Genomic DNA, 72,089 nt, shown 5'->3' with positions numbered 1-72,089 from the left:
TTTTCACCTTTTTGACTTCTTTGCAGCAGCCTCAACAGCCTTTTCTAACTTTCTCTCATTGCAGCCTTCTCTGACTTTCTCTCATATATTAGTATTGTTTGCTTGTTATCTGAGAATCAGATCTAGGGAGATGGTTAATCTTGATTTTTGTTTCAATTCGTGGCTGTCCAGAATGATCTGTATCATTGTCTTAATGCCAAGTATGGAATAATTAAGGAATGAAATTTTTATCACTCTTCACTGTTGCAGATTCTAGAGGTTTTCATTTTTTTATTGTCTAACAAATCTATTGCCTTGTCTGTAATCTCAATGTACAAATCCAATAGATAATGCTTGTCTACGTGCTTGTGCTTTCTCTTGTATACCAAAAGAGTTAAACTTATGTCATTCAAGATTAACTTTGATGAAGAAAATTGGAAACATGGGGAGCTTTGTTATGACTAAATCCGACACTTATTTTGAACTCTAATTATCCAAAGTTATTTTTTCATATTTTGTTGTACGTGGTTGTGTTGGGTTTATAAATGAGATTTCATTAAGTTTGCTTGAAAGTTGTTGGATGTATCGATGCCAAAATAGGATTAGTTATCTCAACCTTGTCGTTGATTGTTTTTCATTAGAATATAATCCATCTTTGTTTAGATTCTGTTAGGATTTAATAATTAGCAAAGTTGTTTAAAAATATTTGTTGAAATGTGAATGCACATGTTATAGTTATATTTTTTTAAGTTTGTTAAATAAAAGTTCTCCACATGTTCTGTTAAGAAATATTGACGATATTCTTATAGTTCTTTTATCACCTTAAATTTAGCAAGAAGTGGCTAAAATTCTTCTATTGGTTAGAGAAGCTACTATACCTGGAGAAGTCTATTGAGATGTGAGTAAAGATGAGCATTAGTCTTATTGAGAATTTTTTTGAGGAAATTAGATAGGAAACTTGATAGAGGACAGAGATGTGAGTTTGTGGACTGAATCTTTTCTCCTATTTTCTGTATTTATGCATTAAATCCTGGTTAGTCTACTCCTAACTCATAATTCTATGGTATATTGGTCATTATTTTCCAAAGTTCTTTGTAAGATGAACAGATGAGTTGCTATTAACAAATGACCTCCTATACCATATTATTTTTCTCAAAGAAGCCACTTATTATGGAAGTTATGTCTTGTCCGTAGTTTAGATGAGCATTCGTTCGGATAACCACAAACATGTAGTGTGACTTATTAACTCTTATGCCTTGCTTCAGTTTTTGTTCACTTTGGCTTATGGGTTTCCTTGTTTATAGAGTATAGGTATATTAATAGTCTTGGTCTCATAGGCATCTGAACAGTGAGTTAGTCTCATTAGCATTTGTAAAAATGAATGAATCAAGAGGCTTGAGATAAATTTTGTGGAGTTCTGATTTGCTAAATCTATTTTGATTCTTTGTACAACTATAAGTCTAATCTTGTGCTTTCATTTTTTTTTTCATGTACAACCGGAGTGCTGGAGTACTTTCTACTTTGGAACTCGTTTTGACCCAAAATATTGGGCCAACAGTTATTAGGATTGTCAGAGCTTGGAGTATTGTAAATTAGGAGCCAACATCTGTTAGCCTTCCTCTTTACTGCTTTGATTATATTTCTCTTGATACATTAATTTATTTATATATATGTTTACATACATGTGATATTGATACTAATCTCTCTTTCTTTATTTGAGATTCTTATGTCAGTAATATTATTTGTTAATGAGTCTAGTAGTATGTTTAGAATAAAAAATTAAAAGTATTCTTGAGAATAGATGAACGTTTAGAACATTTATTTAGGTGATTAAGTTAAGAGAAAGAGGATAAGAAAAATTGGCGCTTAAGATTTTTTTAAAATCTGTTAGAAACTAGTTTAAAGGTTAAGAGATATATTTTTTTAATCAAGAATAGATATAGCTTCATATCATATTTCTGCAAGACTAATATGATTATAAAATGAATATTAATAATTAGGCCATCTTAGATTCTCTTAATTAAATCCTTTATAAAAATAATTTGTTGTTATTTGGGCCATTTAGATTCTTTTTAAAAAATATGAGTGATCATTGTTTTTCTTCAAACCAAATATATAAGCCTAGGTATTTTATTAGTTTCCCTAATAAATCATTTCAAGATTTCAGATTTATTAACAGGTTCAAAATACAAGGTACATACATCTATATGTCATACGTACAAAGTATATATTTACTTTACACTAATTTTTACTATATTTGATGTATTATTTTGTTATACACAACATATTTTTTCTATATCTACTATCCCTTTTAATAATGTTATTTTTTCCCACACTTTAATACACACATTATTGTACTACATATATATTCGTTGGCATTTTGCCCTTACACATAAATAAAATAATCAGATCTCATAAGCTTTGAACAACATACATATGCATATTTTATTTTATATAATGTTTTAACACTTTTGTTATTATAATTTTCATGAAAACTCCATTTTATCGAATATTTGCTCAAATTATATTTACTATACCTCACACATATTGCTATATTTTACATCCAATCTATTGCCTTTTATTTATTTATTTATTTATTTTTACATCTTAATTATATATATGCAAATAAAGTAACATATTATCATACCCTTTAAACTCAACTTTTATACATATTGTAAATTTTCACAAATTTCAAATATATTTATTTATTGTATTTTATTATTTACAATAGATATATTACTATTAAATTTCTCATGGATATTGTAGACATATGTATGACATACCTTGTGTTCTCACCCTTTTTCTCAAATTAATAAAAACTTTTCTTATAAATATTTTCTAAAGCAAATAAGTGAATCAAATATCCCCAATCATTTTTCTAAAACTAAATTTAAGGACTATCTTCTAATAGGCTCTGATGGATGCTTAACACCTTCCCCTCGAGTAACCAAAACTTTTACCTAGAATCTCACTGATTCGCAAATCAAAACAGAGTTTACATTTACATTTTTTTAAAAAAATTATTTTCTTAATATTTTCCTTAAAATTAGGTGGCAACTCTAAACAATTTTCAAAATCAGAGGCACAACCACTTTATGTTGCGAACTATTTCGATCAGTTTAAAAATAGGGTGCGACAGATATGTTCCTCCTTCCAGGTTTGGTGAGGTTTGCTATATATCTGGCTATTGAGAGTGGTTAGAAGATGAACTTTCCTATTGCAAGGAGACTTTGGACTCCATCAAGACGTATGACGCTATCTTTGTTTTGATGTTCACATTTGATCATAAAGAAAATGTTCTCCAGGCCTTTTGCAAGAATTGACGTGCGTCCACCAACACGATCTCTACCTTCATTGGAGATTTATCTATATTTTTACGGGATATGAGAACCATTGGAGGCCTTCCTTTGATGGTGAAGTTATACCCTCGACTAAGGAGTTGTCACATGTAGATGACCAAGAGAATTTGTTTCTCATTGGAAGCTGCTCATATTTGTTTTAAGCATTCTACCGACTTACCAAAGGTATCAATGAAGTCTTCTGATTGAAGTCTCCTTTTTAGAATGGACAAAGTTCTGATTTCGAGGACTGAGAAAATATGCTTCATCAAAGATGTCTATAAATTGTACGAAGCCAAGGATGAATCATGATCCTTCTGGGAACATTGACATGAGCTTTTTACCACCTACTGAAGAGGAGAATGTTCCTTTCGTCGAGCTAGATGTGGATGAATCACTCAGAGATGAGACATATATGGCGGTTTTTGTTGCATGTTGGCTTTGCAAATGTGCTTCCTAATAATAAGGTTGATTGTGTTCGTGCAGTGTCTTCAAATTTTCAAGCTTGATGGCTCATAAAGAGAAATTTTCTTTGGCAATTCTGGTCCTTGCAAGTATCTATTGCGGACTTAGGGATATATCCATTTCGTCAAACCTGGATGCTGGCAACATTCTGCTTCTCATTCATTATGTGTATGGATGGATAGGTGAGTATTTTGAAACCTATTACAGTGTAACCCACCCCCACGAGGTGTGCGAATGTGGCAAATATTTGGAGAAAGAATGGCAAAACATTTTGACGTTGTTGACGTTCGCAAGTTATTTTAACAAGTGAATGTGCATAACCTCCATAATTTGGCCCTACTACAAGGAAAGGAGCTACACATATCAGATAATGGCAAACTTTGCAATTCCTGGAGCGATTTCCTTTTAGAGTTTCATTCAAGTTTTGTCACTTTGAGGATGGATGATGATATGATTGTGGAGCCTTATAGCCCTCACCGATTTTGTCGATAATTTGGGTATTGTCAAGATGTTCTCGGTGTTCTGATAGAACACTATTATGATGGTTCACTTCTAGCATTGGTGCAACTATGATTTTCATTTGTTCGTATTGGAATGTCATGCCCCAGGAGGGGTACCCTAGACATGATCGACACTCGAATACCATTGCTTGTCCCCAAGAAAACCACCTAGTCCAATCACGCATCCATTCATTCAATCAATCGGCGAAAGGCTTAAAAATAAGGAAATGATTTTGTGGGCAACTCAAATCATCAATCTCACTCAAAGAATAAAAGTCATGGGCCAACAAAACAAACTTCAATATATGTCGTTAAATAGTTTGACAAGAACAATTCAAGAAAATAAAATACCCAATCGACCCATCACTATCTAGTCTATGAAGCCTCTATCAGTAGTATCTAAGTGATTTCAATGACATATTCATGGCTACCTCAAATTAAAATGAAAGACTAAACTCAACGCAAGAATAATATAAGTGGTGTCTTCCGAATGTAGGGGAGGACTCACCAATAAGCTGAATGTGAACAGATCCTCAATGATGCGCCTATTAATGATCTCTTAAACCTGTCTCTGCATCATGAAACAATGCAGGTCCAAATAGACGTTAGTACGTGGAATGTACGAGTATGTAATGTGGCAGAATGAAATAATTCCGGTTCAAATATCTCAAGTCATAAAGATAAGAGATACTCAATCAAGTGTCATAAGTCTAAAGTAAGGACACAATTTAGACAGAAAACAACCATATACAATCCAATTCAATCACATACAATCCGATCCAATCCAATTATATACAATCCGATCTAATCCAATCATATACGATCCGATCCAATCCAATCATATACAATCCGATCCAATCCAATCATATACGATCCAATCCAATGCAATCATATACAATCCGATCCAATCATGTACAATCCAATCATTTACAATTCGATCACATACCATCTAATCTATTCCAATAACATTCAATCCAATCCACTCTAATAATATTCAATCCAATCCAATCTTGTATAATCAACTCAATAATAAAGTCAAAGGACTCGATTCAATAGATATGCAAATTTGAATTTAGCAATAATTTACAAATCAACTCAATCATATACAATCTCAATCAAACCAATCATATCAAGCACAATCCACTTAATTGGGAGTTTCTCTAACCGACAACAATTCCACCACCTATAAGTAGGTGATGCACAACGAGCCACATCGTTGCCACGTCCGTCCATATCTTGCCAGGGCATGAACGAATCAATCAATCATAGATTCATCAATCAATCAAGTCCTATCATTTTAGGATAATAAAATGGGAAACATCCGACTTTAACGATCCAATTCCTTCCTACGTTGGCGGCGTAGTTTATGGGATTCGAGTATGGACTATACTCTTACTCAATTCGGTGCTCAATACTCCTCTCAAGACTCAATATGCACATATCTATCAAGTGAGTAAAATACTCAAAATACTCATTTAGTCTCTTAGGATTTAGTTTCAAATCAACTCATTTAGTCTCATTGGGCTCTTTTCAAAACTCAATCAATCTGGTCTCATTGTACCTTCTTTCACAATCAACTCATCTCAATCATCAAACTCTTCTTTTCATCTCAACTCAATGAATGCAGAAAATATTAGATGCATTTAAAACATAATTTCAACTCCTCAACTCAAACTCAAAATAGATATTTTATGTAAAAATACTCAACTTGTTTATACTCAAAATACTCATGTTCAAAAATAATTAAAAGACTTCTCAAACTCACTCATGCTTAAACTCTTTTAAATCAAAGATGAAAATAATCATTCTTTAAACTCAAAATAGTGTATAAATAGTTTATGCAAAAATATTCACAAATCATTTATTTAAAACTCCTTCTCAAACAATCATTTATACTCATATGACTCCAATCAAATCACATTATGCAAATCACATATCATGTAGTAACATTAGACTCCAATCCATTTCATCTCAAAACATCATCATCAACATAACCTCTTCATCAATCATTTTCCTTAGTTAAATAAAAATCATTCACATCATCATCAAACATCATCATTCACCTCATTATCAAACATCTTGCTCCAAAATTCTTATTTAATTATATATTGCATTTATAGAAACAAAAATGACATTTTAGCTCTACCAATATTTCGCTTCTTTTTATGCCATTCACATTCATAACTATCCCAATTTATTCTTTTCATTCCAATCAATACATATACACACACATAAAAAAACCATCAATCTCATCCTCGAGACAATTATGACAAAAAGAAGTCTCATCTTGGGTTCATGTGAATGAATACACGAATCCATACTCCCAACAAAACTCAACTCAAGAACACCATCAATATATATTAATTTATATACAAAATTCATTGTTGTCAATATGTAACTACGGTTTGTGAAATAAATATGAAAAGATAATTATTCAAGAATTTAAGTCATAAAAATCATCAATCAATTACTAGTATATAAAAATATTCTAGAGTTTAGGAAAATTTCAAGAAAACCTTCATAGAAGGTTCAAGTCTTTAACCATCTTCATCTAACACATCTATGGGGCATATGGAAGAACTCAATCCATATTTTAGGTTAGCCTTACATACCTTAGAGTAGATTTTGAGGAAATCTTGATGTTGGGTCTTCAATGGGAAGCTTGAATCCTTGAGTTTTGAGGGAAAATCTTGTTGGAGATAATTTGAGAGAGAAGAGGATGAAGATTAGGGTTCTTTGGAGAGGCAAAAGACTGCAAAATATGATCCAAAATGCGTCCAAGTTGTATACATAGGTATTAGGTAATTTTCCCAAAATACCCCTCCAAAATCTGGAAATCGGGACAAGTACGCAACAGGTCCGCAATGCGGATGTGTCGCGCACCTTTCTGTTCATCAAAAAATGAAATCTGAAAAATTTGTCAAAGTTCGCTTTAGGTCTGCGACGTGGACATGTCGCAGACCCCTCTGTTCAACCAAGCATAAGTTTTGACTCCAAACTCAAAAAAATACAATCTTGGTGGAGTTGGAAAGAAGAATCAAAGACCTTTAATTTAATTGGCCATGGGATACCAAATTCATTATATTTTGGGAGATATGGTCGTTTGAAGTCGACCCTTATACGAACTTATCCAGAAACTTAGCCGAGAGAAATTCTTTGGACTTGGCTTGGTTTTAGGGATATCTTATGACCCTACATCACATCTAATACACTTCAAATACTTAAAATACACTTCAAATACTTAAGGATTGATCCTAAATTATATATACAATTAGGAGTCACCGAGTTTGATCTTACAAGCACATGAATGGCTCGAGTTTTGACTAGGGAAAAAAATATGGGGTGTTACATTATCTCCCCCTTGGGATCATTCATCCTTGAATGAAGATCAATCAGAGATTGACTCGCGGAATGAATAACAATTGTGACTCAATAAAATCAACCAATCAACCAAATCTAGAATTTTAAACAATCAACTATTCTGATTCAAGAATAGCCAAATTAATTCAAGTTAGGAATAGGGACATTACCTTCATCATTCTCATCATTAGGCACGAATAGGACATCGAAACTCTATTAATCGAATCATTCAAACATCTAGATCATCAACCGTCGAACTCCAATTCATGAGTGACATTCCAAATCCTCCCCACAATTTCGTAAGACCAATATATCGGTGCCCAAGCTTCCCCTTTTTTTCGAACCTCATAACACCCTTCATGTACATATAATCATTCCCCAAAAGTCATCAATAGCCTAATACTATCACTTTCATAGTGACAACTACACACTCAAGCCTATCACTCTAACCACTTCAACCACATCTAAGAATTGTCAGGCTTACGTTAACACTTCTACCTCCATTATTGTATGAGCTTTTACCTAGAGACATACTAACATACTCTTACCTATCTATTGCACATCACCAAGTCTCACCTCGCTTCTCTTCCACACCTCTATCCTCAACTAGACAAGTATAACACAACTATCAAAATCGGGAAACACTCACTCTTCCCCATCTACTCTCACTCAACTCAGTCTACTATCATCCTGGTCAACTCATCACAATCAAAAGCTCAAGACTTACTTTGGTTCATTATCCTATCATCTCCCTCTTATCTCAAAGGCAACAACTAAAGGATACTAACTAGACACCCAAAGCAATTCATAAAATTAAAGCCTCATTCAAATCTAAAATATCTCATATATACCTTTTAAGCCTCTTCTTACCAAATGACTTAGCCTCAATTCACTATTTACATCTGAGGGTCACATACCCCTCCATTCATAACACATACTCCTCAAAAGTTAATAACTTAATCTCTCGCATATGTAATGTCAAGCCTACTAAATCAAATCTTAAAACTAGCAATATCACAATCATTCATTACACCTCATTACTCACCTTATAGATACTTCACTCTAGATACAGACCTCAATCAACCATCATTCTCACTATTTGAGTTCTACTTCTCAAACTCCCTCTTTCTAACTCTAGGATCATTCTACGAATCATAGCTCACCATGCCTCAAATCACATTCCATCGGATAGTGAAACTTGTTATTTAGATACACAACTTCCCTCTCGAAGAACATTCGAATCAAGAATTAGCGATGAGATTCTAGAATACATCTCACTCTGCCTCAACGCACGATCCATATGAATGAGAGTGCATTCTTTCATATCAATGGACTTAAGCACATTAATCAACTCCTCTCAAGCCTTGTGCAACCTCTTTGCATTCTCAGGACTTTATCTTAAAGTAACTCATCAATAAGGATGTGAGCTTTACTGTTCCAATCACTTTGAGTATGAGGAGTAGTCGAATGGATTTGAGCAACGCACAAATTAGAAGGGAACTTTCATAGAGTTAAAACTCTATCGCACGAATTCAGAATATGAAAGAAGTGAAACAATTCTTAATGTTCTATAGCCTCTTGATTATAAGTATGCTGCACAACAGACCCATAAGCAAGACTCTACTAGACACGGCTTTATAGACTTCCTAGAACTCTGGAAATCTATGCTCTGATACCATTATTATCATGCCTCGAGAGGGATACCCTAGACGTGGCTGGCACTCGAAGACCATTGTTGGTCCCCAAGTGAACCACCTAGTCCAATCACGCATCCGTTCATTCAATCAATCGGCGAAAGGCTTAAAAATAAGGAAATAATTTAGTGGGCAACTCAAATCATCAATCTAACTCAAAGAATAAAGGCCATGGGCTAACAAAATAAACTCCAATCTATGTCGTTAAATAGTTTGACAAGAACAATTCAAGAAAATAAAATACCCAATCGACCCATCACTATCTAGTCTATGAAGCCTCTATCACTACTATCTAAGTGATACCAATGACATGTTCATGGCTACCTCAAATTAAAATGAAAGACTAAACTCAACGCAAGAATAATATAAGTAGTGTCCTCTGAATGTAGGGGAGAACTCACCAATAAGCTGAATGTGAACATACGCCTATTAATGATCTCTTAAACCTGTCTCTGCATCATGAAATAATGCAGGTCCAAATGGATGTCAGTACGTAGAATGTACGAGTATGTAATATGGCAGAATGAAACAATACTGGTACAAATATCTCAAGTCACAAAGATAAGAGATACTCAATCAAGGTGTCATAAGTCTACAATAAGGACACAATTTAGACAGAAAACAACCATATACAATCCAATTCAATCACATACAATCCTGTCACGACCTAGCCCCGTGACTAGTATCCGAATTGGATCCTCGTATACACACCTATTATCTATAGTCAATCGGCAATTAAACATGATATAAGATTTATATGGGTAGCACGTTGTCTCAAACTGTTACTTATATATATACTAAAATCACCTATTTTTTGGGGAGTCTTAATTGTCAAAAATAAGATAACATAATATGTAAGCTGACAAGGCTTCCACTCCGAATGTAAACGTCCAAAAACATAAGTCATACTAGTACACTGACAACATCTATATACAACCCACTCATGTGTCTACAGACCTCTAAGAGGATTAACAACAGCATGTGACGGGACAGGGCCCCGCTGTACCCCTAAATACACAAATATATACATTATAAGGATTAGTACCAAAAGTTTAGGCTCCGAGACAATGGATCACTTCAACCCATTGAGTAGAATCCTAAGGTGGCGGCTCTCCAAAATGAGTATCTATACCTGCGGGCACGAAACGCAGCCCCCCGAAGAAGGGGGTCAGTACGAAATATGTACCGAGTATATAAAGCATAAAATATCGTAAAGGAGATCACATCTGAAATAAAGATTCAGGAGTCAAGTATCATAATCAATAAATCACTGTACCTGTGTCTTATAAAATGAAGACATGCATATCATCATCATATATCGTACCTGGCCCGTTATGGGACTCGGTGTCACAATTATATCAATATATCGTCATATGTATATATATACCATGGCCCTTCCCCGGACCCTACGCATAGCGGGAGCTTAAGTGCACCGGGCTGCCCTTTATGTATATATATACCATACCCGGCCCTCTAGCAAGGGACTCGGTGAATAGAGTAGTGTACACTGATACCGTACCCGGCCCATTATGGGACTCGGTGCCATAATCATATCATCATATCATCATAATATCATATTATCATATCACGTACCCTGCCCTCTAGTAAGGGACTTGGTGAATAATGTAGTGGAATCCATACATGATAACATACCCGGCCTATCGTAGGACTCGGTGAATAATACCATAACAATATGCACGAATAAGATATCATTACCAACCTTGTGAAATTTGATCATTATCGGAGACTTAATAGAATAAGCAAAACAGTCCATCATTTGAAAACCAAGACAATAGTCATTATGAATCACACCAATTATGGATTATACTAAAATATGAATTATACCACAACATGAGTTATACCAACTAGGATGGCTGGAATCATACACATGAGTCAGGACATAACAATATAAATTTTGAAAATCAAGAACGGTAGCCATCCGAGTATATCTACGAATAAGAGTTTCTTTGGAATTTAAGCATACGTCATTCGTTCGTTTCATATGGATCATGCCAAAAGAAGAAAATATTAACTTTACATACCTTTAGCGTTTATACGTATATGTTGTCCAATATTGTCTCAACCTATATTAAAACGTTAAGCACTATGGTTAAGCTATGGACAAGAATAAAACGTAGTCTATCATTAGTAGGTTATTTCTAAAAAAAATTGGACAGCACCTCCCCTATACCGCTCACTTTTCCCACTTTCAAACCAACCATATAATCATCAATCAACATCAACAATCCAAAATATTGACACAAAATAAGATTTATTATTGACAATAAGCCTAGAATATTTCCACCCGACTCATGTTACCAAAGCAGTAAATTTGGAAAGTCAAGTACCTCACGTTGTATCTAAATTTTGAAAATGAAAACGGCAAAACTAGACTTTATGACCTTCATGAAACATTTATATCTCTGTCTTAAGTTTCCAATGCAAAAGAAAGAAACTCAAAAATCATTTTCTACAAAGAGATATCATCAAAATACGAACAGCTATACATGAAGGATTTTTCATTCCAGAATTTGTCTTATGATTCATCCTCAGTTTTCGATATAATAACAGTAGATATAGACTAAGACATAAACATAAGAGTTGTAGGCACGTGTATTAGATTTCCAAAACATGTTTAATATCTAAAATCGAAGGTATACACAATGAGATATTCCAGAATTCCTACCAGCTACTCAATTCCAAAAACGGGTTTGAACATTCACAATCTTCATACACCTTTTTCCCCCAATTTCAAGAACAACAACTCATCAACAACATCAAAACAATATCAACCATTATTATACATCATCACTAAGATAATTCCATCCATTTAAGCTACCTAAAACAATCCTTCAACCCATAAATCTCAACAAATCACCAACTAGTTTATAACACTATTTTCTCCGTTCTAATCCGTTAAAACTCTAACTAAACTTGTTAACAATGAAAAGGAGACTTTAATATTACCTTAAATTTGCAGCAACCACACAAAATCTTCTCCTTATTGGCTGATATCTAGCTCAAATTGAAGCTAACGCGACGTACAACAATTTTCTCTTCATGAGCTTCGGATTTCGGAACTCAAATTTTGGTCGGATTTGGTTTTTCTCTCAAGAACTTCCCCTCTCTCTCTCTCTGGAAATTTTTCTGGATATTTTCTTAGTATAAAGTATGAAGGAAGAGATAAAAATTAGATTAATTTCGTGGGTATTGGGCTTGACCCGAATTAGAATTGGGTTGGGCCGAATTCACTATTTAGTTTGGCCTGTCAGACTTAAAACGTCTATATCTTATTATTTCGATATCACATTTCATCCCACGACCTATGGTTGGAAAGATATTTCAATTATCTACAACTTTCATTTTGAGAGTTTTCCCACATTCTCAAATTATAAAGAGGTTATGGCCTCCCGAAGTCAGATTACCCGAAACGTGAATTTAAGAAAAACATATTTGATGGCTTCTATTTTGATTTGGCTTAAGGGTCCTTCTTGAGATGTATTTTACTACACATAAATTATTCATATAACTTGGCATCTACAACAAATCATGTCCTTTTAAAATTCAAAATTAAGAAAGTCCTTGAATTTATAATCGTTAGCTTACGAATAATCCAAAATGCAAAAATACGGAATGTAACAAATCCGATCCAATCCAATCATATATAATCCGATCCAATCCAATCATATACGATCCGATCCAATTCAATCATATAAAATCCGATCCAATCCAATCATATACGATTCGATCCAATCCAGTCACATACAATTCGATCCAATCAAGTACAATCCAATCATTTACAATTCGATCACATATCATCCAATCATATTCAATCCAATCCACTCTAATCATAATCAATCCAATCCAATCTTGTACAATCAACTCAACAATAAAGTCAAAGGACTCAGTTCTATAGATATGCAAATTTGAATTTAGCAATAATTAACAAATCAACTCAATCATATACAATCTCAATCAAACCAATCATATCAAGCACAATTCACTCGATTGGGAGTTTCTCTAACCGACAACAATCCCACCACCTATAAGTAGGTGATGCACAACGAGCCACGTCATTGCCACATCCGTCCATACCTTACCAGGGTATGAATGAATCAACCAATCATGGATCCAAAATACCCCTCCAAAATCTAGAAATTAGGACAAGTCCGCGACAGGTCCGCGATGCGGACGTGTCACACACCTTTCTATTCGTCAAAAAATGAAATCTGAAAAATTTGTCAAAGTTCGCTTCAGGTCCGCGACGCGAACCTGTCGCGGACCCCTCTATTTAACCAAGCATAACATTTGACTCTGAACTCAAAAAATGCAATTTTGGTGGCGTTGGAAAGAAGAATCAAAGACCTTTAATTTGATAGGTCATAGGACACCCAATTCATTATATTTATGGAGATATGGTCGTTTGAAGTGGACCCTTATACGGATTCATCCAAAAATTTAGCCAAGAGGAATCCTTTGGACTTGGCTTGGTTTTAGGAATATCTTATGACCCTACATCACATCTAATACACTTCAAATACTTAGGGATTGATCCTAAATCATATATACAATTAGGAGTCACCGAGTTTGATCCTACACGCATATGAATGGCTCAAGTTTTGACTAGAAAAAAAATCTGGGGTATTACATGGAATCTCTTTGAAGATCATTATACCAATGCATCCACACAATAAGGGGTCTCCAATGACTCGTGAGTATTCAAATTGGTGTTCATCCCATCGAGAGAATGTTTTGAGATAAGTACCTACATAATTTTGACAAGTCTGAGGAAGGATGATACTTCCTTATCAACCAAAAGAGAATAACATCAGATGAATGTTCGAGGAAAGTTTTCTCATTCTTCAAGATCCGAGGTGACATTGATCAATTCTCTGGAAACTGTCAAAGATGCTTCGAAGTCTAAAACTTTAAAAGAAAAGGGAATACAAGTTGACTATGGAGTTGGGCGTCCTTTATTGACCCCCAAGGCATCCACTTCCATCTCTTCGGATACGATTGATGTTGTTCTCAAAAGAAAGAAACCTTGTAGCTCGCTGGACAAAACTATTGAAAACACACCAAGCATTGTGTCATTTTGTAGGGACACCTCTAAACCTTCCCTTTCAGCCAATGAAGATGGGATCACTAGTGCGGCTTCTAGCTCAAATGAGAGCAACGTTAGTCAGGACCAATATTGGAAGCGTCTGAAGAAAAAGCCTAAGGATTTAGGCGAACAACACTTTGAGTTTGCTGATTTGGATTCCATTAGCATTGATACTACAATCTTCGAAGAACAATGCCTTTGACTGAATTGGCACACCAAGTCAAAATAAATTTAATCTTTCACCTCACTTTCTTTCTTACTCGGCTATTAACTTTACATTATTATATTTTTATCATTTTTTTCAGTTGGGTCTTGGAGACATTGGCAGTGATATATTTGGTGATGATGTGTTTGAGTATTCTATTACAAGCCTAAATCCCTCCCACATGATGAAGAATCCTCACATCTCTCTTGATGACTCCAAAGTTCATGCTACAAATGAGAGTCATTCGACAAAGTTGACCCCCATTTTTCAGAAATAATTGTTTTTTCCCAACCTGCCACAACTGCTGATGCAGAGACTAGAGCTAATCAGATTAAGGGTTCTCACATTTTTCACAATGTGGTCCAACCTTTACAACATGTTCCTTCAAATTGTGAACCTCAAGAGGTTATTTCCAACTTCAAACTTTCTTATGTCTCTGGGATGTGGCGTACCTTGTGTGAATAGATTGTGCGATTCTATAAAAGATCCTCGGAAAGTCTAAAAGAGTTGAAGAAAGGTGTTGACTTGATTCTTAATGGACATCGACAATTTAACATAGTCAACCTTTCTCCTTTGGAACTTTTGCTTGAAGATTTTTTTAAAGAAACATGGAGATTACGATGCCGTGACATTGTCTACTTCTCAAAAGATAACTAAAGATTCTCATCAAGAGTTGCTTTCTGCTGCACAACATTGCCTTGATACCGCGAATGAGGAGAAAGTCAATATAGACAAACACCTGGAAGAGCTTTAAAAAATACTTACAAAAGCTGAAAAAGAGCTAGAAATCTGAACTTCTAAAAAGAAAAAGATGATCTCACTTATAGAGGAGAATCAAAAGAGGTTGTCCAAAAATCACGAGAGTATTACTAACACAGAAGATGAGATTCATGCCATCGAGAAAATTAGTCCCTTGTCGGAAGCAAAAATACAAAGAACTAGCTAAGCTGAAGGAGGATGGTGAGACAAGTCGCCACCTAATCCTTAGTCATAAGTTTTTTCCTTAGTCTTTTGTCCTTGTTATGTTTTTGTTTTTCTAAAACATTATTATGATGTAGTGACAATCCGCTTTGATAAAATAAAAGTGACATCTTTCTCTTTAATGCATTTTTCTTTTGTGTTATGTAGCTTAAATTCAATCATTTCGACCCTCGCGCTTTGACATGCGTGGTAGGAGATTAATAACTCAAAATTATGAGTCACTTATGCTTTTGAAATGATAACTCCAAAAAGCTAGAATAGGCATAAAAGTCGTGGCCAAAAGATCTTTGCATTTGTACAGTTTTTTTTTAGAGACTTTGCTCGAATTCTGCCTCGTGCGATATTTCTACTTTCACCGGTCATGGTAGAAAATCAATAACTCAATGTAGAAGCGTTGAAATGAAATGATTCTTGTTCCATTGGAAGCACAACTCACAGAAATACAACATATGAAAAAATAATGGCCAAACGATCTCCGGATTAGTACAGATATATTTTCAAAGTTAGATCGAATTATGTCTCGCACAACTTTTCAGCTTTGAGCGGCCGTGGTAGAAAATCAATAACTCAATATAGGAGCATCGAAATGACACGATTATTGTTCCACTGTAAGCATAACTCACAGAAATACAACATTTGTAAAAGTAATGGCCAAAATATATACAGATTAATTCAGATATATTTTCAAAGTTAGCTCGAATTTTATCTTGCGCAACTTCTCAGCTTTGAGCAGCTCTTGTAGAAATCAATAACTCGGTGTAGGAGCATCGAAAGCCTGCCTTGCTCAACTCTTCTTTTTTTAAATATTTTTTTTTATGGTTTGCGTGTCTATGGTGTGAAATCCACAACTCGTCATAGGAGTGATGAAACTAAGAGATTCTTATTTCCTTGCGAAGATAGAACCAAGAACAACAATATGTGTATAAATGGGAGAAAAATTCATTTCGAATTGACAGGAATAAAAAAATTTTAAGTTGAGTACATGCCTGGAATGTAGAATTCACAGTTTTGTGTACCCTTATCAAAACAAAAATGTGTCTCTTGAGCTTGTAGTGTCCAGGTCATGACATTTGCAAGTACACCATTTCAACACTCATAAGTAAACCTTTGATCTGACAGGTATCCCAGTTTGACGTTATGCGTAAAGATGCCCCTAATTTTGAGTAACTCTATGAATCTTCAATGAATTACACAAAATTGTCACTCTACCACAAGCCAAAACTCAAGCTGAATTACAAGTTACTTATCCAACAACAATGAAATTCGACAAGTTGTATGTCAAGATTTCAAATCAAAATTTCTTTCTAATTAACATTTGAAGTTGATTTCTAAGTCTGACATGTTTGCTTTGCAACCTTAAGATGTCGCAGTAGGAAATTTATAACTTGATGTAGGAGTTTTTGACTAACGAGCTGCTTTTTTTTGCAAAGAGGACTTCAAGAACTACAATATATGCAAAAAATTTGGTTAAAGCATTCACGAATTTGTACAAATAAGTATTTGAAGTCAGCTCAGACTAATTCCGAAATCCGTTGGTCAATTGCACAACTTTTAGCGGCTGTGGTGGAAAAATTCATAACTCGGCATAGAAGTTTTTGAATAATGAGTCACTTTTTTCATTGCGAAGAGGACCCTAAGAACTGCATTACGTGTAATAAGTACAAGGAGGGGGACATGAAAAGCCTTACCTTCAAAAATAAGATGGATGAGAAGCCGGCTTTAAGGTCGGCATACTTATCCATTATACAAAGGTGCTATCTATGTACTAGAAAAGCGGTAAATCTATGAGAGGACTCCTCTCAGTACAATGCAACTAAGAAGAGAAGGAATAACTGAGGGAGGATCGATTTTCCCTAAATCCAAGATCAGCCTCACAAATCCAACACCAGGCTCAAGGTCAGTACAACTAAACCAGGAGACACACAACGGTGACCAAAATTGAAAACTAGTTTCATTTTTGATATCCATTGAGTGCGGCTCCAAGCATTGGGTGTTGTGTTGCTGGTCTGGATTTTTGTTGATTGCATCATGCATATGTATGAAGGGTTGTTGCATCTCTGTGGATGGATATGGTATGTTGGAGTTTGCACAGTTGGAAAGGCTTATCTCCTTCCAAGTTGTTGTGACTGTCTTCTCTACAGCTGTATGTTGATCTGTGAAACTGCTGCTGTAATGAATCCTATGGAAGTGATGTTGCAACTCCAACACTAGGTTCCATTTTGCAGGATACCTGCACAACTGTTGATTGCTTCTGGCATCTACTGCTGTTGAGCTGCTGCTGCCACTCCATTCACAAGGGAGGTTTGGGTAGCTATAAGGATGAAAAAGGCCTCCACTTGCTGCTGCAAAAGTGCTGCACAGCAGAAACAATGGAAGGTGAAAGCAGCTGAAGTGTGCATGTTCTTCCTTCCAGGTTGCAAGTTGTGCTACATGTTGAGGTGTTTTAGAGTTGTAAGTTGCTTGTTGATGAGTACTGTTGACTGTTGCTGTGATTGTGTGTTGGTTCTGACAACTGCTGCTGCTGTAGAGTTTGCTGCTTCTGTTGTAATGAAGAATCTACATTGTATGTTGTTGAAAGCTTTCAGGTACTGCAGAAACTTAAGATTCCTGGCAACTGCTGCTGTAAAACCTTTGCTGCAGATGTTGGTGTAGTTGTTGGTCCACATTGGAGAAGCTTCAAGGTCTAATGCTGCAATTCCACTACAAGACTCCAAGTTGTTGTACTCCAGCATCCCAGATATCCATGTTGTTGCTGAGGTTCTGTATCCATCACAGCTATCTTGTTGGTTTCTTGATTATGTGTTTGTAGTGCATGAGGTCCAAGAGTAACTTCAACTTCAGTGTTGCAGCTCCTCAGTGTACCTGCACAAGAAAATAAACAAACAAGGGCCTCCAATAGTGCTGTAACTTGCAGTGAATCCAACATGTTGCCTCTCCGTATTGTAGTTGCTGCTGACAAGGTAACAAACCAAGCAGCCCATTGTTGAATCCAGAGTTGTATTGCTGTGCCTCTTTGAATGGAGTTCCTGTCTACTTTTGCTACTCCTATTGTTGCTGCTGTAGCCCATCTGTTGCAAGTATGTCTGCACAAGTAAAACAGTACCTCCAAGACTTCTACACAGAAGAAACTGTGTTGTAGTTCTGAAGGTCCATTATGGACTTGTAGTTTCTCAGTGTGTGCTGCATGTTGCTGGAGTTGTTGAGTGTTGTGGCTTGTAAACATGTCCCCAACTTTTACGTGCTTTAATGTATCTCCAGCCACCTGCAAATGCATAGAAACAAGCCAACAAGAACAAAAACAACTAGACACAAACCTTAAGTCGGCTAACTTTTTCAAGGTCGCTCGACTAACGTCTCCAATTATCCGTTTGAGCTGAAACTTCTCGGGCTTTGCAATTACTATATTTTCTGTAGTCCTACAACATTTGGAGGCCTAGAAACTCCAAATTACAAATTGCTCCCTCATTAGGCTTAAGTCGGCTAACTTTTTCAAGGTCGCTCGACTAACGTCTCCAACTATCCGTTTGAGTTGAAACTTCTTGGGCTCTGCAAATACAGTATTTGCTGTAATCTTGCAACTTTTGGAGGCCTTTTTCACAATCTGGAAGCTCCAATTTGTGAAATGCTCCATCTTGAGACTTAAGTCGGCTAACTTTTTCAAGGTCGCTTGACTAACGTCTCCAATTATCCTTTTGAGCTGAAACTTCTTGGGCTCTGTAGGAGTTATATTTGCTGCAATCTTGCACAATCTGGAGTCATTTTGGTGTAGCATGGTGTATTTGTTGAAGGTTGCTGGTTGCTTTTGGTCTCTGTTGCTGTTTCTGAGTGGCTGCTGCTGTTGATCAGTTGTAGTCACTGTTGCTGCTGTATTGTGGCATATGCAAGTGATAACTACTCTAGCTCTTACTTCTAGCAGTATGTTCTTAGTTCTACTAAAGCAGTAAACAAGGGAGACTCTCCCCTTACAATGGGAAATAACTAGGTGGAATAAGAAGAAATAAAATAGAATACTCATAAAAAGTCTATTACACATTGAGAATGAGATCAGTCAAGAGGATAGTTTCATCCTTTTCAGAGTTTTCCTTCTGAAACTTGCCATTCCTAGCTTGTCCATCTTGATGTAGCCTTTTGTTTCTTGTGGTAGCTGCTGGAGATTGTACAAGTGTTGTGTATCATTGAACATGTGGCTGCATTTTGCTAAGGTATCTGCAGGATGGTTTGCTTCTCTGAAAATATATTTGCACTGAAAGAGTTCCAAATGTTGGACCAAGGACTGTAGCTTTGTAACATATCTATGAATGCTCCAAGGTGGCTTGAGGTCTTGTTTCAGCCACTTAGTCAATAATTCAGAGTCCACTTCCAATATCACTCTATTATATCCATGTTGAAGGCACCAATTGAGGCCAATAATTGCTGCCTCCACCTCTGCTTGGTTATTAGTACCCATTCCCAATGGAGTTGCAAAGGCATATATTAAGTTACCATTGTGGTCTCTTAATATTCCCCCTAATCCAATTTTCCCAGGGTTGTCTAATGCACTCCCATCAGTATTCAATTTCACAATGGGAGATGGAGGTCTGACCCACATAACTTTGGTCACTCTCATATCTTGTTGACACTGTTCTATCATAAGAACCAGTTCCTTCCAGCTCTGTGGCCACTTAATATAGGGGTAAGCAGTGTGTATCAGCATGTATAGGTCCTTGACTATGGAGAATTTAACTCTAGTAGTACTAGATTTCTTTCCTCCATATTTACTTGCACATCTATTCTTCCATATATGCCAACAAACAAAGATAGGAGTGGCTTACAACATGAGTTTATGAACCTCATTATTGGCCTTGGCAGTCCACCATTTCATCAGGATGCTTCTCAGTGGGGAGGTCCCTTGTATTATTCCCCATGAGCTAGAGAATTGTTGCCAAATATGTTTGGCAAAGTTTCCAGAGGCAAATATGTGATCTACATTGTCCAATCCTGGTCTGTAACAACAAGAACATGCTATTGGTGCTGCTCCAAACTGGACAAGTTTATCATTAGTGGGGAGTTTCTGTCTCACAGCTCTCCATAGTAAGAAAGATACTTTGAAGGGAATGTTAGCGTGCCAAGTGCATCTATCAATCAGGGTCTTGGCTCTTTTCTTCCTAACTATTTCCTAAGCTGATTTAGAAGTGAAGTTACCATGTGAAGTCAACTTCCAGCAAGCTTGATCAGCTGTGTTAGAATGATGGTCTACCTCAGTACTTAGTATCTGTTGCACCAGTTGAGGAGGGGCATATTTTCTGATTTTCTGCACATTCCACTCCCCATTCTCCATGTAATCAGATACTCTACTATTGTTGAGTCTAGGTAGATGGTTGTTATGATAAGCTAGGGGGCCAATACCCAGCCAATCATCCCTCTAGAAGCTGCATGTACCAGAGTTGATGTACCAGTGTATATGCGGCTCAATATCACTTTTATTAGCCATCATGTGCTTCCACATAATAGACTGACCTGTGTTCCATTTTTTTATAACAGGATTAGCTCTTTGGCAGTACTTAGCCTTCAGAAACTCTCCCCGTAGTGTCTTCTTGGATCTAAAAGTTCACCATTGTTTGTACTGCAAGGCTAAGCACACATCTTGTATATTTTTCATGCCAATACCCCCTTCCTTCACAGGATAGCTGAGAGTCTCCCATGATGCCTAATGATATTTCTTCTTCTCTTTGTCCCACCCCCAGAAAAAGTTAGCTATGAGGCTTTTAATCTGATTGATAGTTGTAGCAGTAGGTCTGATCGCAGACAACAAGTGGATTGGTAAAGATTGCAGCACTGATTTCACCAATGTTGCTCTGCCTCCAAAGCTCAGTACTTTATTCTGCCAGCCTCTAATTTTGCTTATAATTTTGGACACCATACCTGTATAGTATATGATTCTCTGTCGTCCAATGTAAAGTGGACAGCCCAGGTAAGTAATGGGACCATGTGTGCACTTGAAGACTGTGATCCTGCCTATCCTATCAATAATATCAGGATTAGTATTAAGAGGAAGCATGAACTGGCTCTTGTCCTTATTGATTAGCTGGCCTGAAGTTGTTTCATAAACCTTCAAAGTCTTGGTAATAAGAGTCATGGAAAAGTTGTTTGTAGCAGTGAAGATGATCACATCATCTACAAAGCTCAAGTGGTTTACTTGTGGACCCTTTCTTTCCATATGGAATCCAGTATATAGGTAGTGTTGGTTAAGATTATTCAGCATCCTGGATAACACTTCTGCTCCTATAATGAATAAGGCAGGTGATAAGGGATCTCCTTGCTTGAGACCTCCTGTTGAATGAAAAAATCCATGTCTTACCCCATTGATGATGACTGAATACCAGTTGTTAGACATGATCCTCCATACCATATCAATAAAGACTTCTCCAAATCCCATCCTTCTCATGACTATACAAGTGAAGGACCAAGAGATCCTGTCATATGCCTTAGCCATATCCAGCTTAATCACTACATTGTCCCCAACTGTAGGCCTCTTAATGTTGTGAATAATCTCCTGAGCCAGCATTATATTTTCTGAGATGCTCCTACCTTTAACAAATCCTGATTGATTGTTAGAAATGAGCTGAGGTAGAATGGGAGCAAGTCTGAGACAGAGGAGCTTGGATATGATCTTGCTAGTGAAGTTGCTGAGGGAGATGGGCCTATACTCTGACAGTTTGTTGGAGTGTTCAGTTTTAGGAAGTAGAACCAAACAAGCATGTGATATGTACCTGGGAATACAGTGACCATTGAAGAAGTGCTGCACCAGCTTCAGCAGATTATCACAAATGATATCCCAGCATGAGTGAAAGAACTTACCACTCATGCCATCTGGCCCTGCAGCAGAAGTAGGACTCATAGAAAATACTACCTCCTTTAGCTCCTCCTTTGTAGGTATGGAATGTAATAATTCATTCTGTTGATCAGTAACTATCCTTGGGATGCATTTAATCACATCTTCATTGATTTGTTTCTCCTCAGCAGTAAAAAGTTTCTCAAAGTGTGCACAGGCTGCACTTGCAATATTGTCATCACCCTGGATAGAGTTTCCTTGTTCATCACCGATTTGATGGATGAACAACCTTCTTCTTCTCCCTCTGATGATGGCATGGAAGTAATTGGTATTGGCATCTCCATCTTTGAACTAATGCAATTGAGTTTTTTGTTTCAAGATGGACTGCTCTATCTTCAAATATCTAATATACTGGGCATTTATCTGATTCAACTTGGCTCTATTATCTTCAGAATTGTCATTGATGATATTCTCTTCAGCTTGTATAACCTGTTCCTCAAATTGTTTAACTGAAGCAAATATATCACCATATTGCTTTCTAGACCAGTGGCTAAGGGTATTAGAAACGCTTTTCAGTTTTTGATGGAAAGTCCTCAATGGATTTCCATCCACAGGTCTTTCCTAGCAAGATCTTACAGTATCAATGAAGTTTTCATTTTCAGCCCAACAGTGTAAGAACTTGAAATATTTGATAGTAGGACTTTGTCTTTGAGTACATTCCAAAAGGAGAGGACAGTGATCAGAACCTGTGGAGGCCAGGTGATTAAGAGTGCTCACAGGCATGGCCTCCAACCAAGCATCATTGACCATGGCCCTGTCAAGTCTCTTCCATATTCTGGCATCTGCATCTCTCTTGTTGCACCATGTGAATTGTTGTCCATGAAAACCAAGATCAGTGAGTCCACAGGCTTCTATGACACTAATGAACTCAAAGCTCTTGTTCATGTTGTAAGGTTGGCCCCCCATCTTCTCTTCAACATGAGTAATTACATTGAAATCTCCAATGGTGCACCAAGGTTCTTCTCTATCAGAGAATTGCAGCATCTTGTCCCATAGATCTCTTCTCATGTAGTCTTTGCATTTGGCATATACAAAGGTTGTGAGATATTGTTTAGGCCAAGCTGCATGACTGATCTTACAGGTAAGCTGCTGTTCATCCTGATCCACAAGATTGCACACACAGTCTTTATTCCAAAATAACCATATTTTGCTATTGGTGTTGGACATGGCATTATCCATACCTAGCTGAATTCTATAGAAGTGGAGTTGTGATTTGTTGGAGAAAGGTTCCAGTATTGCAATCATAGAGAGCTTGTGGTAGTCTTTCAACCTTTGTAGTCTGTCTAAGGCACCTTGAGTATCAATACTCCTTGCATTTCAGCAAAGTGTACTAATCATCATAATTTTTGGGATTTAGACCTTGTGTTGATGTTGCTTTTGAAAGCAACATTATCTGAACTGCTGATGAAACTTTGTTTGCTCTTCTTCCTTTCCTGCTTACTTTTGGATGGTGGCCCATTCTTCTCCTTTTCTTGCTGATTTTCCTTCTGTAGTAAGGCTGTCATAGTAGATCTGAATGCCTCCTGTTGGTTTTCCTGTTGTTCATCCTCCCACTGGTCAGGATCTTCCTCATCTTCAGAATGAGTGACCCTATATTCATCAAACAAGTCTTCTAAACTGTCTTCTTTACTAAGCACCTGCCTCTCATTGGATAAATCATGAATTTGGAGAGGTGTGGCCTGAATTTCATTGGATGTATCTTCTGTTTGCAGAGGGGTCACATGAATACCTGATTGTTCTGGAACCATAACATAGTTCACACTTGGTTGCCCTGCTTGCATCTCCTTGATAAGCTTCTTTTTAATAGCATCCCTTTTCTTCTTGCTAAGAGATAAGGTGGATTTGTTATTGAGGATCTGCGCATCTGTACTGTGATTTTTCATACTGATATTAGGAGTTTGGTCCTTTCCCATATTTTGTTCAGTAACCAGTACCTCAGTTTGTTGCCTCTGACCCTTTTTGACCTGAATATTAGTCACATTACCCTGAACTGTATCATTGAGATTGTTGCTTCTGAGCTCATCTTCTTCTTGGGAATCAAATTGTTGTTCTTGTATTCTTAAATTGCTAGCATTCTGAGGAGTGGTTGCAGGGGATCTATAGTCTTTTCTATGGTCAACCAATAGAGATTCCCTCCCCCTGGTAGCCCCTTCCTGCAGATTAGTAGTTCTCTCATGTATTCCCCTTCCTCAACCCCACAGACTTCTTCAGCCAGCACAATAAAATTGTTTAATACATTTAAATTATTGGGGGAGCCATGGGGTTGTCTATCATGCCAACAACACGCCTCAGTAGTTTGTCCTCTGGCGCGGCGCGCCACTACGAGGTGTGCAGGGTTTTCAAGCCAATTTCCAGAACCCAGAAATTATTGGCCTTAGCGCTCTAAGGGCGCGACACGCCACTATCGCGCCAAGAATGTGCCTCAGCAGTTTGGTCCTTGGCGCGGCGCGCCACTAGCCGATGTGTAGGTTTTTAGGTGAAATCTGCCTAGCACTGCTATAGCGCGACGCGCCACTATTGTGCCATGAGCATTTTAGCCTATTTTTAGAACTTTTTGAGAAGGGGCAATTTGGGAATTGTCCCAAATTATATATGTATCACCCTAGACCATTTTGGGGATCATATTTTTCAGCCACTCTCTCTCTCTAAAAAGCCCTAGGAGTTCCTCTCTCTCTTCTTCTTCTTCTCCATTTCCAATAAGAAGAGTTCCAAGAGCTTCAAGATTCTAGTTCTCCATTGAAGACCCAACACCAAGGTCTTCTTCAAGTCTTTACTAAGGTATGTAAGGCTATCCAAAACATGAGTTGAGTCCACCCATGTGCCCTACTCTTGCTTTGAGGTTAGATGTCCATGAAAAAATAAAGTTTCTTGGTATGGTTTATGTTTGAATGAGTTTTGTCCCCTATTTATTTGATGCTATATGTGTTAATGTTGTTGATCTAAGAAGTTCCTAAAAACCTTCATGTTAGCATGAGTTGATGGGGATGACTTGTGATTATGTTTTGTTGATCTCTTTAGCCATGTGGGTATGTTGCTTAAGTCAATTTCCTTAAATGTGTTATTCTACTTGAATTATTGAGCTAAAGTCATAGAGTTGTGATGAGTCTTGAGGGGATGTCATAAATGCTTACCTAAATGAGGCTTGACTGAGTTAATTTGAGGATAGAATTGATGAGTGGACGAGGTCCTAAATGGAACTTGCCATTATGACTTAATTGAGTTGAAAATGAGAATAGAGTTGATGAGTTGGACATGTCCCACATGAAACTAGCTGTGAGGGCTTGTTTGAGATGATTGGAGGGAGTCTTGTGAGCATAGAGTCATGGGAAAAGTATCCAGCACCGAGGCGGGCGAGAGTATAGTCCATACGTGAACCCCAGGAACTACGCCGCCAACATAGGTAGGGATGGAACCGTTAAAGTCTGATTCTTCCCATAGAATCGAACCGTTAAAGTCGGATGTTTCCCATTTATTTGTCCTGAAATGATAGGACTTGACTAATCGATGGTATCCATGATTAGGGAGGCGTTCATACTCTGGCAAGGTATGGATGGACATGACAACAACGTCTGATTGTTGTACTATTATTGGCTCATAGGTGATGGTCGTCGAATAAGAGAAACTCCAATTTAGGTCTTGATAGTGCTCCGAGTCAGTTGAGTTGAGTGGATTATGAGTTAGTCCCGTCTAAACTATTCTTGTTAGACTTAGGACACCTGAGTGAGTTATCATATATGTATGAGTTGAGACCCTGAGTTGATGTTGATGTTTCCTTGATGTTTGTTTCATCCGGCCATTTTACATACTCGTACATTCCATGTACTGACGCCATTTGGTCTGCATCGTTTTATGATGCAGAGACAGGTACCAGAGATCATCAACCGGCACTTCGTTGAAGATCCACATACACTCCCGGCTAGTTGGTGAGTCCTCGTACCGAGGGTTCGAATCCCTCTCTTTCTGTTGATGACTTGATTTTTTTTTCAAATTTTTTAATCCTTTGTTCTTATTCTTAGTTAAATGTGTGGAATAGACCAAATCGTAAGAAAATTTGAAAATCAATCAAGGAAAAACCTTTTTTATTTTATTCTTCACGTCCAGGATTACGTCCGGGATCCTAGCTTCCGGAGGATGTTGAGCTTCCTTGTATGGTTTTGTTGTTGTTGTTTCCTTCATCTTGATTGTTGGTAGACATGGGCTTGTCATTTTGAGGAGTCCTATTATACTTATTTTGTTGAGTTAAACGTGTTTGGCCTTCGACCCTCATATTGTAAATAACATGCTATAATTGAACCTTTCTTTGAGCGTATATGATTGAATGATAGTGCGACTGAATCAGGTGGTTCGCTCGAAGGTCAGGAATGGCTTTTGAGTACAGGTCACATCTAGGGTACCCTTTTGGGGCGTGACAAACATGGTATCAGAGCCTAGAGTTCAATAGTCCTAGGGAGTCTATGAAGTCATGCTAGTAGTGTCTTGCTTATGGGTCTGTTGTGCACCACACTTATAATCAGGAGGCTATAAGACATTAGGAATTGTTTCACTTCTTTCATACTCTGGAATTCGTGCGATAGAGTGAAACTCTATAAAACTCCGTTCTAATTCGTGCGTTTGTACGTTACAGATAATGCCTCCTAAACGTACAGCTAGCCAGAGGATGCCCCTATCTGAGGTACGCCCGGCAAGGGCTAGAGGACGACCTGTGAGGTATGCGGAAGCACCACAAGTGCCTGTTACTCCACCTTCTCCCACATCAGAGGTAGAATTTCGTGGGGCGATTGCAATGCTCACGCAATTAATAGCTACCTGGAATGGTAACCAGAGTTTGCCGACTCTTAGCTCTAGTTCCCAAGAGCCATTTGCTGCCACTAGAATAAGAGACTTTCTGAGGATGAATCCTCCTGCATTCACGGGTTCTATGGTTGATGAAGACCCCCAAAACTTTATTGATGAGATGTAGAAAATTCTGAAAGCCATGCATGCTACGGAAATTGAGGGGTTTGAGTTGGTGTCCTATCAACTCAAAGATATGGCGAACATTTGGTATAACCAATGGGAATAAGGTAGAGGTGAGGATATTGAACCTACTATATGGGATGAATTTGAGGGAGCCTTTCTTGACCACTTCTTTCCCCGAGAATTGAGGGAAACAAAGGTGGAGGAGTTTGTAAATCTGAAGCAGGAAGGCATGACAGTTAAGGAGTATGGCCTGAAGTTCATCCAGCTATCCAAGTATGCTCCAGAAATGATCCCAGATATGAGGTCAAAAATGAGGAAGTTCATCTCCGGATTAGAGAGGCATGTGAAGAAGGAGTGCAAAGCAGCATTGTTAATCTCGTATATGGATATTTCTAGATTAATAGTGTATGCTCAATAGGTGGGGGAGGAGAAAAGAAAGGACAGAGAAGAGCACCTGAGCACGAAGGTAAAATCAGTGGGCCATGAGAGTAAACTGAGGTAAAGCAAGGGCAACAGGTCCTTCTTCCAGAGGAGGCCTTCCAACTATGCCTCATCTACCGCTAGTGCACCTATGCCGCAGAACAGGTATGATCTACAGGGTCAGAGTCGACAGAATTTCAATCCCCAGGGTTCTCAATCCCAGGCCTGTGTAAGTCAAGGTTCGAGAGGGAAGCCATCATGCGGCAAGTGTGGTAGGCTCCACTTGGGGGAATGTAGAGAGGGAAGGGTTGGTTGTTATAAATGCAGCCAAATGGACTATTTTCAGAGGGAGTGTCCAATTGGGGGAAATAGAGTCCAGCATTCTGCCACCGCACCACCGGCTAGAGGTATTCAGAGGGGCACTACTTCAGGCACCAGTGGAGGTACAAACCGTTTATATGCCATGGGTAGTCGCCAAGATCAAGAGAACTCTCCAAACGTTGTGATGGGTATGATTCGAGTCTCTTCTCTTGATTGCTATGTTTTGATGGATCTGGGTGCCACACTATCTTTTGTGACTCCTTACGTGGCTAGCAAATTCAATAAAATTCCTGAATGTCTTCTTGAGCCTTTCAGTATAGCTACTCCTGTCGGTGATTCTGTCTTAGCTTAGAGAGTCTATAGAGATTGCACTGTGTTAATTCATCACAGAGATACCTTGGCTGACTTAGTTGAGTTGGACATAGTTGATTTCTATGTGATCCTTGGCATGGACTGGCTTTATGTCTGTTATACCTCTATTGATTGTAGGACTCAAATTATTAAGTTTAAATTCCCGAACGAAGCTGTCATAAAATTTGGCGCCACTACTTGTATAGAGTACATGTTGATGTGTTCACCGATCACAAGAGCTTACAATACGTCTTTAGCCAGAAGGAACTCAACCTGAGGCAAAGAAGATAACTCGAGCTACTCAAGGACTACGACATGAGCATCCTCTATCATCCAGGTAAAGCTAATATTATTACTGATTCTCTTAGCAGGTTGTCTATAGGTATCACTGCCCATGTAGAGGAGGGAATGAGGGAATTGGCAAAAGAGGTACATAGATTAGCCCGATTGGGAGTCCGTCTTGAAGAGAAAAATAAAGGGGAAGTTACTGTTCAGGATGGGTCTACATCCTCACTTGTGGCAGAGGTAAAGGAGAAACAAGACCGAGATCCCATCCTTCTCAAATTGAAGGGAGTTGTTCACAAACAAGGGGTAATGGTTTTTACCAAAGGGGGAGATGGTGTGTTGAGGTACCAAAATAGATTATGTGTACCTGGTGTCGATGATGTTCGAGAAAGGATTATGGATGAAGCGCATAGTTCTAGATACTCTATTCATCCGGGCTCTACAAAAATGTACCATGACTTGAGGGAAATCTATTGGTGGAGTGGGATGAAGAGAGATATTACGGAATTCGTTTCCAAGTGCCCGAATTGCCAACAAGTGAAGGTTGAGCATCAAAGGCCATGTGGTTTAGCCCAAAACATAGAAATTCCAGAATGGAAGTGAGAGATGATTAACATGGACTTTATCACTGGTTTGCCAAAATCTCAAAAGCAACACGATTCGATTTGGGTGATTGTGGATAGGATGACGAAATTAGCTCACTTCTTAGCGGTTAAGACTACTGACACCGCAGAAGATTATGTGAAGTTATACATTCAAGAGACCGTCAGACTGCATGGGGTTATCTTGTCTATCATCTCAGACATAAGAGCTCAATTCACTTCCCAATTTTGGAAATCCTTTCAGAAGGGACTGGGTTCGAAGGTGAACTTGAGTACGGCTTTCCACCCCTAGACAGATGGCCAGGCAGAGCGCACCATCCAGACAGTGGAGGATATGTTGAGGGCATGTGTGCTTGACTTCAAGGGAAATTGGGATGATCACTTACCTCTCATAGAGTTTGCATATAATAATATCTATCATGCAAGCATTCAAATGGCTCCTTATGAGGCTTTGTATGGGAGGAGGTGTAGATCGCCCATTGGGTGGTTTGAAGTTGGTGAAGTTGAGTTGATTGGGCCTGACTTTGTTCACCAATCCATGGAAAAGGTGAGGGTCGTTCAAGAGAGGCTAAAGACGGCCCAAAGCTGCCAAAAATCTTACACCAACGTAAGGAGGAGAGATTTGGAGTTTGAGGTAGGTGATTGGGTATACTTGAAGGTGTCACCCATGAAGGGTATCATGAGGTTCGGAAGGAAAGGGAAACTCAGTCCTCGGTACATTGGTCCTTACCAGATTTCGAGGCAGATATGGAGTGTTGCCTATGAGTTGGAGTTACCCTCAGATCTATCCTCTATTCATCCAGTGTTCCATGTTTCGATGTTGAAAAAGTGCTTGGGCGATCCCTCGTTTGTAGTCCCCATTTATAGCATTAGAATTAAGAATAGCTTGTCCTATGAGGAGGTTCTGATCCAAATTCTTAATCGCCAAACTCGCAAACTGAGGAAAAAAGAGATCGCCTCAGTCAAAGTCCTGTGGAGGAACCAAATTATTGAGGAATCCATATGGGAAGTGGAGGAAGCCATGAAATCTAAATATCCACATCTATTCGTGCATATCGAGGAGAATGTTGAAGGTAATGTCTATTTCCTTGACTTGAATTCTTTTGTGCATTTTGAGTTTTGATTGATAATTGTTTGAGAATTTGATTGGTTGAATGACTGAAAATTTGATTGTGATTTGTACCCCGAGTCCATTCTTGGTTGCTCGTCATTCGAGGATGAATGATCCCAAGGGGGAGATAATGTAACACCCCTAAAATTGTTTCCATAAGATTCAGACATTCCTTGTACACGTGTGGGGTCAGTCATATTTATTTCGAAGTATGTGCTTGAGTTAAGATGAGTCACTGAGAAATTGAAGAGTGTTGGAAGTGATGTGGGGTCACAGAGGACCCCTAGGACCGTGCTAAGTCCCAAAAAGGTTCATCGTGGCTAAGTTAGGATGAGTTTGTGTATGGGGTCGACTTCTAATGACCCTATCTTTTGAAAGATGACAATCTAGGTAGCCCACGACCCATCAAATTAAAGTTCGTCGAATCTTATTTCCAACACCGCCAAGAATGTAATTTTTGGAGTTCGGAGTCAAAAGATATGACGATCCTAAGATGAACTAGCACAGCAAGGATTTTCAGGCCTGGGTTGCATTTGCTGGAAAACTGGGCTTGGCGCCGCAGTGGCGTGATGCGCCACTATCACGGCAGGACCACACCTCAGTAGTTTGGCCCTTGGCGCAGTGCGCCACTACGAGGTGTGCAGGGTTTTCAAGCCAATTTCCAGAACCTAAAAAATATTGGCCTTGGCGCTGTAAGGGCGCGACGCGCCACTATCGCGCCAAGAATGTGCCTCAGTAGTTTCGTCCTTGGCGCGGCACGCCACTAGCCGATGTGCAGGTTTTTAGGCAAAATCTATCTGGCGCTGCAATGGCGCGACGCGCCAGGAGCAATTTAGCCTATTTTCAGAACTTTTTGAGAAGGGGAAATTTGGGAATTTCCCCAAATTATATATGTATCACCCTAGACCATTTTGGGGATCATATTTTGCAGCCACTCTCTCTCTCTAAAAAGCCCTAGGAGTTCCTCTCTCTCTCTTCTTCTTCTTCATTTCCAACAAGAAGAGTTCCAAGAGCTTCAAGATTCTAGTTCTCCATTGAAGACCCAACACCAAAGTCTTCTTCAATTCTTTACTAAGGTATGTAAGGCTATCCAAAACATGGGTTGAGTCCACCCATGTGCCCTACTCTTGCTTTGAGGTTAGATGTCCATGAAAAAATAGAGTTTCTTGGTATGGTTTATGTTTGAATGAGTTTTGTCCCCTATTTATTTGATGCTATATGTGTTGATGTTGTTGATCTAAGAAGTTCCTAAAAACCTTCATGTTAGCATGAGTTGATGGGGATGACTTGTGATTATGTTTTGTTGATCTCTTTAGCCATGTGGGTATGTTGCTTAAGTCAATTTCCTTAAATGTGTTATTCTACTTGAATTGTTGAGATAAAGTCATAGAGTTGTGATGAGTCTTGAGGGGATGTCATAAATGCTTACCTAAATGAGGCTTGACTGAGTTAATTGGAGGATAGAATTGACGAGTGGACGAGGTCCTAAATGGAACTTGCCATTATGACTTAATTGAGTTGAAAATGAGAATAGAGTTGATGAGTTGGCCATGTCCCACATGAAACTAGCCGTGAGGGCTTGTTTGAGATGATTGGAGTGAGTCTTATGAGCATGGAGTCATGGGAGGAGTATCGAGCACCGAAGCGAGTAAGAGTATAGTCCATACTTGAACCCCTAGAAACTACGCCGCCAACGTAGGTAGGGATGGAACTGTTAAAGTCGGATGCTTCCCATGGGATCGAACCATTAAAGTTGGATGTTTCCCATCTTATTGTCCTAAAATGATAGGACTTGACTAATCGATGGTATCCATGATTAGGGAGGAATTCATGCCCTAGCATGGTATGGACGGACTTGGCAACAACGTCTAATTGTTGTACTATCACCGGCTCATAGGTGATGGTTGTCAGATAAGAGAAACTCCCATTTAGGTCTTGATAGTGTTCTGAGTTAGTTGAGTTGAGTGGTTTATGAGTTAGTCCCGTCTAAACTATTCTTGTTAGACTTAGGACATTTGAGTGAGTTGTCCTGTATATGTATATGAGTTGAGGTCCTGAGCTGATATTGATATTTTCTTGATGTTTTTTTCATCCGGCCATTTTACATACTCGTACATTCCACGTACTGACGCTATTTGGCCTGCATCGTTTCATGATGCAGAGATAGGTACTAGAGATCATCAACCGGTGCTCCGTTAAAGATACACATACACTCCAGCTAGTTGGTGAGTCCTCCTAGTTTTCGGAGGATCTTGAGCTCCTTGTATAGTTTCATTTTGTCTCTATAGTTTGATTGTTGATAGCCATGGGCTTGTCATTGGCACCTTCCAGACTTTCATAGAGGCTTCATATACTAGAGTGTGGGAAGGTTGGACTGTTATTTTGAGGAGTCCTATTATACTTATTTTTTTGAGTTAAACGTGTTTGGACTTCGGCCCCCATATTATAAATAGCATGCTATAATCAAGCCTTCCTTTGAGTGTATATGATTGAATAATAGTGCGACTGAATCAGGTTGTTCGCTCGAAGGTCAGGAATGGCTTTCGAGTGTCGTTCACGTCTAGGATATCCTCTCGGGGCGTGACAATCGCTTAGACCATTATAAATGGACCAATAATCTACCATTCTTCCCAAGCATGACGGCCAAGTCTGACGAGCCATCACGAGTTTGACGGCCATCACTTTTCCCGTCGGCTATTGACAGCATTCAACATCTTTGGTAAAATGGTCATAACTTTTTTACGCCGAACTCGAATTGATACAAACTTGGTGGCATTTGAAAAAAAAAACTCAAAGATATTTAATTTTACAGGTAATGGGCTACCTAACTTTTATATCCTGATAGATATGATTATTTTAAGTTGACCCTCATATGAACTCACGCGAAAACTTAGTCGATAGGAAAACTTTAAACTTGGCTTAGTGCTAGAGGTTCCTTATGACCCTAACTTACATCTAATATACTTCAATTACCTAGGAATGACTTTAACATACATATACAACTTAGAAATCTTCAGGTGCCTATACGCATACGGAAGATGGTTTGTATCTTTGCTTAAAAATTGTGGGGCGTTACATCTAAAGTAAGAATATGATTTAGACAGAGACCAATTATATAAAATCCACTCCAATACAATTATATAAAATCCACCCCAATCCAATCATATACAATCCAATCCAATCATATACAATACTATCCAATCCAATCATATACAATCCAATCACAATTCAATCTTATCCAATCCAATCTTATACCATCAACTCAACAGTAAAGTCAAAGGACTCAACTCAATAGATATGCAAATTAGAATTTAGAAATGTCTTTCAAATTGACTCAATCGTCTACAATCTCAATCAAACCAATCATATCATACTCAATCATCTACAATTTTAATCAAACCAGTCATATCATGCACTATCCACTCAATTTGGGAGTTTCTCTAACCGAAAACCATTACCTATGAGTCAGTGATGTACAACAAGTTGACTTTGTTGCCACATCCATTCAAATATCTTACTAGGGTAAGAATGAATCAACCATCAATCAAAATTCCTATCATGTTGGGATAATAAAATAGGGAAACATCCGACTTTAATAATTCAATTCTTTCATACGCTAGCTATGTAGTTCATGGGACTTGAATTGTACTATACTCTTACCCAAATCGGTTCCCAAGGCTCAATATGCTCATATCTATAAGTTAAAATATTCAAATGATTGCATTAGGTCTAATTGGACCTTTTCAAAACTCAATCTCATCTAGTCTCATTAGACCCCTTTTCAAAACTCAATCTCATTTAGTCTTATTGGACCTTTTTTGAAACTCAATCTCACCTGGTCTCATTAGACCCTTTTTCAAAAATCAATCTCATCTTATCTCATTGGACCTTTTTCAAAACTCAATCGATCTCAATCATTACTTCTTTCAATTAGACAAACTTTTCAAGATTCATTTATGACTCATCGGGACTCCAAGACAACAATCATTGGTGCTTTTATTTTAAGACATACTTTTAACTCAATCATGCAGTCCCATCACTCTTCCTCAAAATGATTATTTATGTCAAAGAAATATTCATGTTTCAAAGTAGTAAAATGCTTAAAGACATCAACTTGACTCATGCTTAATACATCCTCTTTGAAGATATTCAAAATCATGCTCAAAATAATAATTAAGAGACTTCTCAAACTCATGCTCAAAATAATTATTAAGAGACTTCTCAAACTCATGCTCAAAATAATAATCAAGAGACTTCTCTAACTCATGCTCAAAATAATAATTAAGAGACTTCTCTGACTCATTCATACCTTTACAAAACTCCATCTCCAACTATCATTTATACTGAAAATACTCATGCTCAAAATAACAAAATTTAAGAACTTCTCAGACTCAACTCATTCTCAAATATATGTTTTAAAAGAAAGTATATAAATTTTAACTCTTTCATACTCAAAATGGTAGTTATGGGACTCCTCAAAACTCAACTCTTTCTCATTCAAAAAACCTTCACAAATCATGTTTAATTTACCGAGGGTGAGAATGGACCAACTTAAGAACTCTATCACTACATAATATAACAAAAATAAAATCTCAATTTGGGTTCATGTGAATGAAGACATGAATATATACCCAAAATACCCAACTCAAGGACATCATCAATACATATGAATGTATATACAGGAACTCAATAGAAATTATAGATAACTGAAGAACCCATTTCATGGAACCACAAAACTCAATAGAAATTATAGTTACCTCAAGAACCCACTTCATGGAACCTCACAACTCAATCAAATAAACTCAATAAATATGAACTCAACTCAACAAAGATATAGGGAATGAGGATGAACTCAATTCATGTTAGGAGTAGCCTTACATACCTTATATGCTCCTAATTCTTGGGAAAGATTAGATATTTGAAGGAAAGATGTTATACCCCTGATAAAAATTTAGCTAAGACCCGAGCCATTCTTCTTATGTGTATAGGACCGAGCCCAAAGATTCCTAATTGTACATATGTTTTAGGATCAATTAATAGTTATTTGAAGTGTATTAGAGGTGAATTAGGGTCATGATGAACCTCTTGTACTATGTCGAGTTCAAAGATCCAAACCTATTAAGTTTTCGTATAAGATTATATAAGTATCAACTTCAAATGAACATAACTTTCAGAATATTAAGATTCAAGTGCACATGACCTAACAAATTAAAGGTCTTTAAGTCCTCTTTCCAACGCCACTAAGTTTGCCTCATTCCGAGTTTGGATTATAAAGTTATGACAATTTTACCAAATACTATCACTGCAGCAGTTTGGGGCCTGGCGCAGCGCGCCAGCAGTGCACCCGAAAACTAGCTGCAGTAGTTTGGGCCCTGGCGTAGCACGCCAGCATTACGCTAGCAGGGCGCCTGAACGCATTTTTCAGATTTTTCTTGAGGAAGGGCATTTCGAACTTTTTTCCACCCTTCCCAAACCTAACCTACTATATTTTGAGACTAAAAATACGCCTCCTAGGGATATTTTCTTCTCATTCACCTTTAGAACCTTGGAAAGAAGAGATTAGAGAGAAGAAGAAGAAGAAGAGCTAGGTTTCAAGTCATTCCTTCAAGTCTTGATTTTCCTTCGATTTTCAGGTATGTAAGGCTAACCTAAAACATGAATTGAGTTCCTCCATGTGCCCCATTGATGTGTTTGTTGGAATTGTGAAAGACTTGAACCTTCCATGAATGTTTTGTTGCATTTTTCTAAACTTTAGAATAATTTTACATACTATTAATTGATGTATGTAGCCACATATAGACCAGGGTGGCCAATTGGACACCCTTCGTCAAAAAACTATACTATATATATAGAAAATTGTACGAAATATATAGATCAAAAATTAGTTTTCATACATCTATATTAAATCTTGAATATCTTTAATGAAATTTCTAACTTCACCACTTATTATAAATATAATAATCATTAAATGGAAAAGTTGGTAATGGCAAAATTTAATTTGTTTTGTATGATTAAATTTGCTGCAAAGGAATGACTGAGAAATCAATTGAGAAAGCAACAGAGGGAGGGCATGGGTGCAAGTGTGGATCAAGCTACAACTGTGACCCTTGCAATTGTTGAAGTTCTACTATATAGGACTTACACTATATGGAACATGAAAAAAAAAATTGTGTTTATGTATTTATTTAAGTGTGTTGGGAAAATGAGTTAAAAGAGACTTTTGAGAGTGGAATGAAGAATAGGGGATTTCTATTTTTTTTCTTTTGTTATAAATATTTAATTAGAGGTTAATTATGAAGAAGTGGGGTTGATTTAAAATATTTATAAATTTAGGGTAAAAAATTAAATGATCAAAAACACAATCCCAAAAAATCTCTTCTTTCATATTTCAAAATTCAAAATTTCTTATTTCCTCCATCTCTTTTTTTTACTAATCTCTCTTTTTCTTCTTTTCTTGTTCCTTTCATATTTCAAAATTCAAAATTTTTATTCCCTCCATCTCTTTTTTTTTACTAATCTCTCTTTTTCTTCTTTTCTTGTTCCTTTTCCCTTTCATCTTCTTCTTCCTTAACTTCTTTGCCTTTTTTGTTCTCCGTTTTTCCCTTTCTTTTCAAACTTTTTGTGTTTTCATCTTCTTCTTCTTCGGATGTTGTCATCCTCATTTTTTTCTTCACTCCGATTTGATTATAAAAATTATAAAAAAAAATTGATATGTTGTTTATATAAACAGGAGTCGTTCAAGCAACCAAAAATTATTTAAACAATCCGAAGTTGTTTAGTTCAAACAACAGAAGTTGTTTAAACAATCAAAAATTGTTTAAACAACCAGAAGTTGTTTAGTTCAAACAACCAGAAGATATTCAGACAACCCTAAGTTATTTAGGTATTTTTTATGATTTTTTAGTTAAAAAAATGAGAAAATTTTAAATATTAGCTAGTTGTTTGGAGAGATATGAAAATATTTGCTAATTGCTTTGGAGATCGAGATATGAAAATATTTACTAGTTGTTTAGACAAATGTTTAAAAATCTGGCAGTTATTTGGAGGTGATGATGATGTGGAGGAGGGGAGGATGGGGCTGAGGGGTGGATGAGGGGCAGGAAAAAAAAGAGGGGGTCTTTTGTAAATTAAAAAAACTTGTGGATTCTTAAAATATGTGTCATTATCACTAATTAAATAAAAGTACCTTTTGCTTCATTTTTAAGATTTGTGTTCTATTTTTTTAATTTACACTCTCAAAAATCTCTTTTAATCTAATCCCCAAATGTGTTATGTAATATTGTGTTATAAAAGCTTTGTATTATAATTTGAAAAAGAATATAGCCATGTAATTAAGTACTCTACTTTCATGGCTTTTGTGTTTGGTTATTTTATTTGATGTTTGTTTGAAGGAGGCTTATCTAAGTTGTGACACAAACCTTATCAATGTGGTATATATATAAATTATCTCCTTCATTCTATAACATAATTAGTCATTTGTTCCTTTTTAAAAGTATTGTATTTTCATGTTGGCGTACTTGAAATTTAAAGTCAATGCGTTCAGAATAAGGGGTAAGTTATTATATATTTATATATATTATACAAGAGGTTAATTATATACAAATAGCGTAAAAAGATTTATAAGAATCACTTAAAATCAATTACTTGAAACTTTTAATATAAAACATGAATCAATAACCGACAAAACATGATAACTTATGTATCATAATAAGTTAAATTATATTGATAGTGTATAAACTAATCTTTTCAACCGTCGGTCTGTGTAAGCTAAACTCATCGCAAACACTTGTTACAATTATAAAAATCCAAGTATTTCATCACCATTAGTCCATTTTTATATATTTTTTAGTTACTTGTTAATACCTCGCTTTGTTCTCGTATGTATAAATCAAACTTAGTGGCTGACTAATTTTAATTTGCATAGCTTAAACTCTATTAAAAGAAAAGATATTATTTATCAAAAAATTCTTTCATATTTAGAATTCGAATGCAACTCACGAATTTAATTCCTAAAGTCGTTGTTTGATATATTTTTTTTCCCCTAAGCAATGACCAAAAAATTAGGCAAACATCGTCATCGTCACATACTAGAAGGAAAATATTTTTCTAGTATATCATTTTCTGATATATTACTAGGTATAGAGTGACATATTGTAATTGTATGAGGTATAAAATATTGTACTAATAGAATAATGTTTTTACGAAATCTTTTTAAATATTTAAAATTAAAAACAATATCTAAGGATTGATATATTTTGATTTTCAAATACATGCTCTGCACGAAATGACACGACAACCTTGCTAGCTTTCTTGTGATAATTATTGACCATTAATTTTTATTATAAACTTACACTACAAGTTTTTTTAATATAGAAGGCTGAATACGACAGCCATATTCAACGACCTGGGGGGGGGGGGGGGGTTACGAAGAAAAATATTTTTCATGAAAATATTTTGTTGAAAATAAGTGAGTTTTTTATTTATTTTGTAGTGTTTAGTAAGTAAATAAAAAATTATTATCTCAAAAATATTTAATGTAATCAAGCAAACATGATGTGGGCGGGATAGGGTTAGAACAGGGGCAGACCTACGTTGATTGGAGGGGGTCACCACCCCTTGAACTTGATTGAAAATTTGTATATACGTGTATATTTATATATATATTTATAAGGAAAGTATATTAAATGTGACACATTTAGTAATAATGATTCTTGTGGTGCTAGTGGTTAAAGCTTACTATGGGTGTATTTTCTTAAAACTTTTTTTATCATGCAAAACATCGATAGCGAATTTATTGTAACAAGAATTGTGAATAAGTAGATTAGAACCGTAGACCTTTTATAAGTAAAATCTTGACTAAATCAATAGAACAAGTCTCAATTTTATATGCAAATTTGCTGATAAATATTAAGTATTAGGGCGATTATGTAAATGATGGAAGGTCAAATCTATAATATGATTGGACAGGCTGATAGTCAAGATGATTCAGAGCATTTACGTCTTTGCTGAATCGCATTCGGTCGAGTAGAACTCTCGGAATGGTATTTGGCGTGAAAAGTATAATTTTAATACATTTTTTGAAGGAGTGTGTTGTGTAATGGGGGCTTAGAGCACAAACTCCGAGCTTACTATTTCTGCATAGCGGGATGGATCCCGCCAGAGCGGGACAGTTGCGACTTAAGTAATGAAAAAGTTCAGAAACTGTGTCTTTCTGCAAAATCAGTTTCTAAAACTTCAAGAGCCGATCTAGGACGGATTCTATCAATTTCCCATGAATTTTCACGCTTAAGGTAAGGTTTTTACTCCCGATATTCATACTTTGATTACTTGAAACTAGAAAGTATGCATGGTAATTATTGGAGGAGAGTTTGTATTGAAAATCTATGATGGGAATTAGCCTTAGGATACAGTTAGGATCAAGGACTGACCTAGGGTGTGAAATTATGTTATATTTCCTGATAGTTGTGCCATTGTGTTGATCCTTTATATGTATTTACTGTTTTCTAGATCAAGAACGAGAAGAATAAACTCAGAAAGGGATGTCACTTACATTGTAAGGTAGTTGAAGCTTGAATTTGATGTAGGTGATGGTCTAGTTTTTCGTATGTGTTTCATATACTTGTTAAATTATTTAATTATATGCATGTATATATAAATAGGGAAACATGCTAGATTATGTCTGAAATGATCACTTGCTGGCCTATTTGTATGATGAACTTGTTCTTGGTGATATAAATATTGTAAATACTGAACGTATTTGTGATTGTGGTACCTTTGGATCGGGTGTCACATTTCGATACATAATTTGAATCGAATGTCACGCTACGACACATATTTAGATCGAGTGTCACATTCTGACACATAATTGGATTGGGTGTCACGTTCTAACACAAAGTTGATTGTTCGTAGGTCCCTTGATAGGACCCTCGTGTGAAGTTATAACATGTGGAAGTTATCGAGCTGTGATATTGCTGAATAATAGTTGAACTTGAGATTGGTTGACTTATTTTGTATATGTATATGCTTATTGTGTTGAATTTACTTATCTATGATCCGCTTACTAGCTAAGCATGTGATCCTACCAGTACACCATTGTCTTTGTGTACTGATACTACTCTTGCTCTGCCTTTTTGTTGAGTATAGGGCATATTCAACCGATTGCGGAAAGATATCGGTTGAAAGATTAGAAGTTTGTTCAAAGTCCGAGGGTGAGCTATTCTGTCATACTGCCGTGGACTTTTCTATTAATCTTAGTCCTTCTTTCGAGACTCAGATGTTTAGAAAATGTTTTAGTATTTTGACATCTATTTGGGGAGTGTTTTCTTTTTTCTTACATTGACACTAGTTAGAATTTTGGTACGGACGACTTTCAGTACCTAAGATGTGTTGACTTCCGCATTTTTGTAGTTATTAAGATTGTTGGCTGAGTTTATGGAAACTCTGTATTATTTTTTCGGTTATATTCATGTGCAAGGTTTTAATAGTTATTTCTTAAGTTGATAAGCTGGGCCATAGAAATGGTTCTCCCACTGGAATAAATATTGTGGGTGCCAATCAAGGCGGGTCGGGGTCGTGACATAGCCCGACCTTGGATGAGTTTAAGGAGTAAAATAACAATTTAGGTCTGAAAATAGCATTTAACTGCAAGTAGCCCGCTATAGCGGTCCCGCTATGGCGGCCTATATCTTTCCATGGAGGCCTCAGCTCAGAAAGTGTTCAATAAAATGGTCATAATATTTTACTCTGAACTCCAAATAAAGAAAACTTAGTGTCGTTGGAAAGAAGACTCATATACCTTTAATTTGATAAGTCATAGGATACCTAATTCTTTATAGGTTGAGAGATATGGTTGTTTGAAGTTGACCCTACTTTAAACTTAAGCACGAAACTAAATCGGAAAGACTCTTTCAACTGAACTTTGTGATAGAGCATTGTACGACCTTAATTCATAACTAATACACTCGCATACCAAATAATTGATCCTAACTTTATGACGAATGAGATTGGCTGTCACTACTAAAATATCATTATTTTTCTATTAAAATATTTTATTAAAAAATATTTATTGGCTGCTTTTATAGATATTTTTATTGAATCGCTAAGAAAAAAATAATAATATTATTTTCACACAAAAATAATTTGGAAGCTTCTTACTATTTTTGAGAGAATTTGTTTCTCATCATGTATTTTCCCCATGAGTTGATTATGTGGGAAATGAATGGAAAAATTATGTTTTATAATATAAATTTCTCATTAATTTCCGATGATAAAATCTCTATTTCTTGTAGTGTGTGATTAAATTATTTAAATGTTCTTTTCTAAACAATTTGTTGCATCATTTATAAATGGTCTAGATGAATCAACACAAGTTGTCACATAATTAAATAGGTAACATTACTTTCGATAAATATTCCAAAGTCATGCCACGAATTAATTGAACTTATGCCATTAATATTATGAAGATTGATAGCCAACCCAAACATGTCACGGAGAATATTTCAACAGATAACAACATATCTTGTATCATAAAAAAAGTAATTTTGCAAATTTAATATCTCTTTATCTTATTTTCTTGATTGACTTTTGAAGAACTCATAATTAATTCACTTCAAGACGCATATAAACTATAATGGAATGATTTGGATCATTAGTCAAAATGGCTATTGAGGATCCTTTAATCAGGGGCGCAACTAAAACTTCAGATATGCATTCGATCAAACCTAGTAATATTTATTCAAATAGTGTCTTTGTATTAAAAAGTTCATTAAATATGTACAAATATTAAGTTTAGAATCCAATTAGTAACACATGAAATCTTTGTTATAAAATTAAAATTCTAATTTTGCCTCTAAATAATAGTTATCTAAATATATTGATGAATTAATTTTGTCTTCATCTTGAACGTCACATTACTTGTCTTAATAGATTAATCGCATTTTTTAATTTATATGACATTTTCTTCAACTTTGGGAGATCTCAAAATGTTTTGATATTATCTATTACTAAGAAGACTTTTTAAGTTACAAGAATTTATATTTGTTAAGCTATTTATTTCTTATTATTAATGTTATTTTTTTCCTCCTTTCAAATATTATTAATTTAAAATCTTAAACTTCAAATTCAGTTATAGACCCGCTTTAAAAAAAGTTGAATACTCACTTTTAGAAAATAAGAAATTTATATCAGACAAAATGTCTTAACTATAGCAAAGTCCATGTCAGTTACTGAACACATCAATACTTTGAATACTCTGTTTTCGCAACTTACAACAATGGGTTGCAAAATAGAGGGGACTGAACGTGCGGAGCCTCTACTTCAAAGTCTACTTGACTCGTATGATCAACTCATCATCAATCTAACTATCACGATCCAGCCCCGTGGGCCGCGACTGACATCCTATTTGGATACCCAAACGAACTCACATACCAAATCATCATACTGCAGAATAATTCAAATTTAATATTTATTCCAATCAGAACAGTAGGCGATCATTACGTTAATGAGTCGTGCATGCAGAAAATAACATATCAAACCAAAAAGGGGCGATAGAAGGCGCGTCACTGAAAACGTGCATATATATAAACATATGGGCCATTTTGGCCATTATAACAAAAGGGACCGCATTAAGACACAAGTCATAAATGAATGAACATACACGACCAATGACCCACACCTATGTCTACAGGTCTCTACAGAACATAACAGAAATATAGGATGGGACAGGGCTCCACCGTACCCAAATGGTCAAATATACAAGAGTATGTACATAGGTAAGCCACATACCAAAGTGCAACTTTGAGTCAAAGGAGCACTCTATAGTAGCAGAAGGTGGGTAGCCTACGCTGATGGGTAACGAACGTCTGTACCTGCGGGCATGAAATGTATCCCCCACAGAAAGGGGGTCAGTACGACATGTGTACTGAGTATGTAAAGCATGAAGTATAAAGAATATAGATCATAACTGAAAGAAAAGGTACAATGAGCACATACCAAACCAGGACATCAAAATCTGTACTGAAAAGATATGTACATAATGCAAATAAAAATCATGCATAAGGATCGGGAACGTGGTCACCACCCTGACATTGTGTAACACCCCTCAAAATTTTTTCCCTAAGATTCGAACCTTTTTTGTATTCGTGTAGGGTCGAAATCTATTATGGTGGAGTATATTCCTGAGTTAAGATGAGTCCCTAAGAATGTAAAAAGTGTTAGAGGTTATGTGGGGTCACAAAGGACCCCTAGGACCAATCTAAGTCCAAAAGGGGTTCGTCTTGGGTAAGTTGTCAAAGGATTTCGTATGAGGGGTCGACTTCTAATGACCCTATCTTTTGAAAGATGACAATCTGGGTGGACCACGACCTATTAAATTAAAGGTCGTCGAGTCTTCTTTCCAACGCCACCAAGAATATAAATTTTGGAGTTCAGAGTCAAAAGATATGACAATCCTAAGGCGAACTAGCACGTCAGGGATTTCAGGCCTGGGTTGCAACAGCTGGAAAATTGGGTCGATCCTAATGAGTTGACAAGGTCGAAATGAGACTTGTCAATATGATTTGATTGAGTTGATTGGATGGAGTTTTATGAGCATTAAGTCTTGGAAGGAGTATCGAGCACCGAATTGGGCAAGAGTACAGTCCATACTCGAATCCAATAACTACGTCGCCAAACATAGGAGGGGATTTAACCGTTAAAGTCGGATGCTTCCCCCAGAATTATTGTCCTCACATTATAGGACTTGGTTGGATTGGATCTATGATTGGTTGATTCGTTCATACCCTGGCAAAGTATGAATAGACGCGGCAACAACATCGGTTTGTTGTACTTTCACTAGCTCATAAGTGATGGTTGTCGGATAAGAGAAACTCTCATATAGGTCTTGATAGTACTATGAGTCAGATTGAGTTGAATTGTATGTGATTGGTCCCGTCTAAATCATATTCTTGTTTAGACTTAGGACACTTGATTGAGTTGTTATTTCTCTCGAGTTGAGATTCCGCATTGATTTGATTCTTCCTTGATGTTCATTTCATTCGGCCATTTTACATACTCGTACATTTCATGTACTGATGTCATTTGGCCTGCATCATTTCATGATGCAGAGACAGGTACCAGAGATCATCAATTGGCGCTCCGTTGAAGATCCACACACTCCCAGCAAGTTGGTGAGTCCTCCTAGTTTCCGGAGGATGTTGAGTTTTCCAGTATAGTTTTGTTTGCTTTCTTTATTTTGATTGTTGGTAGTCATGGGCTTGTCATTGGCATCTCCTAGACTTTGATAGAGGCTTCATAGACTAGAGTGTGGGAAGGTTGGACTATTTTTTTTAGAAGTCTTATTATATTTGTTTTGATGAGTTGATAGTGATTGGCCATCGGCCCTTATAATATGAATAGTGTGTTTGTGATTGAATCCTCCATTAAGAGGATGTGATTGGATGACAGTGTGACTGAATCAGGTGGTTCACTTGAAGACAAAAAATAGCTTTCGAGTGCCGGTCATGTCTAGGGTACCCTCCTAGGATGTGACAAACATGGTATCAGAGCAAAGAGTTCAAGAGTCCTAGGGAGTCTATGAAACCGTGTCTAGTAGAGTCTTGCTTATGGGTGTGTTGTGCACCACACTTATAATCAGGAGGCTATGAGACATTAGGGATTATTTCACTTTTTTCATACTCTGAATTAGTGCGATAGAGCTAAACTCCATAAAAAAACTCTTTTCTAATTCGTATGTTTATACGTTACAGATAATGTCTTCTAAACGTACGGCTAGCCAGAGGAATGTTATAACGCAGAGATGCACCAGTCAGAGGTACGCCCATCAAGGGCTAGAGGTCGACCCACAAGATATGCGGAGGCACCCCAAGTTCTTGCTACTCCACCTGCACCCACTTCAGAGGTAGAATTTTGAGGGGCGATTGCTATGCTCACTCAATTAGTGGCTGCTCGGAATGGTAACCAGAGTTCGTCGACTCTTAACTCTAGTTCCCAAGAGCCGTCTTCTGCCAGAATTAGAGACTTTCTGAGAATGAATCCACCGGCATTCACGGGGTCTAAGGTTGATGAAGATCCCCAAAATTTTATTAATGAGATGTGGAAAATCCTGAAAGCTATGCATGCTATGGAGATCAAGGGGGTTGAGTTGGTGTCTTATCAACTCAAAGATGTGGCAAATATTTGGTATAACCAATAGGAATAAGGTAGAGGTGAGGATGCTGAACCTGCTAGGTGGGATGAATTTGAGGGAGCCTTTCTTGACCACTTCTTTCCCCGAGAATTGAGGGAAGCAAAAGTGGAGGAATTCGTGAATCTGAAACAAGATGGTATGATAGTTGAGAAGTATGGCCTGAAGTTCATCCATCTGTCCAAGTATGCTCCAGAAATGATCCCAGATATGAGGTCAAAGATGAGGAAGTTTGTCTCCAGTTTAGGTAGGCATGTGAAGAAGGAGTGCAAAGCAGCATTGTTGATTTCGGATATGGATATTTCGAGACTAATAGTGTATGCTTAATAGGTGGAGAAGGAGAAAAGAAAGGACAGAGAGGAGCATCTGAGCAAGAAGGTAAAATCAGTGGGCCATGAGAGTGAACTGAGGTAAAGCAAGGGCAACAGGTCTTTCTTCCAGAGGAGGCCTTCCAACTATGCCTCATCTACCGCTAGTGCACTTACGCTGCAGCATAAGTATGATCGGCAGGGACAGAGTCTCCAGAATTTTAGACCCCAGGGTTCTCAATCCCAAGCTAGCGTAGGTCAAGGTTCGCAAGGGAATCCACCATGCGTCAAGTGTGGTAATCTCCACTTGGGGGAGTGCAGAGCGGGAAGGGCTGATTGTTATAAGTATGGCCGAATAGACTATTTTCAGAGAGTACAGAATATGGGGAGACAGAGCCCATTTCTCTACCACTGCACCGTCAGCTAAAGGTAATCAAAGGGGAACTACTTCAGGGATGAGTGGAGGTACAAACCGCCTATATGCCATGGGTAGTCATCATGATCAGGAGAACTCTCCAAACGTTGTGACAAATATGATTCGAGTCTCTTCTCTTGACTGTTATGTTTTGATGGATCCAGGTGCCACGCTATCTTTTGTGACTCCTTATGTGGCTAGTAAATTTAATAAAATTCCTGAATATCTTCTTGAGCCTTTCAGTATAGCTACTCATGTCGGTGATTCTGTCTTAGCTGAGAAAGTCTATGGAGATTGCACTGTGTCAATCCATCACAGGGATACCTTGGCTGACTTAGTTGAGTTGGACATGGTCTATTTTGATGTGATCCTTGGCATGGACTGGTTTTATGTCTGTCATGCCTCTATTGATTGTAGGACCCGGATTGGTAAGTTCAAATTCCCGAATGAGGCTGTCATAGAATAGAAGGGGACACCTGTCGTTCCTAAAGGTAAGTTTATTTCTTACCTTAGGGCCAGAAAGATAATCTCAAAAGGGTGTATCTATCACATTGTCTGAGTGAAAGATGACAATGTTGAGTCTCCATCCCTTGAGTCGGTTCCGATTGTCAACGAGTTTCCTGAAGTCTTTCCTGAAGATCTGCTGGGAGTCCCTCCTGATAGGGAGATCGACTTTGGGATTGATATTCTTCCGAATACCCAGCCTATCCCAATCCCTCCATATAGAATGACTCTGGCTGAGTTGAAAGAGTTAGAGGAGTAGTTGAAGGACTTGTTGGATAAGGGATTCATTAGGCCGAGTATCTCGCCATGGGGTGCTCTCATCCTATTTGTGCGAAAGAAAGATGGGTCCCTTAGAATGTGTATTGATTACAGGTAGCTGAATAAGGTCATCATAAAGAACAAATACCCTCTCCCTAGAATAGACGACTTATTTGATCAACTTCAAGGTGCCACCTGTTTCTCAAAGATAGACCTAAGATCAGGCTACCATCAGTTGAAGGTGAGGGAGTGTGATATCCCAAAGATAGCTTGTTGGACTCGTTATGGCCACTTTGAATTTTTGGTCATGTCCTTTGGATTGACTAATGCCCCCGCCGCTTTTATGGATCTCATGAACCAAGTATTTAAACCATATCTTGATATGTTTGTGATTTTATTCATAAATGATATTTTGGTTTACTCTAAGAATGAGGAGGACCACGCCCATCATCTTAGAGTCGTCTTACAAACTTTGAAAGACCAGGTATTGTATGCAAAGTTCTCCAAGTGTGAATTTTGGCTTGCATTGGTGGCTTTTCTAGGCCACATTTTATCCGGAGATGGTATTCAGGTTGATGCTCAGAAGATTAAGGCAGTAAAATATTAGCCCAGACCCACATCCCCGACCGACATAAGAAGCTTCTTGGGTTTGGCCCGCTATTATCGAAGATTTGTAGAGGGATTCTCATCCATATCATCACCATTAACTAAACTGACCCAAAATAAGGCTAAGTTCCAATGGTCCGATGCTTATGAGGAGAGTTTTCATAAACTGAAGTCCAAGCTGACCACTACTCCTATCCTGACTTTGCCCAATGAAACAGAGGGCTTTGTGATCTATTGTGATGCATCAAGAGTCGGTTTGGGCTGTGTGTTGATGTAAAAGGGGAAGGTGATAGCCTATGCTTCAAGACAGCTTAAGTTTCATGAGAGGAATTACCCAACTCATGACCTTGAGTTGGCGGTTGTGGTGTTTGCGCTTAAAATTTGGCACCACTACTTGTATGGAGTGCATGTTGATGTGTTCACCATCTCCCCCTTTGGTAAAAACCATCACCTCTTATTTGTGAACAACTCCCTTCAATTGGAGAAGGACGGGATCTTGGTCTTATTTCTCCTTTACCTCTGACATAAGTGAGGATGCAGCCCCATCCTGAATATTAACTCCGCCTTCATTGTTCTCTTCAAGACGAACTCCCAATCGGGCTAATTTATGTACCTCCTTCGCCAATTCTCTCCTTCCCTCTGCTACATGGGCAGTGCTACCCATAGACAACCTGCTAAGAGCATCAGCAATAACATGGGCAGTGCTGGAGAGAATTGGGAGTATTGCCTATGAGTTGGAGTTACCCTCAAAGCTAGCCTCTATTCATCCGGTATTCCACATTTCGATATTGAAGAAGTGCTTAGGCGATCCCTCAGTAGTAGTCCCCATCGATAGCATAGGAGTTAATGATAGCTTATCCTATGAAGAGGTTCCAGTCTAAATTCTTGATCGCTAAATTCGCAAATTGAGGAACAAAGAGATCGCCTCAGTCAAAGTCCTGTAGAGAAATCAGTTTGCTGAGGAAGCCAGGTGGGAAGCGGAGGAAGACATGAAATCTAAATATCCACATCTATTCGTGCCTACCGATGATAATGTTGAAGGCAATGTCCATTTCCTTGACTTGAATTTGTTTGTGCATTATGAGTTTGATTGGTTGAATGACTGAATTCTGATTGTGATTTGTACCCCATGTCCATTCTTGGTTACTCGTCATTCGAAGATGAATGATCCCAAGGGGGAGATAATGTAACACCCCTCAAAAAAATTTCCCTAAGATTCGAATCTTTCTTGTATTTGTGTAGGGTCGAACTATATTATGGTGGAGTATATGCCTAAGTTAAGATGAGTCCCTGAGAATTTTAAAAGTGTTAGAGGTGATGTGGAGTCACAAAGGACCCCTAGGACCAAGTTAACTCCAAAAGGGGTTCATCTTGGGTAAGACGTCGAAGGAGTTCGTATGAGGGGTCGACTTCTAATGACCCTATCTCTTGAAAGATGATAATCTGGGTGGGCCACGACCTATTAAATTAAAGGAAGTCGAGTCTTTTTTCCAATGCCATCAAGAATGTAAATTTTGGAGTTTGGAGTCAAAAGATATGACGATCCTAAGGCGAACTAGCACGACAGGGATTTCAGGCCTGGGTTGCAACTGCTGGAAAACTGGGCTTGGGGCCACAGTGGCGCAATGCGCCACTATCGCACCAGGAACATGCCTCAGTAATTTAGTCCCTGGCGCAGCATGCCACTATGAGATGTGCAGGGTTTTCAAGCCTATTTTCCAGAACCTAGAAAACTTGGGCTTGGTGCTGTAAAGGCGCGATGCGCCACTATCAAGCCATAAAACAGCCTCAGTAGTTTGGTCCTTGGCGTGACGCACCACTATTAGATGTACAGGTTTTAGGCCTAATCGACCTGGCACTTCAATGGCACGATGCGCCACTATCGTGCCAAGAGCGTTTTTATCCTATTTTTTAGAATTTTGGAGAAAAGGCAATTTGGGAATTGTCCCAAATTATTTATGTATCATCCTTGAACGTTTTTAGACCATATTTTCAGCCTTTCTCTCTCTCTCTCTAAAAACCCCTAGAAAATTTCTCTTCATCTTCTTCTTCTTCTTCTTCCTCTTCTCCATTTCCAACAAGGATTTGTTCCAAGAACTTCAAGACTTCAAGTTTCCATTGAAGACCCAACAATAATCTTTTCTTTAAATCTTCAATAAGGTATGTAAGGCCATTCAAAATATGGGTTGAGTCCACCCATGTGCCCTATACCTTCTTTGAGGATAAATGTCTATAGGAATGAAGTTTCTTGCTAGGGTTATGTTCAAATGAGTCTTATCGTCTATTAAATTGATTCTTGCTATATTGATGAGGTTGAGTCAAGAAACTTCTAAAAAGAGCCTTTATGTGAGTATGAGTTGATGAAGATGAATTGTTAAATATGCTTTATTGATTTTTGTAACTATGTGTATTAGGATAAAGGATGTTATTTTTTTAAAAATGTTGCTTATCTTAAATTGTTGATTTAAAGCCTTGAAGTTGTGATAAGTCTCAAAGATAAGACTTGTCGATATGATTTGATTGAGTTGATTGGATGAAGTTTTATGAGCATTGAGTCTTGGAAGGAGTATCGAGCACCAAATTGGGCAAGAGTACAGTCCATACTCGAACCCAATAACTACGTCGCCAAACATAGGAGGGGATTGAACTGTTAAAGTCGGATGCTTCCCCTAAAACTATTGTCCTGACATTATAGGACTTAGTTGGATTGGATCCATGATTGGTTGATTCGTTCATACCCTGGCAAAGTATGAACGGACGCGGCAACAACGTCGGTTTGTTGTACTTTCACTGGCTTATAAGTGATGGTTGTCGGATAAGAGAAACTCTCATATAGGTCTTGATAATACTCTGAGTCAGATTGAGTTGAATTGTATGTGAGTGGTCCCGTCTAAATCATATTCTTGTTTAGACTTAGGACACTTGATTGAGTTGTTATTTCTCTCGAGTTGAGATTCTGAGTTGATTTGATTCTTCCTTGATGTTCGTTTCATTCGGCCATTTTACATACTCGTACATTCCATATACTGACGCCATTTGGCCTGCATCATGATGCAGAGACAGGTACTAGAGATCATCAACCGGCGCTCCATTGAAGATCCGCACACTCCCAACAAGTTGGTGTGTCCTTCTAGTTTCCGGAGGATGTTGAGTTTTCCTCTATAGTTTTGTTTTCTTTCTTTATTTTGATTTTTGGTAGCCATGGGCTTGTCATTGGCACCTCCTAGACTTTGATAGAGGCTTCATAGACTAGAGTGTGGGAAGGTTGGACTGTTTTTTTAGAAGTCTTATTATATTTGTTTTGATGAGTTGATAGTGATTGGCCTTCGGCTCTTATAATATGAATAGTGTGTTTGTGATTGAATCCTCCATTGAGAGAATGTGATTGGATAACAGTATGGCTGAATCAGTTGGTTCGCTTGAAGGCCAGAAATGGCTTTCGAGTGCCGGTCACGTCTAGGGTACCCTCTCGGGGCGTGACACGTTAGTACCACAACACATCATACTCCGGAAGATTTCAAATATCTGTACAAACCCCAAACATATCATATCATCACAACATGTCATATCATCAGAACATATCATATGCCATATCACATCATGTCTCCATAAATAGTACCCAGCCCTATGGCGAGGTCTCGGGACTCGTAACATATTATACTACCGAATACATTATAGGGCGCACGATTACAAAGCCAGCCCGGGTTCCGGTGAACGATATCATAATTGTATGCACGACCAAAGTAGTGAGAATTTAAATGCAATTTAAAATACAAAACACTTATAGAGACTCAATAACATAATTCTGATGACAAATCATATAAATGAAATTGAACAATAATCATAGCACATGACTTTCTGATGTCACGTTAGTCTATGTCAAAATAATCTTTCTGCAATCGTCTCCATATTTTAAATATATTATGGAGCTTAATAGACTAATTGTGGTCAGGCCCTTCCCCGGACCCCGCACATAGCGGGAGCTTTAGTGCACCGGGCTGCCGTTTTTAAAATACTAATTAAAATAATAGTCGTTTAATATTTTGAATTCTACTCAACATAAGTCAAATGAAATAATAAAGAAAAGTTTGGGAATAGGGGGCCCACCTCGATCGAATGAGGTGGTGTACACAAATTATGTGCGTTAAGCTTTATAACATTACTTTTGAGAGTGTTAAGATAGCCGGGTTCTATTTGTACAAGTTTTAGAGGTTTAGGCAATTTTTCCAACTATTCATCAATATTTAATTCAATTCTATTGAATGAAAAAGGGCCAAATTTAGGCGTAGATTCCAAAGAGTAGAGGCATCTCCGGAGCTTGTATCTAAACCTATTACACCTAAGACATGCCAAGGGAAGGAAAAGTAAAGTTTTACATACCTTATCCGCTTCTTCCGCTCACTCAAGCTCAAATTTCGTTTTCTCCAAAATCTACAAATGGTCACAATTACCAAATGTAAGTTATGAACCTTTAAGAGTTAAATTTTTAAACCTTCACTTGCCTACAAAAATTTGGGCAGCACTTCCCCTATAAATCCAACATCCCTGAAATTTCAACTCGGCCACCAATGTCAACAACCATACCAACAACAATTTCAATAACATCAACAATCGATTTAAAACGCATCCAAATATAAATTGATTTCTTTTCCAAATAGTGCAACAACTTCCAATCTAACTTTGCACTTTTAAGTCAATATCCATACTTTATGTTTATACATATCATTGTAAGACCATTCAATATAGGCCAAGAACATTCCAATTTAATCAATACAATACTTACCATTTTCATATTTCACCTAAAATCTCCATATATGCAATAAAGCTATTATAACGCATTTTCTTCTTTCAAGTTCATAATCAATAACAACACTCCACACTTTAATCACTTTATTTTCATAATATTATGAAATAATATTAAAAAAAACATAATTCCCTACAATCCATTTCACTTTTCCAACTTCAACGAAGTTCATTCAACTTCCATTTTTCAATATAAATTTCACAATAACTACTACTAGAATACTATAAGAAAAATTTAATGAATCTTTCCCATATAAGAACATATATGCATGGCACTATACTACCATGCAAACTTCCATATTTCCATAACTTCTACCCATTACTACATACTACACATAAGCAAACCTTCATAACATAATAAAAAGGAATAAATTCTTACCTTTTTCTTCTAACTTCTTCACTTAACAAGGGTCCTAAATTAACCAAACATGCATCCAATCTTCCAAAATAACTCCACCATGTTATAGAGGGCCCTTGAATTAGTGGGGCTAATAGAAGAAAATAATTTTTGAGACAAGATTTCAAGGACCAAAATTTTGGTAGCCTTGGCCGATTTTCTATTCTTTGTTTTCTCTTCTTTCTTTTGCTTCACCTTTCTCAAATTGTCTAGAGAGTTCTAGGCAATTTTATGACTTAGGTGGTCCTTTTTATTTATTCATCTCATAGATAAACTACATGGGCTTGGGTTGCTGTTATTTTTTTTGGGAGGGGGGGGCATGGCCACTTCTTATGGTTGGGCCTCTCTTGTCTCTTTTTTTGTTCCAAAATTTTCAAGCCCAATCATTTATTCCATTTATTTCATGAAACTAAGTTTTTAAAATTCTATTTTTTTCCCTTGGCCTTTTTCAATATTTCCACATCCAAAATTTCATAACCAACTTATGTATCAACCAAGATCAAAACATAGCATTATCCTTGGATTGTTACAATTATCCAACATGTCCAAATGTGAAAAATATGGGTTATAACACTAACGAATAATATAGACAGTCTAGTTTTCGATGAAATTGCAGTCGTTGTCTTAGAAGAAGAAATTTGGCGCAAAAATAAGAAAGATAGACAAGTAAGTTCACAGCAAGCTGAAGCTTTGATGATGGTGAGAGGAATACCAACGGAATGTGGCCTTAGTGGGAGTAAAAATTATGGTAGATCTCAATCAAGAAGTAAAAATAATATCAAGTGCTACAACTGTGACAAGAAAGGGCACTTCAAGAAAGATTATCGGTTTAAAAATAAGAGTGAATACCCTGAGCCATCAAATGCTCAAGGAAATGTTGCATGTACCTCGGATGATGGCAATATTTTATGTAGTGAAACAATATCAAATAATAAAGGCAAAAAATATTTTTCTAATATCTGGATCATAGACACAGGAGCAACATAGCACATGACTTCCCGGAGATAATGGTTCCATCAATATAATCCTATCTTAAGAGAGCCTGTGTTAATGGGAGGTGATCATGCTTTGGATGTTAATGGTATTGGGTCCATCAAAATAAAAATGTATGATGGCACAATATGCACCATCCAGGAGGTACGATATGTAAAAGACTTAAGGAAGAATCTATTGTCTTTGAGATAATTAGATGATAATGGATGTTCATATAAGACTCATGGTAGAGTCATGAAAATATCCAATGGAGTGTTTGTAGTGATGAAAGTGGAAAAACTTGCTACAAATCTATATGTGCTTAAAGGTGAAATACACCAAGAAGGAGAAGCACCAACTGCATCAGCAAATTCATTTAAAGAATCAATGATGATATGGCATCGTAAACTTGGTCATATGTCAGAACGAGGTTTGAAGATTCTTGCTGAGCAAAGGCTTCTTTCAAGGCTCAAAAAGGTTTCACTATCCTTTTGTGAGCATTGTGTTACCAGTAAGCAAAATAAACTGAAGTTTAGCAGTTCCTCTACTAAAAGCAAGGAAATATTAGATCTGGTCCACTCTGATATCTGGCAAGCACCGATGAAGTCCCTAGGAGGAACGAAATATTTTGTATCATTTATCAATAATTACTCTAGGAGAAGTTGGGTGTATCCAATCAAGAGAAAGACAAATATTTTTCCAGTTTTCAAAGAATTCAAAGCGCAGGTTGAACTTGAATCTGAGAAAAAGATCAAGTGTTTGAGGACAGATAATGGAGGAGAATACACTGGTGATGAATTTAATAACTTCTGTAAATAAGAAGGTATTAAACACAATTCATGGTGGTATATACTCCACAATAAAATTTAGTAGCAGAGCAGATAAATAGAACCTTATTGGAATGGACAAGATCTATGTTGGCAACTGCAAGTTTAAAAAAAACATTCTATGCAGAAGTAGTTAAAATCGCATGTTATGTGACCAATCGGTCACCATCAACCGCAATTGATCTAAAAACGCCAATGTAGATGTGGACAGGAAAACCAGCTGATTATTCTCGCTTACATATATTTGGAAGTATTGCTTATGTTATGTACAACACCCAAGAAAAACTGAAGTTGGATCCAAAATCTAGGAAATGTATTTTCTTAGGGTATGCTGATGGAGTCAAGGGGTATCGCTTGTGGGATCCCATAGCCCGCAAGGTGGCAATCAGTAGGGATGTTGTATTTGTTGAAAAAAAAAGATACAAGCAAAAGAAGGTAGCACTTCAAAAGAAAAGCCAGAGACTACTACAGTTGAAGTTGAAGAAATAGAAGAAGTTCCAGTTTCTTCTGAAGCAGCACCAGAGCAGGAAGAACAAGAGCAAGTTGAGATCAAAATTCCACAAATTCGACAGTCAACTAGGGAGAGAAGAGAACCAGCTTAGCACTCAGATTATTCTATGGAGAGTAATATTGCATACTATTTATTAACAGAGAAGATAGAGAGCCTTCAACATTTCACGAGGCTATGAAAGGCCAAGAATCATCTCTGTGGGTGGCAGCAATGCAAGAAGAAATTGGAGCTCTTCATAAAAATAAAACATGGGATCTTTTTCAATTACCACAAGAAAGGAAGGCCATTGGAAACAAATGGGTCTACAAAATCAAACGCAATGGTAATGATCAAGTAGAGAAAATCATGCAAGATTAGTGGTGAAAGGATTCGCTCAGAAAGAAAATATAGACTTCAATGAGATATTTTCTCTGGTGGTTTGACTCACAATAATTCGAGTGGTCCTGGCGATGTGTGCTATATTTGACTTGTACTTGGAGCAGTTAGATGCGAAAATTGCATTTCTTCATGGAGAACTTGAAGAAGAAATTTACATGCTCCAACCAGTAGGTTTTGAAGAACAGGAAAAAGAGAACTTGGTTTGCAGGTTGAACAAATCTCTATATGGTCTCAAACAGGCGCCGAGATATTGGTATAAGAGATTTGATTCCTTTATTATAAGCCTTGGATACAACAGACACAGTTCAGATCCTTGGGTTTATTACAAGAGATTTGGTGATAAAGATTTTGTTATTTTTCTGTTGTATGTTGACGATATGTTGGTAGCAGGCCCCAACAAAGATCTTCTCACAAATTTAAAGGCACAGTTGGCTAAGGAGTTTGAAATGAAGGACTTGGGACCAGCAAATAAGATTCTAGGGATGCAAATTCACCGAGATAGAAATAATAGGAACATTTGGCTTTCTCAAAAGAACTACTTGAAGAAAATCTTGAGACGCTTCAAGATGCAAGACTGTAAGTCAATTTCTACCCCACTTTCTATTAATTTCAGGTTATCCTCAAGTATGTGTCCTAGCAATGAAACAGAGAGGATGGAGATATCTCGAGTACCGTATGCATTAGCAGTGGGAAGTTTAATGTTCGTCATGGTATGTACAAGACCTGACATTGCACAAGGAGTGGGAGTGGTTAGTCGATACATGGCTAATCCTGGTAGAGAGCATTGGAATACTGTTAAGAGGATCCTGAGATATATCAAGGGTACCTCAGATGTTATAATGTGTTATGGAGGATCAGACTTTACTGTTAAAAGTTGTGTTGATTCAGATTATGCAGGTGATCTTGATAAAAGTAAGTCCACCACAAGTTATGTGTTTACTCTTGTTGGAGGAGCTGTAAGCTGGGTTTCAAAACTGCAATCTATTGTAGCTACATCTATGACGGAAGAAGAAAATATAGCAGCTACACAAGCTAGCAAAGAGGCAATATGGATGCAGATGTTATTGGAGGAGCTCGGGCACAAACAAGAGAAGATTGCTATGTTTTGTGACAGTCAGAGCGCTTTGCATCTTGCAAAGAATCCGACATTTCATTCAAGGACAAAGCACATATGAATTCAGTATCACTTTGTCAGTGAGAACGTGGAAGAAGGCAATATGGATATTCAGAAAATTCACACCAATGACAACCTGGCAGATATGTTTACGAAGCCGATTAACAGTAACAAGTTTATATGGTGTCGATCTTCTATTGGCCTAGTAGAAACGTAATATTACAGTAATTGAATAGAAAGGATGGTGTGAAGACTTAATTGATTCTCAATTAAATCTTCAAGTGGGAGAATGAAAAAAGAAGTCAAAAATGGTGGCTTAGGTTGGCAGAAAAAGGTGAAAAGGAGGTCAAAAATGGTGGCTTGGGTTGGCAGAAAAAGGTGAAAAGGTGGCAGGAAACACGTTTTTTGCTTTTTGACAAATTAACGCGTAGAAAACGCATTTTTACTCTTTGACAGAAACGCATTTTTGGTTCTTATAAATAGAGGGCATTATGCCCTCATTTAAATCATCCCAGAAAGAGAGAGTAAGAATACAAAGAGAGTTATACACCAAGATAAATATTGTAGTCTTGAGTGTCCTCTTTAGTAGTTTTTCCTTTTACAAGAGAGAAATGTTAATTGTCGTTTTCTCCTTGTATTTGAAAGCAGTGTACTCCATATTTTAAATAGTGAGATCCTTCTACCCCGTGGTTTTTCCCTTCTATCTGTTAGAGGGGTTTCCACGTAAAATTTTTGTGTCCAATTTATTTTCTAATTAATTATCATATCAAACTTTAGTTGTGGTTCTTCCTCCCCCAAATATTTCTTAGCTAGTTTCATGTTTTCGAGCAGCAATCAACCGTCACATATAATTATGTAGAATAAATGAAACATAACAGAATTTTCTCTTAAAATGTTTTGATGTTATTCTATTTTGGATGTAAAAGTATAGTAATATGCTTAGTCAATCTTTATAAAAGCAAGTATAATGCCTTCTTTAAAAAAAAAAGTATACATTTATAAGATGTTATTCAATAAACCATTTTATTGGTCCACGTGTCAAGAAGAAAATGACCAATTCCTCTTCCTTTCTCCTATAAAAAGCCCAACTTTTCTTGCTAATTTCACCAAAACATCAATTATTTGCTTAATTAATTTTCTGAAATACTCACAATTATTAAGTCTTTCAAGTTCAAAAAAAGAATGTCAGGCTGTGGTTGTGCTTCTGGCTGCAATTGCGGCACTTGTGGAGGGTAAGCCAATCAATTGAGCTATTAAGATTTGTCTTTTTTTATTTATTTTTTAAATGTCCTAAATTCTCAAAGATTTTTTAATTTCAACTTCAAATATTCTATTTTCGATTTCAATTAAATTTATGATGTAGAAATATATATATATAATTCAAGTCGAGAATAATAACTATGACTTATGATAACTATATGATCTCAATAATTTGTTGCAGGTGCAGCATGTACCCTGATTTGGAGAAGTCCACTACCCTTACCATCATCGAGGGAGTTGCACCTATGAACAAGTAACTAATACTTTACACCTCCACCCACGACCGGTAGGTCTTGGGTTCGAGTCACACTGGCGGGGAAGTGTGGAAACACTATAAATCCTCCAAAATGAGGGTAAAAAAAACAAAAAAAAACAAAAAAAAAAACTAATACTTTATTTTGTTATGAGTTTTCGTTTTTATGTATTTATGGTCTAAAATATATTAACATGATTAGATGACTTATATTAAAGCAATTGAGTCCAAGTAATATCAATCGAATGTGAAAGAATTTTTTTCAATTATCATGTCCCTTTCACCTTGTTACTTGATCTTGTTGATTGTATGGTCTTAGAAAATCAACCCCCCCCCCAAAAAAAAATAACCCCTTCTTATTAGTCAAATCAGTTATGCCAAAGATTCATTTCTTTTTTATATGGTATCAAAGTCATGTATAGTCCGATTCATTATTTCATCCGATGTTGGTCTTCCCGTCTTATATTGTCCTTACTCCAGATGTTCGGTCATAGATGTGGGAGTAGTGAGTCCACATCAGTGGATTAAAGGTTTAATTGGTCTCCTTATATGGTCTTGGATAATGGCCTCCCCATGAGCTATCTTTTGGGTAGGGTTTATCAGTTAGACCCAAAATCTAATTATTATTTTTACATACCTATTATTGCAGGAAATCTCTGTCTTATTTTCAAGATTATAAATCTCACTTTTATAGTATCTTTTGTAACACAAATTTTATATCGCCGGTGTATATAAATTAACTCAAGGTAATTATACACAGTGGTGTAGCCACATATAAACCAGGGTGGCCAATTGGACACCCTTCGTCGAAAAACTATATTATGTATATAAAATATTGTACGAAATATATAGGTCAAAAATTAGTTTTCATACATATATATTAAATCTTGAACATCTTTAATGAAATTTCTAACTTCGCCACTGATTATAGATATAATAATCATTAAATGGGCAAGTTGGTAATGGCAAAATATAACAAGTTAATTTGTTTTGTATGATTAAATTTGCAGCAAAGGAATGACTGAGGGATCAATTGAGAAAGCAACAGAGGGAGGGCATGGATGCAAGTGTGGATCAAGCTGCAACTGTGACCCTTGTAATTGTTGAAGTTCTACTATATAGGACTTCCAATATATGGAACATGAAAAAAAAAAATTGTGTTTATGTATTTATTTAAGTGTGTTATGTAATATTGTGTTATAAAAGCTTTGTATAATAATTTGAAAAAGACTATAGCCATGTAATTAACTACTCTACTTTCATGGCTTTTGTGTTTGGTTATTTTATTTGATGTTTGTTTGACGGAGGCTTATCTAAGCTGTGACACAAACCTTATCAATGTGGTATATATAAAAATTATCTCCTTCATTCTATAACATAATTAGTCATTTGTTCCTTTTTAAAAGTATTGTATTTTGATGTTGGTGTATTTGAAATTTAAAATCAATGCGTTCAGAATAAGGGGTAAGTTATTATATATTTATATATATATTATACAAGAGGTTAATTATATACAAATAGCGTAAAAAGATTTACAAGAATCACTTAAAATCAATTACTTGTAACTTTTAATAGAAAACATGAATCAATAACCGACAAAACATGGTAACTTAACTATCATAATAAGTTAAATTATATTGATAGTGTATAAATTAATCTTTTCAACCGTCGGTCTGTGTAAGCTAAACTCATCGCAAACACTTGTTCCAATTATAAAAATCCAAGTGTTTCATCACCATTAGTCCATTTTTATATACTTTTTATTTACTTATTAATACATCGCTTTGTTCTCGTATGTATAAATCAAACTTAGTGGCTGACTAATTTTGATTTGCATAGCTCAAACTCTATTAAAAGAAAAGATATTATTTATCAAAAAATTCTTTCATATTTAGAATTCGAATGCAACTCACGAATTTAATTCCTAAAGTCGTTGTTTGATATATTTTTTTTCCCCTAAGCAATGACCAAAAAATTAGGCAAACATCGTCATCGTCACATACTAGAAGGAAACTATTTTTCTAGTATATCATTTTCTGATATATTACTAGGTATAGAGTGACATATTGTAATTGTATGAGGTGTAAAATATTGTACTAATAGAATATGTTTTGATGATATCTTTTTTAATATTTAAAATTAAAAACAATATCTAAGGATTGATATATTTTGATTTTCAAATACATTCTCTGCACGAAATGACACGACAACCTTACTAGCTTTCTTGTGATAATTATTGACCATTAATTTTTATTATAAACTTACACTACAAGTTTTTTTAATATAGAAGGCTCAACGACCTAGGGGGGGAGGGGGTTGTTACGAAGAAAAATATTTTTCATGAAAATATTTTGTTGAAAATAAGTGAGTTTTTTATTTATTTTGTAATGTTTAGTAAGTAAATAAAAAATTATTATCTCAAAAATATTTATTGTAATCTAGCAAACATGATGTGGGAGGGATAGGGTTGGATCAGGGGCAGACCTATGTTGATTGGAGGGGGTCACCACCCCTTGAACTTGATTGAAAATCTGTATATACATGTATATTTATATATATATTTATAAGGAAAGTGTAAATATTAAATGTGACACATTTAGCAATAATGATTCTTGTGGTGCTATTGGTTAAAGCTCACTATGGGGTGTATTTTCTTAAACTTTTTTTATCATGAAAAACATCGATAGCGAATTTATTGTAAAAAGAATTGTGAATAAGTAGATTAGAACCGTAAACTTTTATAAGTAAAATCTTAACTAAATCAATAGAACAAGTCTAAATTTTATATGCAAATTTGTTGATAAATATTACGTATTAGGGCGATTATGTAAATGATGGAAGGTCAAATCTATAATATGATTGGACAGGCTGATAGTCAAGATGATTAGGAGCATTTACGGCTTTGTGGAATCGCATTCGGTCGAGTAGAACTCTCGGAATCGTATTTGGCGTGAAGGGTATAATTTTAATATATCTTTGGAAGGAGTGTGTTGTGAAATGGGGGCTTTCTAACACCTCGGAATTTTTTTTCGCAAAGACTCGAATATTTCTTTTCGTGGTAGACTCGAATCGAAGGACTTGTAATTTTACATATGAGATAAGATAAATTCCTAAGTATTTGAAGTGTGTTAGATGTGTTTAGGGGTCATAAAGAATCTCTAACGCCAAGTCGAGTCCAAAGATCTCCAATCGATTAAGTTTTCGGATGAGTTAGTATGGGGGTCAACTTCAAATGCGTATATCTCCTAGGGTATGATGAACTGGGTGGTCCATAACCTATTAAATTAAAGGTCCTTGAGTCTTCTTTCCAACGCCACCAAGATTCTAAATTTTGGAATTCGGAGTCAAAAGTTATGACTATCCTAAGACGGACTTGTAACGCCCCTCAAAATTCTTCCCTAGGATTCGGACCCTTCTTGTATTCGTGTAGGGTCGAACCCAATTATTTAGAAGTGTGTGGTTGAGTTGAGATGAGTCCCCGTGTAATTGAGGAGTGTTGGAGGTGATGTGGGGTCATGGAGGACCCCTAGGATCGAGCTAAGACCAAAAAGGTTCGTCGTGTCTAAGTTTGAGGAGGCGTTTGCATGAGGGGTTGACTTCTAACAACCCTATCTTTTGATATATGCTGATCTGGGTGGACTACAACCTATTAAATTAATGGTCGTCGAGTCTTCTTTCCAACGCCACCAAGAATGTAATTTTTGGAGTTCGGAGTCGATAGATATGATGATCCTAAGATGAACTAGCACAGCAGGAATTTCAGACCTGGATTTCAACTATTGGAAATCTGGGCTTGGCGCCGCAGTGGCGCGATGCGCCACTCCTGCACCAGAAATATGCCTCAGTAGTTTGGGCTCTAGCGCGGCGCGCCACTAAAAGGTGTGCAGGGTTTTTCAAGCCAATTTCCAGAACCCAAAAAATATTGGCATTGGCGCTGTAAGGGCGCGACGCGCCACTATCGCGCCAGAAGCATGCCTCAGTAGTTTGGTCCTTGGCGCGGCGTACCACTGCAAGGTGTGCAGGTTTTAGGCATAATGAGCATGGCGCTGCAATGGCGCGATGCGCCACTATCGCACCAGGTGTATTTTTGGCCTATTTTCAGAACCTTTGAGGAGGGGCAATTTGGGAACTTACCCAAATTATTTATGTATTACCCTTGGTCTTTTGGGAACACATTTTACATCCTCACTCTATCTCTAAAAGCCCTAGAAACCTCTCTCTCTCTCTCTCTTCTTCTTCCTCTCCAAATTCCTCCTCCAACAAGAAAAGTTCCAAGAGCTTCAAGGTTTGAGTTCTCCATTGAAGACCCAACCACAAGGTTTTCTTCAAGTCTTCACTAAGGTATGTAAGGCTATCCAAAACATGGGTTGAGTCCACCCATGTGCCCTACTCTTGCTTTGAGGTTAGATGTCCATGAAAATGGAGTTTCTTAGTGTGGTTTATGATTGAATGAGTTTTGTGCCCTATTTAATTAATGCTATATGTGTTGATGTTGTTGAGTTAAGAAGTTCCTAAAACTTTCATGTTAGTAGGAGTTGATGGAGATGACTTATTATTATGTTTTGTTGATCTCTTTAACCATGTGATTATGTTGCATAGAGTTGAATTGTTGAGCTAAATCCATAGAGTTGTGATGAGTCTTAAGGAGATGTCATAAATGCTTATCTAAATGAGGCTTGATTGAGTTAATTGGAGGATAAAATTGACGAGTGCACGAGGTCCTAAATGGAACTTGCCATTATGACTTAATTGAGTTTAAATGAGAATAGAGTTGATGAGTTGGCAATATCCCACATGAAACTAGCTGTGAGGGCTTGTTTGAGATGATTGGAGGGAGTCTTGTGAGCATAGAGTCATGGGAGGAGTATCGAACACCGAGGCGGGCGAGAGTATAGTCCATACGCGAACCCCAGGAACTACGCCGCCAACGTAGGTAGGGATGGAACCGTTAAAGTCGGATGCTTCCCATGGGATCGAACCGTTAAAGTCGGATGTTTCCCATTTATTTGTCCTGAAATGATAGGACTTGACTAATCGATGGTATCCATGATTAGAGAGGCGTTCATACTCTGGCAAGGTATGGATGGACGTGGCAACAACATCTGATTGTTGTACTATCATCGGCTCATAGGTGATGGTCGTCGGATAAGAGAAACTCCAATTTAGGTCTTGATAGTGCTCTGAGTCAGTTGAGTTGAGTGTCTTATGAGTTAGTCCCGTCTAAACTATTCTTGTTAGACTTAGGACACTTGAGTGAGTTGTCATGTATGTATGAGTTGAGACCCTGAGTTGATGTTGATGTTTCCTTGATGTTTGTTTCATCCGGCCATTTTACATACTCGTACATTCCATGTACTGACGCCATTTGGTCTGCATCGTTTCATGATGCAGACACAGGTACCAGAGATCATCAACCGGCACTTCGTTGAAGATCCACATACACTCCCGGCTAGTTGGTGAGTCCTCCTAGCTTCCGGAGGATGTTGAGCTTCCTTGTATGGTTTTTTTGTTGTTGTTTCCTTCATCTTGATTGTTGGTATACATAGGCTTGTCATTGGCACCTCCCAGACTTTTATAGAGGCTTCATAGACTAGAGTGTGGGGAGTTTGGACTGTTATTTTTGGGGAGTTCTATTATAGTTATTTTGTTGAGTTAAACATATTTGGCCTTCGGCCCCCATATTGTAAATAACATGTTATAATTGAGCCTTCCATTGAACATATATGACTGAATGATGGAGTAATTGAGCTAGGTGGTTCGCTTGAAGGTCAGAAATGGCTTTCAAGTGCCGATCACGTCTAGGGTACCCTCCCGAGGTGTGACAGGACTAGTACTGTAGGAATTTTGGTCCTGGGTTGTAACTGCAGGAAGCCTGGGCTTGGCGCCACTATCGCGCCAGGAACAAGCCTCAGTAGTTTGGTCCCTGGCACGGCGCGCCACTATTAGATGTGCAGGGTTTTTAAGCCTATCTTCCAGAACCCAGAAAATTTAGGTTTGGCATTGTAAGGGCGCGACGCGCCACTATAGCTCCATAAAACAGCCTCAGTAGTTTGGTCCTTGGCGCGATGCGCCACTATCAGATGTGCCGGTTTTAAGCCTAAATTCGACTTGGCGTTGTAGTGGTGCGGTGCGCCACTATAGCGCCAGGAGAGTTTTTGCCCAGTTTTCCAGATTTTTGAGGAAGGGCAAATTGGACTTTTTCCTTAATTATATATATCCTCACTTGGAGTGTTTTGGGATCATTTTTCAGCCTCCTCACCTCCAAAAACCCTAATCTCCATCCTCTTCTCTCCCAAGCATCTCCAATAAGAAATCCTCCCAAAAGTTCAAGGATTCAAGATCTTCAAGTCAAGTCTTGGTTTCCGGTGAGATGATCTTCATGCAAGGTATGTAAGGCTAACCTAAAATATGGATTGAGTTCTTCCATATGCCCATAGATGTGTTAGGTAGAAGTTGTGACAGATTTGAATATTTTATGAAGATTTTCTTTCTTGATATTTTCTAAACTATAGATTATTACAAAAATGTGTTAATGGTATTCTTGAGTTGAGTTTTGTTGAGAGTATGGGTTCATGTCTCATTCACATGAATCCAAGATGAGATTTCTTTTGTCATAATTGTCTTGAGGTTGAGATGGATGGTTTTGTGTATATGTATTGATTGGAATAAAAAGAATGAATTGGATAGTTAAGAATGTCCCTTTGTTTCTATAATTTGAACATAGGACTAAAATGAAGATTTGGAATAGATGTTTGATAATATTGTGATGATAATATTTGATGGTGATGTGAATGGTGATGTTTTGATGATGGTATAATAATGATGCGAATAATGATGTTTTGATAATGGTGTCAGTAATGATGTGAATGGTGGTTATTTACCATATGTAGAATGATTGATGAAGAGGGTATGTTGATGATGATGTTTGAGATGAAATGGATTAGAGTCTAATGTGATTATGTAATATGTGATTTTCATAATTTGATTTGATTGGAGTCATATGAGTATAAATTATGGTTTGAAAAGGAGTTTTAAATAAATGATTTGCAAACACTTTTGCATAAACTAATTATACACTATTTTAAGTTTGAAGAATGACTATTTTTATCTTTGATTTAAAAGGAGTTTAAGCACGAGTTGAGTCTGGGGAGTCTTTTAATTATTTTGAACATTAGTATATTGAATATAAATGAGTTGAGCATTTGTACATAACAATGTCTATTTTAAGTATGAGTATTTGAAGTATAAATGAGTTGAACATTTTTTTCATAAAAATGTCTATTTTGAGATTGTATCCAGTTTAAAGAGAAGAGTTTGATGATTGAGATGAGTTGATTGGAAAAAAGGTCCAATGAGGCTAGATTTGACTGGGTTTTGAAAAGAGTCCAATGAGACTAAATGAGTATTTTGAGTATTTTACTCACTTGATAGATATGAGCATATTGAGTCTTGGGAGGAGTATCGAGCACCAAATTGGGTAAGAGTATAGTCCATACTCGAACCAATAAACTACATCGCCAAATGTAGAAGAGGATTGAACTATTAAAGTAGGATGTTTCCCAAATTATTATCCTGACATGATAGGACTTGGTTGGATTGGATCCACGATTGGTTGATTCGTCCATACCCTGGCAAGGTATGAATGGACGCAGCAACAACGTTGGTTTGTTGTACTATCACTTGCTCATATGGTGATAGTTGTCGGTTAGAGAAACTCCCAAATTGAGTGGATTGTGCATGATATGATTGGTTTGATTGTGATTGTAGATGATTGAGATGAATTGTAAAACATTGCATAATTTAATTTGCATATTTATTGAGTTGAGTCATTTGAGTTGATTGTTGAGTTGATTGTATATGATTGGATAGGATTAGGTGATGTATGATGGATTGGATTAGATGATATGTGATTGGATAGTGTACGATTGGATTGGATTGGATTGGATTGGATTGGATTGGATTGGATTAGATGATATGTGATTGGATTGAATGGAAGGATATATGATTGAATCAGATCGGATTGTATATGACCAGATTGAACAAATTATATACGATTGGATTGAATCGGATGATATATGATTTGATCGAACTGTATTGTATATGATTGGATTGGATTGTATGGTGTGTGATTGGTGTTTGTCAAAAAAAATGTATTCTTACTTTAGACTTATGACACTTTGATTGAGTTTCTCTTATCTTTCTGATTTGAGATATTTGAACTGATGTTATTCTTCCTTGAGGTATGTTTCCTTCTGCCATATTACATACTCGTACATTCCATGTATTGACGTCCATTTGGACCTGCATCATTTCATGATGCAGAGATAGGTTTAAGAGATCATCAATAGGAGCACCATTGAGGATCTATTCACACTCAGAGTATTAGTGAGTCCTCCCCTATATTCAGAGGACACCGCTTATGTTATTCTAGCATCGAGTTAGCCCTTTTTATTTTGATTTGAGGTAGCCATAAATATGTCATTGGCACCAATTAGATAGTAGTAATAGAGGCTTCATAGACTAGATAGTAATGGGTCGATTGAATATTCTATTTCTTTGAATTATTCTTGTCAAACTATTTTAATGACAAAGATTGAAGTTTGATTTGTTGGCCCATGGACTTTCTTTCTTGAGTTAGATTGTTGATTTGGGATTTGTCCACCAAATATCTTCTTTATTTTAAGTCTTCCGCTGATTGAATGAATAAACGGGTGATTGATCAGGCTATGTGGTTCACTTGGGAGCCAAAAATAGTTCCTGAGTGCCGGTCACGTCTAGGGTACCCTCTCGGGGTGTGACAGGCTTAGAGCACAAACTCCGAGCATACTATTTCTGCATATCCCACCAGAGTAAGATGGATCCCGCTAGAGCGGGACAGTTGCGACTTAAGTAATGAAAAATTTCAGAAACTGTCTTTTTCTGCAAAATCAGTTTCTAAAACTTCAAGAGCCGACCTAGGACGGATTCTACCAATTTCCCATGAATTTTCACGTTTAAGGTAAGGTTTTTACTCCCGATATTCATACTTTGATTACTTGAAACTAGAAAGTATGCGTGGTAATTATTGGAGGAGAGTTTGTACTGAAAATTTATGATGGGAATTAGCCTTAGGATACAGTTAGGATCAAGGGCTGGCCTAGGGTGTGAAATTATGTTATATTTCCTGATAGTTGGGCCATTGTGTTGATCCTTTATATGTATTTACTGTTTTCTAGATCAAGAACGAGAAGAATGAACTCAGAAAGGGATGTCACTTACATTGTAAGGTAGTTGAAACTTGAATTTGATGTAGGTGATGGTCTAGTTTTTCGTATGTGTTTCATAGACTTGTTAAATTATTTAATTATATGCATGTATATATAAATAGGGAAACATGCTAGATTATGTCTGAAATGATCACTTGCTGGCCTATTTGTATGATGAACTTGTTCTTGGTGATATAAATATTGTAAATACTGAACGTATTTGTGATTGTGGTACCTTTGGATCGGGTGTCACATTTTGAGACATAATTTGAATTGAATGTCACGCTACGATATATATTTGGATCGAGTGTCACATTCCGACACATAATTGGATTGGGTGTCACGTTCTAACACAAAGTTGATTGTTTGTAGGTCCCTTGATAGGACCCTCGTGTGAAGTTATAACATGTGGAAGTTATTGAGTTGTGATATTGCTGAATAATAGTTAAACTTGAGATTGGTTGACTTATTTTGTATATGTATATGCTTATTGTATTGAATTTACTTATCTATGATCCGCTTACTAGCTAACCATATGATCCTACCAGTACACCATTGTCTTTGTGTACTGATACTACTCTTGCTCTGCCTTTTTGTTGAGTATAGGGCATATTCAACCGATTGCGGAAAGATATCGATTGGAAGATTAGAAGTTTGTTCAAAGTTCGAGGGTGAGCTATTCTGTCATACTGCCGTGGACTTTTCTATTAATCTTAGTCCTTCTTTCGGGACTCAGATGTTTAGAAATTGTTTTAGTATTTTGACTTCTATTTGGGGAGTATTTTCCTTTTTTTTACATTGACACTAGTTAGAATTTTGGTGGAGACGACTTTCAGTACCTAGGATGTGTTGACTTCCGCATTTTCATAGTTATTAAGATTGTTGGCTGAGTTTATGGAAACTCTGTATTAATTTTTTGGTTATATTCCTATGCAAGGTTTTAATATTTATTTCTTAAGTTGATAAGTTGGGGCATAGAAATGGTTCTTCCACTGGAATAAATATTGTGGGTGCCAATCAAGGCGGGTCGGGGTCGTGACATAGCCCAACCTTAGATGAGTTTAAGGAGTAAAATAACAATTTAGGTCTGAAAATAGCATTTAACTACAAGTAGCCCATTGTACCGGTCCCGCTATGGCGGCCTAAATCTTTCCATGGAGGCCTCTGATCAGACAGTGTTTAGTAAATTGGTCATAATATTTTACTCTGAACTCTAAATAAGGAAAACTTGGCGTCGTTGGAAAGAAGACTCATATACCTTTAATTTGATAAGTCATAGGATACCTAATTCTTTATAGGCTGAGAGATAAGGTTGTTTGAAGTTGACTCTACTTTAAACTTAAGCACGAAACTTAATCAGAAAGACTCTTTCAACTGAACTTTGTGATAGAGCATTGTACGACCTTAATTCATAACTAATACACTCGCATACCAAAGAATTGATCCTAACTTTATGACGAATGAGATTTATATACCTTTACTTCAGATATTTTTAGTAACGACGGAATAGGTCGTTACAAAAAAAAAATAACACTGGTGCTCATGGAACAATATATTAATTCTAAGGAAGAGGGAAGCTTAGAACTTAAAAGCATTGTTGATGTTAGCAAAAATTTGGCTGAAGAGATTGTGAAGATTTATAACTTATAATATTTTTAGTCTTCCTTTTTGATGGCTACTCTTTATCATTTCTTTTCAATCTCTTGCTTGGTAACATCTTATTATTACAGATTTAGTATTATGTCAAAGTTTCATTCATCAAATTATCCTTCAGATCACACTTGTGGTCATTTGTTGGAAGATTTGGCAAACTAGGTGTTTAGTGATTTATGGAGAAAAGAAGTCATGTGAAAAGAATCCACTACCAGATTATGTACCATTAGAATTTGGGTGATTTCAAAGGCCAAAAGTAACTTTCAACGGAGGACTAATGTCATGAGATGTGTCGTCCTTAAACCAAAAAATGGGAGTCTCTGATTCCTTTCCCTATTTTTTTTATGCATTTCATTCTCTATTTGGCCCGCTTCAAACAAGATTCTTTTGACCTGAGACTGCTACTTGTATTTCCTTTACTATTTTTCCATCGCGTGTCCCTCATCATGCAGGATGAACATCGCTCCACAGCTCGCCCAGAAGAAGATTGACCCTCTACTATAGATTTAGCCAATGGCCAAAGACATACCCTTCCAAATAAACCGAATCTCGATACCACATTCATCAAAAGCGCCCCTTCTTTCAAAGAGAGTAGGACGGGTTATTCACATTTCATTTGATGGTCTGAGGCGATTTGAAAGCTAAGCAATGGGAATTCAAATGTATTTTGTGATCTTCCGCTTAAGTCTACGTTTTTCGGATAGCCGGGATCCGATGTTGATTTTCGATTTAAATGTCAGCTGTCACTGCTAAAATATCATTATTTTTCTATTGAAATATTTTATTAAAAAATATTTATTGGTTGTTTTATAGATATTTTTATTGAATCGCTAAGAAAAGAAAAAATAATTAGAAAGCTGCTTACTATTTCTGCGAGAATTTATTTCTCATCATGTATTTTCCCCATGAGTTGATTATGTGGGAAATGAATGGAAAAATTATGTTTTATAATATAAATTTCTCATTAATTTCCGATGATAAAATATCTATTTCTTGTAGTGTGTGATTAAATTATTTAAATGTTCTTTTCTAAAAAATTTGTTGCATCATTTATAAATTGGCTAGATGAATCAACACAAGTTGTAACATAATTAAATAGGTAACATTACTTTCGATAAATATTCCAAAGTCATGCCACGAATTAATTAAACTTATGACATTAATATTATGAAGATTGATAGCCAACCCAAACATGTCACAGAGAATGTTTCAACAGATAACAACATATCTTGTATCATAAGAAAAGTAATTTTGCAAATTTAATATCTCTTTATCTTATTTTCTTGATTGACTTTTGAAGAACTCATAATTAATTCACTTCAAGATGCAGATAAAGTATAATGGAATGATTTGGATCATTAGTCAAAATGGCTATTGAGGATACTATAATCAGGAGCGCAACTAAAACTTCAGATATGCCTTCGATCAAACCCAGTAATATTTATTCAAATAGCGTCTTTGTATTAAAAAGTTCATTAAATATGTTCAAATATTAAGTTTAGAATCCAATTAGTAACACTTGAAATCTTCGTTATAAAATTAAATTTTTGATTTTGCCTCTAAATAATATGTCACGCTCCGGGTGGGTACCCTAGGCGTGACCGGCACTCGAAAGTCATTTCTGGCCTCCAAGCGAACCACTTGGTCCAGTCACACATTCATTCAAACACATTCTCTCAGCGTAAGACTCAATCAATGAAGTGTTATTCATAATTTAGGGCCAAAGGCCAAATAGCTATCAAATCAACAAAATAGTTATAGAAGAACTACTCAAAAGGACAATCCAACATTTCTACGCTTTGGTTTATGGAGCCTCTATCAACAATCAAGGAGGTGCCAATGACAAGCCCATGTCAACCAACAATCAAAATAAAGAAAATAACACAAAACTATATAGGAAACTCAACATCCTCCAGAAACTAGGAGGACTCACCAACTAGCTGGGAGTGTGGGATCTTCAATGGTGCGTCGGTTGATGATCTATAGTATCTGTGTCTGCATCATTAAAACGATGCAGGCCAAATGGCATCAGTACATGAAATGTACGAGTATGTAAAATGGCCGAATGAAACGAACATCAAGGAAGAATCAAATAAACATCGGAATCTCAACTCAGGAGAAATAACAACTCAATCAAGTGTCCTAAGTCTAAACAAAAATATAATTTAGACGGGACCAATCACATACAATTCAACTCAATCTAACTCAGAGTACTATCAAGACCTATATGGGAGTTTCTCTTATCCGACAACCATTACTTATAAGCCAGTGACAGTACAACAAACTGATATTGTTGCCGCATCCATTCATACTTTGCCAGGGTATGAAAGAATCAACCAATCATGGATCCAATCCAACCAAGTCCTATAATGTCAGGACAATAGATTTGGGAAAGCATCCGACTTTAACGGTTCAATCCCCTCCTACATTTGGCGAGGTAGTTATTGGGTTCGAGTATGGAATATACTCTTACCCAATTCGATGCTCGATACTCCTCCCAAGACTCAATGCTCATAAAACTCTATTCAATCAACTCAATCAAATCATATCGACAAGTCTCATTTACAACCTTGTCAACTCATCAACTTCATCACAATCAAACCTCTCCCAATCATACTATCTGATCAATCTCAATTATATCTTTCGAAAGTAGATTAAATATGCATTTATAACAACAAGTAAACCTATCCAATCGTTCCTCTATTCATTTAACAAATCTTTTGGAACTCAACACAACTCTAAGGTTTTAAATCGACAATTCAAGATAAACAACATATTTAAGAAAAAATAATATTTCTTTATCAAAATCAACATAGTTAGAAAATTAACAATATATTATCGATACCTCATCTCAATCA

The sequence above is a fragment of the Solanum dulcamara genome, chromosome 8, assembly GCF_947179165.1.
Source record: "Solanum dulcamara chromosome 8, daSolDulc1.2, whole genome shotgun sequence".
Taxonomy (NCBI): domain Eukaryota; kingdom Viridiplantae; phylum Streptophyta; class Magnoliopsida; order Solanales; family Solanaceae; genus Solanum; species Solanum dulcamara.
This window is presented reverse-complemented; position numbering follows the sequence as displayed.